The sequence below is a fragment of the Scardinius erythrophthalmus genome, assembly GCF_964197995.2.
Source record: "Scardinius erythrophthalmus genome assembly, chromosome: 10".
NCBI lineage: Eukaryota > Metazoa > Chordata > Actinopteri > Cypriniformes > Leuciscidae > Scardinius > Scardinius erythrophthalmus.
Genome location: NC_138230.1, coordinates 15,892,369 through 15,952,231, shown reverse-complemented (window position 1 = coordinate 15,952,231; position 59,863 = coordinate 15,892,369). Strand labels below are relative to the sequence as shown.

The window sequence follows — 59,863 nt, the reverse complement described above, 5'->3', positions numbered from 1 at the left end:
CCCCCTTCCATTGGTTGGAGGGACACTGCCAACATTTTGGTGATATCTGAATGTGTCCAACCCAATCCACAGTCATTGTGCGACATTGTAGAGGCAGTACCGCTGTATTCAGGAACACAATAGTGACATTTTGGTATATGCATGTTCTGTTACAGACTGTCCTGGCCTTCGATGCGGCAGCGCAGCAACATGAGTACATCTACATAGATGAAGCTGGGTTCAATCTGGCAAAAACCAGACGTCGGGGCCGGAACATCATCGGCCAAAGGGCCATCGTGAACATCCCCGGGCAGCGCGGGGGCAACATCACCATGTGTGCCGCCATTAGTGGTCAAGGGGTCCTCCATCACCATGCCACCCTAGGACCCTACAACACTGCACACCTACTGGCATTTCTCGATGCACTACATGCTGTGGTCACACAGGACAGACCAGGGCAGCCCATGTTTGTTGTCATCTGGGATAATGTCAGTTTCCACCGGGCTGCTCTGGTCCGGGACTGGTTTGCCAACCACGACCATTTCATAGTGTTGCACCTGCCCCCTTATTCCCCGTTCCTAAATCCGATCGAGGAATTCTTTTCGGCATGGCGGTGGAAGGTCTATGACCGCCTACCACATGTACGCATGCCGCTCCTGCGAGCGATGGAGGAGGCATGTGGGGACATCGAGGTGGGGTCGATCCATGGGTGGATACGCCACACACGGAGATATTTTCCCCGTTGCCTGGCAAGGGAAGACATTGCCTGTGATGTGGACGAGGTGCTGTGGCCCGACCGCAATCGACGACAAGATCCCTGACATGGACCTGCAATAGAAACACCTACACCAGATGTTCAATACTTATAGTAGTTCTGCACCTGTACACTGAGTTTTGGTTGTGGAAATAAACACGCTTTACAGACTACAAATGTAGGCAGTGTCTTGAGTACAGTTGACCTGTGTGTTGTATTTGCTTTGACTGTTTATATTGCATGTGCATGTGTGTTTCCTATCGATCCGAAGAGGGCCTTTTCAAGTTAGAGTGTTACGTTTTGATTGCAGAATGTTATTTTGCATTGGCAGTTAGATGTTGATCTCCAAGTGCTGTGTCAAGAAATCTTGTGTGTTGAGTTTTGACACAATGAGCCAAATTTTTAATTTTGTGTGTAAGCAATTGAAAAAAACTGTAATCATTTATTGTTCATTAACAATTGTGTTGTATTTCAGACAGGACCACTTGAGTCAAAAATAACAGACATTTGTCAAATATTCAAATTTTTATTTGCATTATTGTGACCCGATCTGGCGAAATGAGTCGGAAGTCGCAACGTTCCATTTTAAGATATGGGCCGATTATGTGGAAAAACAATGAAAATAATAGATTTTTTAAAAAAATTTTTTTTTTGCTAAATCTCAAAGAACAGACATTCAAAAATAATCTCCTAAAGTTTCGTAGTCCAGATAATTGAGTAAAGGTATTTAAATGACTATTAAATTTACAAAGTTTTACTAAATTCGCTCGAAATGCTTTTCTCAAATCCTCTCGTCACCTCTGAGCATTTCCCGGGAATCCCTTCAAACTGTCTCTGCTGTCCAAATATGGTGTTTCACGTTGTATAGGACCAATCAAAAAGCTTAGAAATGTACACAAACGCTGATCATTTGTCAATGGGAAGCCCCGTTTCGACTGACCGGCACGCGATTGGTCCAGCCATTCTCCTGTCAGACTCGCAGCGCTCTGTGTAAACAAGCTAGCAGATCTCCTCAGAAAGATTAAATATTATTAATTTGAGAAATATCGCTGTCAAAAGAGAGCAAAGTCGCCAAAAAGTCGCCAAAAGCGTTGAACTCACTGGAGGCTTCTAACCTAAGCTGCTGGTTATCAAGAGTGGCTAAGGCGTGATTGTTTTGGATCTGGAGACGTGTCATCCTCTGATGACAGCCACAGCGAAAGTGACAGCCCTGTGGTATTTATCGTGTATGGATGTGAGTGAGTGCAATTATTCTGTGAGTGTATTTATCTGCAAGGAGAATCCATTACAATGTGTTTGATTTATTTTAACCCAATATTTAACTGTTGGTATCTCCGTTATGAATATGTTACACTGTTATTGTCAACTAGCCTACACAAAGATATGATTGCATAGGCTAACATTATTTTTTCTCTGTTTCCTTGTCTCTCTGCCTCTCTCACTTTGTCTCTCTCTCTCTCTCTCTCTCTCTCTCTCTCTCTCTCTCTCTCTCACACACACACACACACACACACACACACACACACACACACACACACACACACACACACACACACACACACCTCTCTCAAGGAAAACTGTAGCACCTCTGTTCAATCTTTCTGATTTTAGTAAATGTTTGTAAAAGTGCCTTTGAAATTATGTATTCAAATAAAAACTTTAAAATAATTTGAGCTTCAGCATGGCATAATAGCATATATTAATGTCTTTGGTCAAATTAAGCTGTACAATAAATAGTTCATCCCTTTAAATGCAATGGATTTTGAAAGATATCAACAAAAAACGGGCAAAAAACTTTAAAAGCGATTTTCTCAGGTTTTCAGTTGGAAAAAGAGGGCAGACGACCATATTTCAAATGTATATATCTTTACAACCATTCAAGGTATGACTTTGACTAGGATATCATTTGAAAGCTTATGGTCTCCTCTTTCCATTAATACCAAAATCTCAATTTTGAAATTTGGGTCACTGTGACTCATTTTGCTGGATCAGGTCACAATTGTTAAAGTTACATTTGGCGGTATGGCTCTGTTCTGAGTTACCCATCATTTTCATGAGCTCCATGAAAGCTAGTCAGGGAACAGCAGCAGCTTCTGGGGACATCTCCCATTAACTGGGAAAGCAGCAAAACAAATCCCCCATTGAGAACAGAGCATGCATCAATGACAACAGAATGACACTGATTAAGTTAAACAGAAGTTACAGGAGGAGCTAGGGGAGGAGGTGGGTTGCAAGCATGCAGTGGAAGCAGCCAAGCAGGCACACTGAAAAATGACTTTAAATACGGCGCCCTGTTTGATAGGGACCAATTGAGTGCTTAGAAATCAGATCAGCTGTTAGTCTGGATAGGTATCAGCTGATAGCTGAGCTTGACTACGCGGCCTGCCTGAACTGACGCTGAACGCTATATTTATAATCGATAAGATTAATTATATAATGCCATCATATTTATTTAATGGAACTGACAGATACTTGATTTGAAATGATCACATTTCGCTGTTCTGTGTGACTTTTTGTGCCATATATTCAACTCTTATATTGTAAAAGTAGCCTGTGTGTGTGTGTGTGTGTGTGTGTGTGTGTGTGTGTGTGTGTGTGTGTGTGTGTGTGTGTGTGTGTGTGTGTGTGTCTGTGGCTAGTTTCTGTTCCTGGTCTTTCATTTGTAGACATTGAGCCATTGTAAAACAACAGATATACTGTAAATCTACATGAATTATCATGCCACTGCAATCAGAAACCAAAATCCTTTCACTATTAGCAGTTAAATTGGTCTATCAACACCCCTGGATGGATCCATGTAAATATTTATGTCCCTCTGACTCTAGTTCCTATGGTGATGTGGCAGTGAAAGTGAAAGTATTTTTTGGGCGGATCTCACTCTGCTTTTGTTTTATAACCAGTATAAAAGTCAGTAGGTCTGCGCAACAACAGGCTTCATTTCAGATCTGCTGTCAGTGTCTTCTTGCTGTGTGGATTGTTTAGAAGATTTTGGTAAGAAAGTTGTTTATAGAACTTTTAAAAACTTTTGACTGCAATGTATTTCTTGTTCTTTCAGAATGTCCTATCCTTCAATGCTTATAATATAAAATCCCGTTTAGAAGCTTTTTTAGCAATCAAATGTTACAATGAAAATGCCTGTTGAATTAATTCGGCTTTACATTATAAGAGTAATTCATGTATTCATTTGCAGTCCTTGATTAAATATTAAAAACTTTTCTTTACAACAGTGAATTTCATGTTGGTGAAGGAAACAACAGCTCCTCTATTCTAGTCTAAGTTCTTCCTGTGTCTCGTGCTCTGAAACATAAAGGTGAGATTTAAAAGATAAAAGGGGGTCTGTATAACGCTTTACAGTTCAGTTTTCAAACCGTACAGTTTTTAAAAAATGCTTAAACACTGAAACTATGGCTCCATTTCTCAAAACTCTACACACAAAACCACAAAACATGCACACAAGATGCAAAACATCACACATCTCTTGCAAAAGCAATCCAAAACTATTTTAATTCTTCTAAAAATGGTATTTTGTGAAGTAACTCTACACACAAACATCAAATGATTAGCCACATAACGTTACACGCCAAACTACATACGGATGTGAAAAATATAAAATATTTTGCTTGTTCAGTGTGCAGTGGAGTGTATAGGCTACAGGAGTTTGTCACGTACATGTATGTGCACAAATACACTGTATATACAGATGTATGCACAATTGATGAACTTTACAGTAACAGTTACTTATTACATGGCTTGGTTGAATTCCAATGTAGAATGCGGTCTGTTATTTCTTGATAACAGACCGCTGCGAAGTATAACAGACCGTTGCCATGAAAAACAGAGCGTTGCTATGGACGTGGAACGGACTATTTTCTTTAGCGGAAGCAATACAATCGTTTTTAAATCAATAAACTCCTTTTTAAATCAATATTTTGTGTCAAATTATTTATTTATTTTGTAGGTAGCCATGTAATAAGCGGGATAATGTATAGCGAGGCGGTTGTTATAGCGAATAACAACCCCTTCAGGCTGATTCAAGACCCCTCCGCTTCGCGGGGTCCCGTTCAGCCTGTCAGGGTTGTTATTCGCTATAACAACCGCCTCGCTATACATTATCCCTTACTTAACTGAACTGAATCAACACTGAACTGATTTGAGCTGAATAATGACACTGGCTTTAGAGCTGCTTTACAGCAGAGTCAGAATTTTTTACTATTGTGAAGCTGCTTGAAACAATCTGTATTGTGTAAAGTGCTACAGAAATAAAGGTGACTTAAAGGTATAGCCGAGGATTTTTTACTTCTGGGTGGATCACCTATACTATTGGTCATCCTAATTGTCAATCATTATGGTGAATCAATCAAACTTTTCAAAAAGTGGAGAGGGCGGGTCTTATCTAAAATTCGGAAAGATCCTCCTCTATACCTTTAACTTGTATGCATATTCAGTATATATGTATACACTCAACTAAAGGATGTATATATGTATACACTCAACTAAAGGATTATTAGGAACACCATACTAATACTGTGTTTGACCCCCTTTCGCCTTCAGAACTGCCTTAATTCTACGTGGCATTGATTCAACAAGGTGCTGAAAGCATTCTTTAGAAATGTTGGCCCATATTGATAGGATAGCATCTTGCAGTTGATGGAGATTTGTGGGATGCACATCCAGGGCACGAAGCTCCCGTTCCACCACATCCCAAAGACGCTCTATTGGGTTGAGATCTGGTGACTGTGGGGGCCATTTTAGTACAGTGAACTCATTGTCATGTTCAAGAAACCAATTTGAAATGATTCGAGCTTTGTGGCATGGTGCATTATCCTGCTGGAAGTAGCCATCAGAGGATGGGTACATGGTGGTCATAAAGGGATGGACATGGTCAGAAACAATGCTCAGGTAGGCCATGGCATTTAAACGATGCCCAATTGGCACTAAGGGGCCTAAAGTGTGCCAAGAAAACATCCCCCACACCATTACACCACCACCACCAGCCTGCACAGTGGTAACAAGGCATGATGGATCCATGGTCTCATTCTGTTTACGCCAAATTCTGACTCTACCATCTGAATGTCTCAACAGAAATCGAGACTCATCAGACCAGGCAACATTTTTCCAGTCTTCAACTGTCCAATTTTGGTGAGCTCGTGCAAATTGTAGCCTCTTTTTCCTATTTGTAGTGGAGATGAGTGGTACCCGGTAGGGTCTTCTGCTGTTGTAGCCCATCCGCCTCAAGGTTGTGCGTGTTGTGGCTTCACAAATGCTTTGCTGCATACCTCGGTTGTAACGAGTGGTTATTTCAGTCAAAGTTGCTCTTCTATCAGCTTGAATCAGCCAGCCCATTCTCCTCTGACCTCTAGCATCAACAAGGCATTTTCGCCCACAGGACTGCCGCATACTGGATGTTTTTCCCTTTTCACACCATTCTTTGTAAACCCTAGAAATGGTTGTGCGTGAAAATCCCAGTAACTGAGCAGATTGTGAAATACTCAGACCGGCCCGTCTGGCACCAACAACCATGCCACGCTCAAAATTGCTTAAATCACCTTTCTTTCCCATTCTGACATTCAGTTTGGAGTTCAGGAGATTGTCTTGACCAGGACCACACCCCTAAATGCATTGAAGCAACTGCCATGTGATTGGTTGATTAGATAATTGCATTAATGAGAAATTGAACAGGTATTCCTAATAATCCTTTAGGTGAGTGTATATATATATATATATATATATATATATATATATATATATATATATATAAAACACTGAGTTTGATTTCTAAGTGATCAATTTATGTATAAGTGTTTTCACATGATCATTGGGTGTAGGTCATCAGTAAATGAGTGTGACATTTAAATGGCAGTGTTTCCCAAATGAAACAGAGCTGTTAGTTCTCTTACGAGAGGTTCTCTTGTATTGCGTAAGTAGCTTACGCTGCGGGAAAAGTAATCTTTTCTCGAGATATGAAGCCAAAATTATCCTTAATTTTTAATAATCTTGTCAACGCAGTGCGGCAGCCTGCAGACCAAGGGCAAGCTTACTAGCGCGCCTATTGGCTGCCCTGCGGCAACTGCAGCAGCCTATCGCTGAGCCCTTGGCGTGACGTCACGTCCAATGAGCCCGCGAAAGGGGGTGTGGCTTAGCGTATATAAGCAGGGCTCAGAGGCTGCTTTTTCTGTCTCTTCAGCGAAGCTCTCCGCATCGCTGGACTCTGAGGAAGCCGCCGCCGCCGCCGTCGCATCAAGCGACCTGCACGCCGAGGATAAGCCTGAGGAAGCCGGCCGTCTTCGCCGCCTTCAGCCATCACTGCCTGCTTCGCTATCCGGCGATTATATCCTTTACTGCTCTGTATTGATGTGTTTGTGTGCTCACCCCGCGACACACTTTGTCTAAAAGAGCGCGAGGCGTTTGTTGCAAAATGCCTCGCAATTCCTCCGCGCAGCCCTCGCTCTCGGGTGGCTGCGAGCTCTGCGAAGAACTGCCGATGTCGACCCTGCGGGCTCGACTCACCACGTTCGATGCTTCCGCTGTCTCTCCGTCCGCCTCCACCGGGCCGCGTAAGAAGAAATGCCACTCCCAGAGGCCACCGGAGCCGGATGCAGCAGCTGAGCGCTCGCCGGAGCCCCTCCCACGAGCCTCGCTATCTCCTTCTCCCCCCCCCTGGCTTTCACCCACACTGCCGTCGCCTCAGGGGATGAAGCAGACGACGCTGCTATCATAGACAGCTGCTTACCCCCTTCTGTCAAGCCGCGCAAACGGTGCCGCTCACAAGAGATGTCAGAAACGGACGGTCACGGGCTATAGCTTCCTTTACGTTACAAGAAAGCTACACCCCCCCCCCGTCACTGGAGAAAGGAGAGAAGAGTGTTTAGCCCCACCCAGGTCGGACTAACCTCCATTTCTCACATATTTCTCAGTCCCCTCCTAAGCTCAGGCGACTGGAAATACATATATTGCAGTAAACGAGCCTGTTTTTATATACGCACGCCTGCAAACAAACGCTGACGCAAACCATGATGACGTTCGCCCCTTCCCGTGCTCTCCCCCTCTGTTCGAGCCGCGCAAACGGCGCCGCTCACAAGGCATGTCATAAGTGGACAGTCACGGGCTAGCTTCCTTTACGTTATAAGAAAGCTACCCCGCGTCTCGGTCGTGCGCGTCACTCACCGGCGAAAGGAGAAAAGAGTGTCTAGTCCCGCGAGACCGGACCCACCTCCATTTCTCACACATTTCTCAGTCCCCTCCTAAGCTCAGGCGACTGGAAATATCAATAGTGCAGTAAACGAGCCTGTTTTAATACACGCACGCCTGCAAACAAACGATGTCACCAGTGGCAGAACATTAGGCTTTTGCACCAGAGACCCGTGTTCGAATCTGGCTCAGGTGGCAGATAAAAAAAAATGTTTTTCTGTTTGCTTCTCCGAGCTCGCGGCCAGCTTTCTTACATACAGAAAGCGAACCCGCATCTCGCACCCTCCCGCTCACAGGATGGTGCTTGAGTATTTATGAGCGTCTAAACATATGAGCCATCAAGCATTTCGCTCTGTCAGTTTCCTTTGAAGGCATCTGCAGATGGGTATTTTGCAGCCAACGAGCGCATTGTACAACCCGTTCGCCTGCACCCAAACACCGTCTTTACGGCGACCAGAGAAATCTCAGGAGTATAATGTCTGGTTATCCGGCTCACGCCGATGGTGTTATAAGTGTAGAAAATGTGCCCACACCCCTGTGCTCACTGCTACACACAAACACGGTCTCCCCGGTAATGCTCACAGAGCGCACTCTCATAAAGTGGGCACGCGCCGCTCGAGTGCTAAGCGTAGAGAATGTGCCCACAATTCTGTGCCCACACCTACCCACTGCCCGCTTTGCCACACAGTTACCTCGGGTTGCAGACCCACTAAAGCTCCCAAACACTGGCCGTGTGACAAATGTAAGCCCTGCGCCCGCTCACGAGTGCGCGCACTTAATAACAAACACGATACCCCTCATGCCGCTCTCGCGACACAGGTTTTTCACTGCGAAATGTGTCCCATCCATAAGGATCGAGCCGTCATACGCTGTACAGCCAGTCGCCACTGTCTACCAGCCCCCGTGTTCAAGCACCGGCGGCGTGCGCGCCGCCCCATCTTCTCTGATACAGGTTCCCCATCCCGCGCAGTGCGGCGATCTGAACCCAGAGACCATTCAACCCCTAGCTATGTGTGCGAAAGCATGGGAAGCTATTCAGGGCGCGTCAGAATGGGTGCTGAATACCATAAAACACGGCTATTCGCTTCAATTCGCTCACCGTCCCCCGCGTTTTTTAGCGCAGAGGGAGACGAAAGTGAATTCAGAAGCAGCGTACCTGCTTCAAGCAGAAATAGCAAAGCTGCTGTGCAAGGGGGCTATAGAACAGGTTCATCCTTCTCTGAGCGAGTCGGGCCTTTACAGACGTTATTTCCTCGTACCCAAGAAGGACGGAGCGCTAAGACCTATTTTAGATCTGAGACATTTGAACAGAGCCCTCAAGAGACGGCCGTTCAAAATGATCACAACCAGACAAATCCTCGCGCAAATTCGCCCAGGAGACTGGTTTATCTCTCTCGATCTGAAGGACGCGTACTTTCAGATCTAGATAATACCTCGTCACAGGCCATTCTTGAGATTCGCCTTCGACGGTCGGGTATATCAATGCACAGTCCTGCCGTTCGGTCTGTCTTTGGCACCCTGTACATTTCCGAAGTGCATGGACACGGCTCTCGCTCCCCTGAGAAGACGGGGAATGCAGATACTGAACTATCTGGACGATTGGCTGATTCTAGCGCGGTCAGAGACAGAGCTTGTGTCTCACAGAACAGGGCTTCTCAGCCACCTGGAAGGTTTGGGTCTCTCGGTCAACTGGACCAAGAGCCCATTATCGCCCCGCCAGTCAATTTCCTTTCTGGGGATAGAACTGGACTCTGTGGCTATGACGGCCAGATTGTCGGAGCAGCGCGCGCGCCGCATTCGCCATCTCGCCGCATCCTTCCAAGAGGGCAGCCAGGCTCTGCTGAGGGCATTCCAGCGTATCCTGGGGCATATGGCCTCAGCTGCAGCAGTGCTTCAGCTGGGCCTTCTGCGCATGCGCCCGCTTCAACGCTGGCTGAAAGCGCGCGTGCCCCACCGAGCCTGGGCGGCCGGCGGCTTGCGAGTCAGAGTGAATCAGGGCTGCATCTCAGCCCTGCAGCCCTGGCTGGCAGCCGAATGGTATCACAAAGGAGTGATGATGGGAGCGATCTCGCACCGGAAAGTTGTCTCGACAGACGCTTCCAACCAAGGTTGGGGAGCGCTCTTCGAAGGCAGACCGGTCTATGGCCACTGGTCAGACCAGGAGAATCTCCTACACATAAACTGTCTAGAGATGCTCGCGGTCGAGAAAGCGCTCAAGCACTTCCTCCCATTCCTCCTAGGTCACCATGTTCTAGTCCATATGGACAATGCATCGGTAGTGGCCTACGTGAACCGCCAGGGCGGTGTCAGATCCAAGATGCTCTGCACCCTGGCAGAACGCCTCTTCGTGTGGGTTCAGCACTCTCTGCGCTCGCTGAGAGCCGCGCATGTGCCTGGCCACCTGAACGAGGGTCCCGACAGACTGTCCAGGGACAACGTTCCACCTGGGGAGTGGTCTCTACACCCCCAAACAGTCCAGTCACTGTGGCGCCGTTTCGGCAAAGCGAAAGTCGACCTCTTTGCGTCAAAAGACAACGCTCACTGCCCAAAGTTCTTTACGAAGAACGAGGACGCGCTGGCCCAGACCTGGCCCAGCGGCCCGCTATATGCTTTTCCCCCGGTCTCCCTGTTGCCACAAGTCATCAGGAGGATCAGGGAAGCGCGCCATCCAGTGCTCCTCATAGCCCTGTACTGGGAGAACCAGCCTTGGTTCCCAGAGCTAGTACATCTGGCAGACACAGTCCCCTGGCTGATACTGGCGAGAAGAGACCTTCTCTCTCAAGCCTGCGGCTCGATCTGGCATCCCCATCCAGAGCACTGGTCTCTGCATGCATGGAGATTCAACGGATACCCGCTGACCTGCCAAGAGGGGTTATGAACACGATCACGCAGTCTAGAACCCCTCGCGACCCCCCTCGGTTCCTATGTGGGATTTTTCTCTGGTCCTAGAGGCCCTGAAAGCACATCCCTTTGAACCCGTGGAGACTGTGGATATGAAATACCTCACGCTCAGAACCGGTTTTCTGATAGCTCTGTCTTCAGTCAAACGTGTGGGAGACCTTCACGCGTTATCTGTTAACGGCGCGTGCCTTGAGTTACCTAATGACTACAAAGTCATTCTCGAACCGAGGCATGGTAATGTCCCAAAGATATTGGGCACTCCCTTCAGAGCGCAGGTCATTTCTCTCTCAGCCCTGCCTACTACTGGCAGCGAGGTCGATGGCAATCTCCTCTGCCCAGTCAGAGCGCTGAGAAACTATATCACACACTCCGCCGCCTTCAGGCGCTCGGAGCAACTGTTTGTTTCGTTTGGTGGGCGCACCAAGGGTCTCGCCGCCTCGAAACACAGTCTATCCAGATGGATAGTGGACGCTATCGCGGCTGCTTATGCGTCTAAAGACCTGCAGTGCCCTCTGGGCATTAGAGCTCACTCCACCAGAGGCATGGCCTCGTCGTGGGCATGGTCCAGCGGAATTTCCATTCATGACATTTGTACGGCGCTGGGCTGGGCCTCCCCCTCGACATTTGTTAGGTTTTACAACCTGGAAGTTCCCGCCTTGCAGGCGAAAGTTTTGTCAGTCTAAGTCATGCGTAGACCGGCCCACTATCTGTGCGCGGGCTACTGTGGTTGATTTAGCTCTGCTGGTTGAGCTGCACTATACAGGGATTGTCAGTTCAGACCGGCGGTGCCGCTCTGAGCTCCCTAATGTGTGCTTGTGTACTGCGCTAGCCTTCTTTTGGCCGCCCGGCTCCCACTCAGCGCATTCCCCGGGCTTTCCCTGGGACTCATTTAGTGGATGCTGGGCGCGCACGGCGTTGACAAGGGTGTTCCCTGCAGCGTAAGCTACTTACGCAATACGAGAGAACCTCTCGTAAGAGAACGTAATCGGTTACCTAACGTAACCTCTGTTCTCTCTAGAAGAGGGAACGAGTATTGCGTAACCTGCCGTGCTCGCGCCACGAGCTCACTCGCTTCAGCGACAGAAACCAGCTAAAGCAGCCTCTGAGCCCTGCTTATATACGCTAAGCCACACCCCCTTTCGCGGGCTGTGACGCATGAAGCGCACTCATTGGACGTGACGTCACGCCAAGGGCTCAGCGATAGGCTGCTGCAGTTGCCGCAGGGCAGCCAATGGGCGCGCTAGTAAGCTTGCCCTAGGTCTGCAGGCTGCCGCACTGCGTTGACAAGATTATTAAAAATTAAGGATAATTTTGGCTTCATATCTCGAGAAAAGATGACTTTTCCCGCAGCGTAAGCTACTTACGCAATACTCGTTCCCTCTTCTAGAGAGAACAGAGGTTACATTAGGTAACCAATTACGTTTTCTGGCAAACTGAAGTCTGTAGCCCTTCATTATGGTGCGAATCACCCATTCTGGAGCCGACACAGGCTGCCAGGCTGTCACATGTGCCGTGAGAGAAGCCACCCTCCCCGGAGAGTTGCCTAGGGCTGGCAATACAACCGGATCGTTCATTTGTGATACAATGGCGCCATCTAGTGGACAACTTAGGGGAAGATTTCTGACAAACAACAGCACTCGGCAGAGCTTTCGCTCTCAGTGTTTGATATTTTTGTTGTTTTTATTTATTTTTTTTTAAAACACACACAGGGGTTTGAACCTTTATTGAATGTGTGAGAGGTGGTTTGTGCAAACTGTGAAATGATCGTGGTTGGGCACTTTTCAACAGTGGTAGGGCACTTCTTGACAGTGAATTTCCCCCCAGTTCTAAAACTGGAAGCTGGGAGGGGAAATTTTTTATGGACCACACCTGAACTTGTGACAGGTCCATGTTGAACTGAGGTTGGGCACCCGAACGAGGGAAAAGGGGCCCTCGAGTTGAGAACTTCCTCTACTTGGGTGAAGAGGGGGAAAAACTCAAACTTGTGTCCAATGGGCTGGTCGCCCGAAAACCTGGACAGAGAAGCCCCTGGAGCTGACCATCAGGTAGGCCGCTTCCTCTTCCCGTCCAACGGGGTAGAGTTAGTGGGCTTTTTGGCTGCGGCCGCAGTGAAAGACATCTTACCCCAGGGCTTAGGAGGATGGTTGGGCTGCTGGCTAGGCTGCTGGCTGGGTGGCCTGCTGCGAGCCTTGGGTCTGGCTGTGTTATGGTACGGCTGTCCCTAGGATGCTAGGAGTTTGCCGTCATACACATCCCTCTCTTGGTCGGTGGCATTCTGGAGGGCCGGCCATTCAATGCCGAGACGAGCGGCCGCTCGCTCACACACCTCGAGAAGAACCGCGTGCGGCAGTGTAGCCGAGCCGCTGACCGGGGGAGCTTGGGCGGACGGGATGGTTTCCTCGTCGTCCGAGCCATCAAGTATAGTGGGGTCCTCATCCTCACCTGAGCCGGGCGGCTCATAGTCGAGCGAGGAAATACCGGGAAGGATTTCCTCGAGTAAGCCCTTGTTAGACTGGTCAGCCCAACTGAGAGCAGGCATGCTCTGGGAGGTCCCCGGAGCTGCAACGCTTTCACCTACTCCCAACATCCGAGTCGTATTGTTCATCCGTGTTTTGAGTGGAAGCAAACCTTAAGTCTACGTCGAAGAAGCTTCCTAGGCAGAGCGAGGCAATGGCTGCAGTTCTCAGGAAGTTAAAGCGCTTCTTCCGCATGCTCAGTGGTGTAGTGCAGGGTATACGCAGGTATACGGCGTATACCCACTTCTTGTTCAGTCGGCATTGCGTATACCCACATCTAAATCCCCTCTGATGTGCGTGTGAAAACACCCAGTCAGGGTCGTACCCACCATTGAGGTCCCCGAGGTCCGGACCTCAGTAATTGTTTTTAGTTTAGCCTATATAATGAAAGTTGTGCAATAATTGCCAAATATTAACTCTAATCTGGTGCTGCAATGATTTGCCCATCGCGACGACAACCGACCTTCTCATCTGAGCTGCTTCAGCACTCAAACACCCGCTCGACAATGTCAAAATGTTTGAGACCAATCAAAGCAAGCAGGATTTATGTTCACTCACAGAAGCGCGAGCCGAGCACGGATCCCAACGCGACGCTTCACGCTTGAGTTAACGATAATACAAGTAGCTAAACTGAACAGCTGTTTTTCGATCGAAGTTTTAAATGACCGACAGAAATAAACAGTTTGATCAAAGACAGTGGAAACTATAAGCTCAATTTAACAACACAAGCACCATATTAAATATATTGCCATTTTTATTATAAATACAATGTATACATGTATTTGTATAACGTTACCTCGAATGTATTTGAATATTTCCCCAGTATGCACTGGGACTTTTCACTGTTTGTATCACTCCGCTTGTCTGTGTTTGCGCAACTTGCATCATTAAGCTAGAAGGTGGCACAAGTGACTGTCTTTATGAATGAGCAATTGAAAGTGGTTCCCAATCCTGGTCCTGGGGACCCACAGCTCTGCACAGTTTGTATGTCTCCCTCATTTAACACACCTGATTCAGATCATCATCTCGTTAGGAAAGAGCTCTATGAACTGAACTGGGTGTGTCAGATAAAGGAGACATATAAAATGTGCAGAGCTGTGGGTCCCCAGGACCAGGATTGAGAACCTCTGGATTAAATGAACATATTAGTCCAAAAACATTGATTCATTTAGGAAAGAAAAAGTAGCTGAAACTGATCTTTGATACTCATATAAATTGCTCATATGCCTCTGGTCTGGACTGCATTGGCATTTGTTTGAAATGTAACATCTAAAATAAAAGCAAAATAATCCTTGAACCATTTCTTATTTAAGGCCATTCCCGTTTCGAATATGTGATTGTGTATTGTCAACAATAAGCATAAACATTCTGCATTTCCATTTTGTAGTGTGGATCATTCATTGCGACATTTAAACTGATTCTCATGTTTAAAAATATCTGATAAAATACTTCATGCTACTGCCCACTGACATGCTTTTAAAGCTACTGTTGTCCATTTATTTTGGCCTTCAAAACACCTTAAAATGCACATGTTGAGATCAGGAAAATCTATATTTTCTCAAGGGGGCATGCCCCCGAACCCCCCTAGCAAAATTATTTTTGGGACCTCGGTTTTTATAAAACCCTGCGTATGGCCCTGCGCCCAGTAAAGACATTGTTGCAGTGATCCCTTGAATAGTCGTCCAATTTTCATATGTGGATGGACTAAGGAATAGTCACTCAAAATTCTTAATTATTTAGTATTAATAAATAATTAAAAGCCAGTATTAATTACAAAAACTGCACCTCTTCTGTGGCTAATATTAATTTTATAATGATCCTTTTTCTGTGAAGTCAAGCAGCAAAAGTTAAGTGATAATGTGTAAATAGTATACTGGCCCATTTTGGGGTGAACTTATATGCAAGACTATCTTACATCACTGTTTATAACACAGAGCGTTCATCCTTTGCTGGGGCGCTTAAAAAAAATTGAGGCATAAATTAAGAGTATACCCACTTCTCCAGGTACCACTACATCACTGCGCATGCTTGAATCCCATGCATACCACGCAAAAGGGATGGGTATCCCTCGCGGCAATGAGTGAACCACAGGCGGCAGGGCATGCACGCGACTGCGAGTCCGACATGTTAGCGGGACCGGAGAGCTTGTGATCCATGTGAGAGGTGAAAGCTAAGAAAACAGGCGGGCAGCCTGAGCAAATCCAGGTAGCGAGCGTGGGTGGCTTGCAACCAGAAATAAATTGCAACTAAACGTAGCCGTCTGACAATCACGCCTGGCGGAGGCAAATCGAAACAGATATTTCCTCCTGTTGACTGAAGTGAAGTCAGCGAAAACCGTAGAGCTGCAAAGCAAAGAGGTCGCGAGAAGCGAATAACAACTGAGGTAGGATAGCGCGTGCTAGTGTTTTATACACTTGGTAAGGGGCGGGTCCCTTACCGGGCATTGGACACGCGCTTCTGTCTGTCAGGCCAGACTTGGTGCAATTGGATGCTTCTGCAGAGGTCAGGTGCGGATGCCCTTCCTATAGGTGGATCTCGAACACGAGATGATGAAAGAGAACTTGCTCCATGCTTAATCTTTCCTCTAAGTAGTGAGGACGACAGACAATCTGCATTAATAGGCATTAATACTGTCAGTGAGACAGTAATATTGTGAGTTAACCAGTTAGCAGGAGACAGTCAATAAGGGAACACAGAAAAAGTTTAGGATTATACTGCTGTGATATCATGGTAAAGATTCATTTTAACCACTGATTCTTCACATGCTTGTCCTTGGGCAGTGAAAAAAAAACTGGCTTTACCTTCACATTGTAGAGCACAGCATCTTCTCGACATGATGCTATCCAGCATCCACAGGAATCAGCTGCCAGTTGATTCAAGTTTTCCCTGGTGTCTGCCTGCACAATAAGTGGGCGCACAATATGCTAATGTTTCATCTTGACGTCACAATGAAACGGCTTATGACTCGTTTGAAAAACGATTAATTTAATTGACTCAGAGTCGACTCTTACTTTTGAAAGGCAATAAATTTTTTTACGGTGAACTTTCAGATTTAAAACTTTGCAGGATGTTTTCATTCACTTTCAGGATGAGCTATACACTACATGAAAGGTCATTTTCAAAAATCCATAATAGGGGCACTGGAGCCATTTCAGAAATTGTGTGTAAGCAATTTTTAAAAACTGTAAAAGACTGTTTAGTTGATGGCCAATTTGACCTCCCATCAGTATGGTACTTTCCCCCATTTTCACAGACACATCTTAAGCCTAGTCCCAGACTAAAATGTATGTTTTAACTGAAATAAACCTGTACTGACATATCGCAAAATATGTCAATGCCATTGTTTTGTCTCAATATGCACACCAGTAATGTTTTTAAGGCATTTTTATAAAAGCTACTTAAATGTTATAATTAAAGGATTCGGCATTTTTGCTGATAATTTACTCACCCCGATGTCATCTAAGATATCCTTGTCTTTCTTTCTTCAGTCGAAAAGAAATTAAGGTTTTTGAGGAAAACATTCCAGGATTTTTCTACACAAAATGGACTTCAATGGCAACCAACTATACCGATGTTCAAAGAAGGTTCAAATGTCCGTCTCAATGCAGCTTCAAAGGCTTGACATGATCCCAGTCGAGAAGCTGCAGTCAGTGGCGGACTGGCACCAAAAAGAGGCCCTGGCAATTTTAGCAGAGAGGCCACATTTGTCTTCTCAAGTCATCTGCAACCAAAGAAACATAACATTACATTCTCATCAGGTCAATGATCGCGAGAAATTCCACTGACTAAAAACATTCAAAATACCTTATAAATAGAGAGATTACATACATTTAGGCTATTTGTCCTTCACAGGAAAAATAGAAATAAAAAGTCATTATTATTATTTAGTTCATAGGGCTATTATTTTTCAGAGATAGGCCGTGGTGTTTGTTTGTTTGCTTTTTTCCTTGTTTTTTTGTGGCCGCCTGCACCTCCGCTTAATTTATTATTATTTTATTCCTATTTACATTTGCATTTACATTTATGCATTTGGCAGACGCTTTTATCCAAAGCGACTTACATTGCATTCAAGGTACACATTTTTACATTTTGTCAGTTCATATACTTAGTCTGTTGATTTGCGACGGCCTATTGTTGCAGACACTCCGCTTTATTTATTTATTTAGCCTTTTTATATGGTTGTGATGAGCAGTGGCGTAAACAGACCTCCTCAGGGGCAGGGGCGGAAGGACCAAAAAGGGCACTTTAAAAAAAAAACATTTATTTTTAAAATAAATCACCTGTATTTAAAGCAGCACCCGTCTGTCTGTTGTGTTTTATATATTTTAATGACTTCCTCACAATTATTTGGAATATCTCACTCGATGGAGAGCAGCAATCGGTCAGAGAGCCTCTCTCGGAAATGATGATAATATAACTAAATATTATTTACTTTACCAAACAAAACAGAGAATCAAGTCGGTAATTATGAGGAATTCATGTTTAGTTATGTTGATGTTATAAATTGTAGGCCTATGTATTCAATAAAGTGTTAGCTATCATGAAATCAGTAACACTTTAAGGCCCTTTCACACCGGATGCGTAACGAAAAAGCGAAACGAAAAAGCGAATAGTTCGTGTGCGAATAGTTCGCATCAAAACCATTCACATCAGCCGCGACGCGAATTTGCGACGTCTGTGACGTTCAGAGAGCTTCAACATTCCAAAACTTTCACGCGAATCGCGCCGACAGCTGAGAAAACATGGACACTTCATCATCATCATCATCATCATCCAGTCATAGTCATAGCATCCAGTGAAGACGAGCTTTTCATTTTATTTAAAAGACAGAAAAGAAGGTTTTGGGTGCACCCAATCTTACAGAACAGAAAGTCTGAAGGGGAGTATGCTTATGTGCAGTTTTTTTTGCGTCTTCAACAGTGCGTTTTGTAATGTAACTACACATTACATGTAACACACGAAGTAAGTTAAAAATCATTCGACTAGAAATATCACACAAAGAATGTATAGTATAGCCTACTAAAAGCAGCCCTAAATAGTCTCACTGCATTTTGTTACGTGTTCAAGGTAAACACGGTCTCTGTCTCTATCTTTGACGATAATAGTGTTAGCTTTCTATCCCAAATGTAGTTTGGCCTGCTAGCCTACACAGCACAGGACTATCACACAACACACTCACAGTCGCGATTACCGGTTGGTTGGCAATGCTACGCCACACATTGTCTTTCAAAACGTTGTCCTTGTAGTATGTGAATTGGCTGAAGCCTATTCTGTCGCCGCAAAAGTAAAAAAAAAAAATCGACATCGAAGCGAAAAAAATAAAAGTCGTTTTTTCGCCTCAGCACATTCGCGTTCGGTGTGGAAGCGCTCATTACACAAACAGCTGATCAAAAAATAAACCCATCGCGCGAATTATTCGTGCGTCAAAATCGCGTCCAGTGTGAAGGTCCTTTCACACTGGACGCGATTTTGACGCACGAATAATTCGCGCGATGGTTTTATTTTTTGATCAGCTGTTTGTGTAACGAGTGCTTTCACACCGAACGCGAATGTGCTGAAGCGAAAAAACGACTTTTATTTTTTTCGCTTCAATGTCGATTTTTTTTTACTTTCGAGGCGACAAAAAAGGCTTCAGCCAATCACATACAAGGAAACAAAGGTGACGTCACAGCAAAAATGACGGATCTTCTGATTACTTGTGTGTCGGCGAATCCCGTTTTGTATGACAAATCTAATAAAAACTACAAGGACAACGATTTGAAGGACAATGTGTGGCGTAGCATTGCCAACCAACTCGGTTATCAAGACTGTGAGTATGTTGTGTGATAGTTTAGTCGGTGTATAGTCATGTGTTGTGTAGGCTAGCAGGCTAAACAACAGGGGATAGAAAGCTAACACTATCGTCAAAGATAAGAGACAGAGACCGTGTTTACTTTATATATCTAACAAAAATGTAGTGACTATTTAGAGCTGCTTTTGTACTATACATTCTTTGTGTGATATCCAGTTTCTAGTCGAATGATTTAACTTGTTACTTCGTGTGTTACATGCAATAATGTGTATTGACATTACAAAACGCACCTTGTTTAGTTGAAGACGCAAAAAAACTGTGGAAAAACCTAAGGGACACCTATGTGAGAAAAAGGAGAGAGGAAAAGGAAACTAAAAGTGGACAGGCTGGGAAACAGAGGAAGAGGTGGAAGTATATGGAGTGCATGAGCTTCCTTGAGGCTTCTACTTCTTTCAGAAGGTAGCTGTAGCCTGTTAGTTATTCAAGTTTTTTTTTTCTCTGAAAGTTCTCTTAAGTACAGCGATGAAGTTGAAAAATAATGCAGTGTTTGTATAATGAGGTGGCACAGGAAAGTTTATAGAATGCTTTTGAACAGGGTCTGCAGCAATCTTGAGGAGGAGCAGCAGGTGGTAGATGATGCAGGTCAGGGCACATCTGAGAGCGAGGGAGAGCCTTTCTGTCCACCTCCTCAGAAAAGGAAGTCCAAGGACTTTTTTGAGGATTATTTAGCAAGGAAAGAGGCCAGGGAGGACCAGAAAGTCAGGCAGCGAGAGGAGAAAGATGAGACGTATCATTTTTTAATGAGCCTGGCCCCAGCCATGAGAAGGCTGCCTTCAGAGCGGCAGTCCTGGCTAAAAATTAAAATTCAGGAGATGGTTTATGGGGCGGAGTTTAGCCTTCCATCTACATCAACGTACACTGTCCTATAAGTTTATTTTTTAATATTGTGTTGTCAATTATTATTATTATTATTTTGTGTCCTTTAAGTTCTATCTGTTCTTGTTTCATTACTGTGTACATCTCATCAAATAAATAATAATCAAATAAGCAAGACAATATTGGTGTTTTTTCACTGGCTTTAAATGTCTTAAATTATCAAGTACAAACTATTAACAAATATACAAATACCAGATTTACTTTTCATGAAATACATTTTAATTCAACAGGCAAACTGAAATTATTTACTTTTTGAACAATACAAATGAATCATGTTATGTTGCTTTTCAGTTCCACCTGCACCACCAGGAAGAAATTCAAACTGATGGATTTTGGAACATCTCAAGTGGACTAATTAATAATGTAACCCCTAAAACATCTCCCTTTTATTGCTTTTTATTATATAATTATAGTTGATTAATATTACCCAAGACCAAGAATTAAAGGGACAGTTCATTTTAAAATGAAAAGTATTTCATCATATACTCACCCTCATGTTGTCTCAAACCTGTATGAATTTCTTTCTTCTGCTGAACAGAAAAGAAGATATTTAGAAGAATGTCAGTAACCAGACAGTTTCTGGTCTCATTGACTTTCATAGTTGGAAAAAATATATACTATGGACGTCAATGGTACCAGAAACTGTCTGGTTACTGACATTCTTCTAAATATCTTCTTTTCTGTTCAGCAGAAGAAAGAAATTCATACAGGTTTGAGACAACATGAGGGTGAGTATATGATGACAGAAATTTCATTTTAAAGTGAACTGTCCCTTTGAAGTAAAATGAGCATTTAAAGAGTAGAAATGAATAGGCCTATATGAACTATGGAAAATATATAACATAAAATAACTTTGTTTGAGACTATAATCTAATGATGAAAAACAAAACAAAAGGAGTAAATCAAGAACTGGGGTTGTCAATAGAAAAAAACATTCTGATTCACATTTCTTTAAACTGTTGCATTAAATGGATTCACAATGATAAGCGCACTGTAGCGTGCTTTGTTAAATGCAGCTTTGGAGGCAAAGGGCCTTTAATCTGCATTTAACAAAGGACGCTACAGTGCGCTTATCATTTTGAATCCATTTAATGCAACAATTTTCCTATGTTCAGAAGGAGGGAGTCTTCATTGAGGGAGACCTCGGTTCACATGAGGAAGCTGCCATGGAACTTGGCCCGCAGGTGAATTAAAATAATGTTTAAATGTGTCCCGCACCCTCAGTGCCTCAGCTGATGCCCTGTTCCCTCGAAGACCTCTAATGTCACCCAGCTCACTGCCCTCTGCACTATCAGAACTGTCTGGCTCTGCACCGTGGTTCCCATTGGCCCTTCGTAGGAAGTTGTGCAGGATGCAAGTTGCCTTCACAATGCTGTCGGCTGTCTCTGGAGCTACATGTAGACGACGCTGGTAGACTCTCCAGCACTGGCTAAGAATGCCGAAAGCATTCTCAACTATACGTCGAGCCCTGGAGAGCCGGTAGTTGAACACGCGCTGGTCATCTGGCAGGCGTCTTCCAGGGTAGGGACGGAGAAGGAAAGGTTTTAAAGGAAATGCCTCATCTGCAACAATCACAAATGGTAACGCCCCTAGCTCTGGTGCAGATGGCAGATGAGAAGGCTCCGGAACGTTTAAACTCCCAGTATTTAGGGCCTGTCCCAATAAAGAATTGGCAAATATTCCACCATCGCTGTTGCTGCCTGATGCCCCTACATCCACCACTAGGAAGCGGTAGTCGGCATCAACCAAGGCAAGCAACACCACAGAAAAGGTGCCCTTATAATTAAAAAACTGGGAGCCAGAATTAGCTGGTGCCTGAATCACAATGTGCTTCCCATCCAAAGCACCGATACAATTGGGGAAGTTCCATTTTTCAGAGAATCTCAGAGCAGTTGTCTTCCAGAGCTCCTCATTGGGGACTGGCATGTAGGTGTCTTTTAAGGTCTCCCAGAGGACATCGCAGGTTTGTTTCACACTAGTGGACACAGTGGAAATTCCAAGGCGGAAACTGGTGGCTATGGTGGTGAAAGAATCCCCAGTGCTAAGGAATCTGAGGAATATAAATGAAGATAATTAATTTATTTGAATAATGTAGCCTACATTTGAGAGTATAAACCATACTTTATCAATAGTAAAAAAAAAAATTGTTAAGACATGATTATTAACAATAAAAAGTAAAACTGTTCCTGGGTCTTCTGCATAGTTCATGTTTCATCTATAATGAATTCATAGTCTAGCTAGCTAAACTTCTGCCTAGCCCCCTTAAAAAAATGGATTAACTTCGCGATCGCTTCAGTCCCCTTTAAAACATGAAACGGGTAGCATGTCAGAAACAGAGGGCAGTGTGTGTGTGTGTGTGTGTGTGTTCATCTGAATCTCATTGGCCTGTCATTGCCCGTCAATGTCAGAATATTTGAGATGACTAATCAAATCAAAGTAGGCGGGCTTTGTGTTTATAGACGCTGCAGAGCGCGAATTTTAGCAGTAGTTTTATTTATAGCTAGGCTGATGTTTTTAAGAGCTCACCTTAAGCAGACTGCCAGACGCTGCTCCGGATCAATTGGTTCCCTGAAGTTTGTGGTTTGTCTCGTCAGATGCGGTGCCACTATCTGAAGGAGCTCCTCAAATTGTCCCACAGACATCCGAAAGTAAGTGCGGAACCGGCCATGATAAAGTTTTAGCTCCTGTACAAGATTGGCATACTCCCCTTCAGACTCTCTGTTCTTTAAGACTGGGTGCACCCAAAACCTTCTTTTCTGTCTTTTAAAGAAAATGAAAAGCTCGTCTTCACTGGATGATGATGTTGAAGTGTCCATTTTCTCAACTGTCGGCGCGAAAGTTTTGGAATGTTGAAGCTCTCTGAACGTCACAGACATCGCAAATTCGCGTCGCGGCTGATGTGAATGGTTTTGACGCGAACTATTCGCACGCGAACTATTCGCTTTTTCGTTTCGTTTTTTCGTTTCGCGTCCAGTGTGAAAGGGCCTTGAAAGGGCCTTTACAATAAGGTTTCATTAGTTAAATTTGTTAACATGAACTAATAATGAACTACACTTCTACACAATTTATTAATCTTAATTAATATTAATTTCAGCCTTTACTAAAACATTATTAAAATCAAAAGTTGTATTTGTTAACATTAGTTAATGCACTGACTGTGACATAACATGAACAAACAATTAAAAGTTGTATTATTATTAACTAAGATTAACAAATAGGCCTATACAGTAGCCTAACAAATGTTTAGTTTAGTTTCAGACACAGTTGAGCTAACAAACAACAGCACAGTCTGAAACAGGTGTAGGCTGAAGCTCTTGCTTATAATGCCTACCTTTTTAAAACATCTCATATTTTAATAAAAAATAAAAATAATTATTGTCTTACATCATTATAATGTTGACAAACAAATATAAACAGAATACAAAAACATTAGTATTTCCTATGCAATACCATTGCACAATCCAAATACAACAAAAGCAGCTTGTTCATTTAACATTCTTTAAATGGTTTCATATAGTTTCAGTGCATTAATTTTTTTAAATAGTTTCTTTAACTTATTAAGTGCCCCACATATTTTTTTTTAGTTCCTCATGACAGCTATTCCATAGATTTACACCTTTAACTGAAATACAATGGTATTTTGCATTGGTCCTATGTTCTTTTTGAACTGTACAAGTTCCCCTTAAGTCATGTTGGCATTCTCTTTCTGTGAACAACCCTTGGATACTTTCTGGCAATTGATGATTTTTTACTTTGTACATGATCTGTAATGTTTTTAGTTGTTTTGCATGATTAGTTAATGTTAGTTAATATGAATAATAAACAAATAAACCTCATTGTAAAGTGTAGGCCTACTATGAAATCAAAGATATAAATTCCTTACAATTTAGAGCTGGACATGGACTTTTCCTTGGACATGAAATTTCCTTTCACTAGATGTATTTCCCCAAGCTAAGAACACTTGCTATGGCCTGGACAAAAACGAATGACATTGTCAGACTCAGAATGCGGCTGAAATTGAGTAATACTTTTATGATTGTTAAGCATAACTCACATGCTGCCGCAACTTTTACAGTAGCATGGTAGGATAAATGTAACTTTTCCGTATTAGCTTAATATTACCTGCTGCCCGTGCAGTTTGAAGACTCGCGGCGAACTGCTGCGCACATAGCGCTGAAAAAAAGAACTCCGCCTACTGCCACTTCACCTCCGCCAAATGCTTCCGCCAAAAAAATAATATTTAATATTTGTTTGTATTATTATTGTTCGTGGCAATGGTGTAGGCCTATAAGTGTATTGTTATTTATTATAATATTTATTTTAATAATTATTATTATTTACATTTATCAGAGAGGGGCACAATACATTTTGAGACAAAAGGGGCAGGGGCTTGAGCCGCTCCGCCCCCCCCCCCCCCCCCCCCCCTGTGCACGCCACTGGTGATGAGCGCCGAGCGAGCCGCTGGCTGTGCTGCCGGTTGCGGGCGGCCAATCCGCCAAAAGGCGGCCACATCTCCGCTTTATTTATTTATTTATTTAGCCTTTTTATATGGTTGTGATGAGCGCCGAGCGAGCCGCTGGTGGTGCTGCCGCTTGCAGCCATTGCGCCAATAGGCGGCCGCTTCCTCGCTTTATTTAGCCTATTTATTTGTTTGTGATGCGGCCACAAGAAGTGATGAGACCAGGCGGCCGCAGTGGCATTTGCCCACATTGCCCAATGGCCAGTCCGTCACTGGCTGCAGTCAATGAAGCTGCATTGAGACGGACATTTGAATCTTCTTTGAACATCGGTATAGTTGGTTGCCATTGAAGTCCATTTTGTGTAGAAAAATGTTTTCCTCAAAAACCTTCATTTCTTTTCGACTGAAGAAAGAAAGACATGGATATCTTGGATGACATCGGGGTGAGTAAATTATCAGCAAAAAATCTTTTGAAAGTGAAGTGGCTTATTCTAAGCCCTGTCTGGAAAACTGGGCCTTTAAGTTTCAGGATTTTAAGTTTCAGCTAAAATGGGCCAACACATAGAAAGGGACTTCTGACGTTTTAAACTGTTGTTTTAAGCAACATCTTTTCAAGTTTATTTTTATAACACTTTTTTAGATGGCTACATTTGAAGATTATTGTATAATAACTCAGGAGGACCTGGAGGATATTAAAGATTGCATATCTACTCAGGATCTCCCATCAGCGATAAACACAATCAAAGAATACCTCAAACAGCAAGATCTTGTAGAACTTAACATTGGTGTGACGGGAGAGTCAGGTTCTGGAAAGTCCACGTTTGTCAATGCATTCAGGGGTCTAGGGGATGAAGATGAAGGCTCTGCTGAAACTGGCCCAGTAGAAACCACCATGGAACCTGAAGTTTACCTTCACCCTAAATACAAAAATGTGAAAGTGTGGGATCTTCCTGGCATTGGAACACCAAACTTCAAAGCCGGCGAGTATCTTAAACTGGTTCAGTTTGAACGCTATGATTTTTTCATCATCATTGCTTCAGATCGGTTCAGAGAATGCCACACTCAGCTGGCCAAAGAGATCAAGAACATGGGGAAAAAGTTTTATTTTGTTCGTTCCAAGATTGACTTTTGCATTACTGCTGAGAAGAGGAAGAAGAACTTTGACCAGAAAAAGACGCTGGATAACATCCGAAAGGATTGTGAAAATGGTTAGTTTATTCAGTTCACATGTTTTGAGCAACAAAGAGATTTAGATGCTATCTTTACGATTAATGTATTAAACCAATATGTTTTTCTCATGTAAAAACAATGATATTTTTAATTACACTGCTAATAATTTATTAGCCTATATTATTTATTAATTTATGATTATAAAATATGTAATAATCCTTTATTTTTTATTTCCTGTTTCTGTCTAGGTCTGAGAAAGATCGGTATAGAGGATCCTGTCGTGTTCCTGATCTCTGGTTGGGAGCTCGGCAAGTATGATTTAAATCAGCTGCAGGAGAGGATGGAGGAAGAGCTTCCACAGCATAAGAGACGTGTGCTGATGTTGGCTTTGCCGAATATTACACTGGAGATTAATGAGAAAAAGAAGAAAGCTCTAGAGGAAAACATTGGAAAAGTTGCTTTCCTGTCTGCTTGTATAGCTGTTATTCCTCTTCCTGGTCTTTCGATCACTGCAGATATAGCCATCATAGCAGATGAGCTGAGAAAGTACTACAGTGCGTTTGGTCTGGATGATCCATCCCTTCAGAAGCTTTGTGAAAGATCTGGGAAAACCGTAGAGGAATTGAAGAGTCTGATGAAGTCTCCTCTGCATCAAGGGATAAACACAAATTCAATATTAACCTTGCTGGGTGCTGCATCTGTTCTTATATCAGAAGATACTGTTGAGTTACTTGTGAGCTTTATTCCTATTATTGGCAGTTTGGTGGCAGGAGGACTGTCTTATCTGACTGTCTCTAGAATGCTGAAGAGAGCTCTGAATGACATCGCTGATGATGCCAGGAACGTGCTGATGGCTTCACTGGAGACTGAAGTGTAAAAGACAAGAATGTTCAACAGCGTTTAGAACTAATTGCTATTGGGGTATTTATAGTCAAAAACATTTATGACATTTAATGCAAAATATCTAATAGACATTTATGATATAGATTTCACGTTTACATGTAGCCTATTTAATTATTTGTTACTTTTATCCAAAGCAACTTACATTTGATTTAAAATACAGACATGTGATTAAATGTATAAGATTTTTACCTTTGGAGAAATAACTTTTGTTTGCAAATATATATTTGCTTAAAATTTGCATTTCTTTACGTCATTTTGTGTCTTTTCTACTTGATTGATTGCTTTTGGCCCTCTCTTCTTTCCAATTTACTTTCCATAATAACAGCATCAAAGCCTCAGCTGCCACTGCTACTCATGACTACATTACATTAAAATGTACATTACATTATGTACATTATGTAAAATTTACATTACATTAAAGGGGTCATATAATGGTACATGCACTTTTACAAGTTGATTGCACTGAAATGTGTGTTGGCAGTGCCTGTACACAACCATCATAAAATTATAAAAATCCATCCAGTGTTTTTATTTTATCTTCTTATATGTTTCCCCTCTCTCAAATCAAGCTGTTCGACCGTGTGACGTCACACGGTCGGACGCCCCTCCCACGATTGTTGATTGACAGCAGCGTTTCAACACAGACCCGCCCTCGCTCGTGAGCGAGCTGTCAATCATAGTCCGTGCGTCATTGTTTATACGCTGGGGCACTGTCTATTAGCAGAATGGCTTCTAAGCAATTGTGGTGTTCTGTTCTTGGGTGCAATAAGGAACACAGCAGTCATTTTAATGTTCCTAAATCCTAACCGCTGAAGACGCAGTGGCTGAGTTTTGTTTTCGAAGGGAATATTCCCCACGATCAACGTCAATGCTTTCATGTTTGCCCGAATCATTTCACACACCAGACTGCTTTACAAATGAGGTCAGTATAAAGCTGGTTTTGCTAAGAAGCTGCTCCTGAAAAAAGGATCGGTACCAACTCTTCGTGTTCCTGCTGCACCTCCAGAAGAAGAAGTGAGTGTAACGTTTTATTAACCTTTATATTAAAGGTATAGCGGAGGATCTTTCCGAATTTTAGATAAGACCCGCCCTCTCCACTTTTTGAAAAGTTTGATTGATTCACCAGAATGATTGACAATTAGGAGGACCAATAGTATAGGTGATCCACCCGGAAGTAAAAAATCCTCCGCTATACCTTTAATCTTTATATTAATCTTTGCAAATCGCTAGCACGCTTCACGATGAATGCGGCTAAGGTTTACACTCAGGGTACATTACGGCATGTTTTCTATGTACGACGTTCTCAATCTAATTCATAATTCCACGTTTATAATGAACAACGCGTTATGGTTATTGTGATATTATTACAAACGGTGTACGCACAGAACAGAGGGGCGGGGTGAGCAAAGCTCATTATCACTTAAACGGCATGCTGAAAACAGCTGTTTTTGACCAGGTAAAATTAGTGTTTTCTTACAATACTAATGAGAATTTTTATTTAAAGTATATTACAAACTTTTAATTTAGACCCTAAAGAATCATATTAGCTTGTACAAAAATGGCATTATATGACCCCTTTAAAAACATTTAGCCTATCACTTTGTGATAAGTTGCCGTTTGTGTGTTGGCTCATCAACGGACTCCTCCAAACCTGGTGAAAGATACAAAGATCAATCATCCAGATTCAGTCATCCAGTTTCTCTGTTGTTCTCTGTGGGTTGTTACCCGAACATAATGTGTTGAATAAATAGCATCTGGGTTCAAACTTAAATGTAATAACTTACGAAGCGCAATTACATCCCAATATTTTGAAACAGGGTAAAAGTACAATGGGCCAGATAAAGCTGAAGTGTCAAAGGTTGTTAAGATTTAATATCAGCTATTTAAACTATTGCCACAGTAACAACTGCCATAAATCAACTGATATTGCTGTTTGTTAAAGTGGACAGGGCAAATCATTTTACAAAACTTAAAATGAACGCAAAAAGTAAGGTTTCATATACAGTATCTTGATGATCACAAAATAAAAGATCCATATGATCTTCCTCGCAGTTCAAATGGGAGTTTCAGCTGAAACGTCTGGGTTTCCCTTACATTGCTCAGTAATCACAATATTTTATTTAGCCTTTTTCATTATTTTGTTTGCTGCTGATGAGCCCCCCCCCCCCCCCAAAAAAAAAGGTATGCATGCGTGTATTTGGATGTAAATGTCAAGCATTCTTAAAGTCTCTTAGACTCATAACTACGGTGAAAATATTTTGCCTTTTGAGATTATCTTCAAACCTTTGTGTGTACAATCGCTCTCGGGTTCTTTTGAGGCGGTGCCTGCCTTTGACAAAAGTCCTGATGCTCTTTATTCTCATTGTACTGCTTTTCATAAATGCTACAGAACAGGTTTGAATACTCTGTCATACTCCAATCAGCCAAATAATAACTTTAAATAAAGTTATTTTATTTTAAACTAAATGTTTATTTATTTGTAATTATTTATCAAGGATTAAAGAGATTTTTTTCTGATTGTTCTTGTGTGTTATATGCCACATGAACTTTTCATGAATCACAATTCACAATCACAATCACAATTCATTCATTGTTTCTTTTCAGGAAACAAAAGAAGATCAATGCAGCTCTGAATAAACATACCATGCTATTTTAAGCCTCAGTGAATGCAGATATCCACCCAGTGTCCAAAACAGGGAAGTTAAAAAATAAGGTTAAAGGGGTGGTATAATGCCCTTTTAAAAAGATGTAATATAATTCTCTGATGTCCCTAGAAGGTGTATGTGAAGTACAGAGTGTATTTTTTTAGCACAAAATACCCCATTATACCCCATTATTAAATTTTCACTTTTTGAGGGTGAGCAAGAACGCACTGTTTTTGTGTCTGTCCCTTTAAATGCAAATGAGCTGCTGCTTCCCGCACAGGGGGCGGAGCTTCAACAGCTTGCACACACACATGCACTGACAATTTCAAAAACTTTTAGTCTTTTATGTTCAAACCGGAATCAGAAAGATGAAGAGACTCAAGAAGAAGTGACAACATGTAGAAGCAACAGGACATTGAATGGTTAGTTGATGAATTTATGTAGCTTATGTGGAGTCATCTTCTAGTCATTGATTAGCATATTCTGTCTTGATAATCATGTTCCGGGGGCGGGGTTTATGTAAATTCTAGGGTTGGTGATGTCACTAACCCGGAAGGAAGCTCGTGTAGTTCCTACCAGCCATTTGTTGTAGTCCTTAAAAAGTTTTAAAATAAAATATCTCCCTTTCTTTGAACTTTGAGCATTGTAACTTTGCAGATGTTGTTTATGCTCAAACAGCAACATTACACACTAACTAAAGTTAGAAAAGTGAAATCATAATCAACCACACCTTTAAATTAAATCAAAATGATTACAAAACTAACTTTTAGCATTTCATCCACTTTCCTATCCACTTTCTTTGTCCTTGAAGTGGTGCTTTAATTCTGATTAAAAAATGTAAGATGTCTTACTGTTAAATAGTAACTTTAAACGTACAGTATGGGATTTTTTCTCCACTAGGGGTCGCTAACCTCTTTACAATAACAAAGGCGTAGTTTGATGACGCAACACATGCTAAGAATTATGGATGTTGTCGTCAACGTCAAGCCGGCCGATCTAATAATGTTTATGGTTGACTGAATACATCGATGCTTTTATCATGACTGTGATATGAAGCAGTTCGGGATTGCTAAGAGACAGCTATCAGCTCCAAACGCGACGCGAGCTCCCGCGGATATAAAAGGAATACGGACATTTCATTCTACCGAACTACACGCAAGTGCAGAATTACAACTCACAGGTCAGTTTATTAGACAAATTAAACTTGTGAGGTAACGCAGCGCTGTTTCACCTGGTCTAACGTTACACTAGCACACTAAACTGCATTTGAATGTGTTGAAAAGTATGTGTTAGTTTGTCTGTATGAGACTAACTTAGCAGTAAGCTAGATCAACATTAGAATAACATACAGATCATATTCTAACATTTTATCATTGTTGAACTAACGTTATATAACATTGATTAGTTTTATGTAAATGTGCTCACCTGTTTAATAAAGTACATGTAGAAGCGGTCGAAGTCTCGGACGTGGAGCTCTCGTTTATATACTGTCTATAGGAGCTCTCGGCATCTCGAAAACACCGCGCTGATATTGATTCTCGTTTTAGTTCTCCTTTTTTATCCAAAGTCTGCTTGCCATGGTCCATAATGTTTGAACAAAACAACAACAGCTTGCAAATAGACATTGCGAACTCCACAGATGTCTGCGTCTGTCGCTTTGGTTAATCAGAGGGCTCTGCTCATAGCTCTGGTTACCATGGCACCATAGGCGGAAACCAGGGACAACGCGGATATGACGCCATTGACTGCGACATAACGGAAATAAAGACACGGTCCGTGTCTTCGAATTAAAATATTAATTTCTCTGGATTTAGAAGTTAATTGGAACTGTCGGGATAATGTAAATACACAACTTTAAAAAATATATAACATAGATATTGTGATTTTTTATATTTTTAAAGCAAAAAAAATACATATTGTGCCTTTAATACGTTTTTTTTTTTTGTTTTTTTTTTTTTATAATTTTATATTAAATGTTTAATCATTTGGGCTAATGAGTTTTGGTGATTGTTCTTATGCCATGTGATTTCATGAGTACTTGCTTGTATTTTACACCAAGTGGGGTTCAACCAAACATTTCCTATCCCAAAATGCACAATATTAACAGAGGTACTGACAGCATCTAAAATGACTATAATTTAAAGATTTAGAGATCTACAAACGTTTATGAATCTTTATTGAATCTATAAATACTCAATTGGGTGGTTATGTTGTATTAATAATCCATAAAATTAATTATATTATTTTCAATGCCATCATATTTATTTAATGGACCTGACAGATACTTGATTTGAAATGATCACATTTCGCTGTTCTGTGTGACTTTTTGTGCCGTATATATTGTAAGAGTAGCCTTTCTGTCGGTCTGTCCCGGTCTTCAATTTTTCTGTTGATTTGTAGAAATTGAGCCATTGTAAAACAACAGATATACTGTAAATCTACATGAATTATCATGCCACTGCAATCAGAACCAAAATCCTCTCACTATTTAGACTGCAGTTAAACTGGTCTATCAACGCCCCTCTGTGTTAATGTGCATATTTCAACACATGAACTCCATGTAAATATTTATGTCCCTCTGATTCAAGTTCCTATGGTGATGTGGCAGTGAAAGTGAAAGTATTTTTTGGGCGGATCTCGCTCTGCTTTTGTTTTATAACCAGTATAAAACAGGCTTCATTTCAGATCTGCGGTCAGTGTCTTCTTGCTGTGTGGATTGTTTAGAAGATTTTGGTAAGAAAGATGTTTATAGAACTTTTAAAAACTTTTGACAGCAATGTATTTCTGATTGTAAAAGGAAATGTTCAGAATTTGTGCTATCCTCATGCACATTTAGTGTGATCAAGCGAAAAAAAAAAAAAAATCTAGTACAAATTTATTTAAAGTCTCCTTTAAATGGATAATCCATAATCCAAAATAATCCATGATTATGTAAAATCCATTTTAGAAGCTTTTTTAGCAATCAAATGTTACATTGAAAATCCCTGCTGAATCAATAAGGCTTTATATTATCAGAGTAATTTATGTATTCATTTGTTGTTCAGTCCTTGATTAAATATTTCAAACTTTTCTTTACAACAGTGAATTTCATGTTGGTGAAGGAAACAACAGCTCCTCTATTCTAGTCTAAGTTCTTCCTGTGTCTCGTGCTCTGAAACATAAAGGTGAGATTTAAAAGATAAAAGGGGGTCTGTATAACACTTTACAGTTCAGTTTTCAAACCGTACAGTTTTTAAAAAATGCTTAAACACAATTTTTGAAACTATGGCTCCATTTCTCAAAACTCTACACATAAAACCACAACATGCACACAAGATGCAAAACATCACACATCTCTTGCAAAAGCAAATACTTAAGTCAAATAACTAAGTCTTCTAAAAATGCTATTATGTGAAGTAGCTCTACGCACAAACATCAAATGATTAGCCACACACGCCTAACCACACATGGATGTGAAAAATGTAAAATGTTTTGCTTGTTCAGTGTGCAGTGGAGTGTACAGGAGTTTGTCACACGTACATGTATGTGCACAAATACACTATATATGAATGCACAGTTGATGAACTTTACAGTTATTGAAATTAAATTAATCAACACTGAACTGATTTGAGATGAATAATGACACTGCTTGTTGGACCTGCTTTACAGCAGAATTAGCCTAGATTTTTTTTTCTATTGTAAAGCTGCTTTGAAACAATCTGTATTGTGTTACAGTGCTACAGAAATAAAGGTGACTTGACTTGTATGCATATTCAGTATATATTTACAAAATAAACAGAAATGCAAGGGTCAAAAATATATTTGTTTCTCAAAACATTGAATTGGATTTCTGAGTGATGAATTTATGTATAAGTATTTTCACATGATCATTGGGAGTGCCTCTTCAGGAAATGAGTGTGACATAAATGGCAGTGTTTCCCAAATGAAACAGAGCTGTTAGTTTTGAGTCATGAGTCTAATGTAGAGAACTGTGAAACAGTTTTGCAAAAAGTTTGTTTTACAATATCAAACTGAGTTTAAAGCATGTGATGTGCTTGTATTTTTGCTGACTTGGGGAAGAACGGCTCGGTAACGTGATAGGTGCGCGCGCATATATACAGTTATGACAGTACCTCAACCTTATAACTGCATAAGCCCACAGGACGCTGCAGCATACCAACAGTCTAATCCAGCTGAGTTGGGTGGACAGTGTTAATATGATACATCAGACTGAGAACAGGTTAACCCCAGCCTCACTGTCGGATGCAGGGAGTGCCGAAAGGGAAATAACTTGCGCTCTGAACGGAGTCGCAAGCACCTTCGGGACGTAACCATGCCTTGGTTTGAGGATAACTTTAGAGTTGTTAGGCCCAAATTCCAGGCACGTAACGCTCACTGAGGCTAGCGCCAGTAGAAAAGCGGTTTTGAAGGATAGGTACTTTAGTTCCACCGCATGTAATGGTTCGAATGGTTTTCCTTTCATGGCCTCAAGGACCGTGGAAAGGTCCCATGCTGGAACCGAGGGTGGTCGAGGAGGGTTCAGCCTCCTAGCACCCCTGAGGAAACGGATTATGAGGTCGTTCTTTCCCAGTGACTGGCCGTTCGCGGGCTTCGCGAAAGCCGCTTTAGCCGCCACATACACTTTGAGCGTGGATGGGGTTCTACCGCTGTCCAGCAGCTCTTGCAGGAAAGAAAGCACCACCGCTACCTCACCAGCGGGTTTAGTGGGTTAAAGTCATGAGCTGAACACCATTCAGCGAACACTGACCATTTGGATGCATAGAGCCGTCTAGTAGACGGTAGTGATGCGCGGGTCGGCTTTTTTTCCAACCCGCGGGTCCCGCTTTTATGAAATTATTTGGCCCGCCCCAGCCCGCCCCGCACCACTGTATCTATTTTTACAACCCGCCCCGCCCCGCACCCGCGACCATTACATAGACATATTAGGCATTGTAATGTAAATGAAAACAGCCTTTATTTCAGCCTGAAAGTGCTTGGAAACATCGCCAACTGGCAATAACAGACGATTCTGAATATGAACCATAAATCAGGTCATATTAATAAGATAATGATTTAAACATTTTCAATATTTACAAAGCAGCGTTTGTATTCATCTAATTCATCATTCACCTTTTTTTCTTTTAATTATGTAAAATCCCGACCTCAATTTCTCCCGCACCTCATCTTCCATCTTCACTTTTATTTCTCCGTCTTTGTTGTTGTGGCTGGCGGCGGGAGCTGCTTGGCGCGAGCTGCTTTGCGCGAGCTGTGTCACGTGAAGCCAATTGGGGAAATCACGCAAGTTGCATTGCTACGGCGTTATCAAAGAACCTACTAAAATATGATTAGATTGATATTCCCAAATATTTAATATGGGCTGGACATTGCATGCAACATATATGGATTTTTATTTTATTTTGTTTTTAATGACCCGCCCCAACCCGCCCCGCAAATAAAGTGACAATTTCTTTACCCGCCCCAACCCGACCCGCGGGCTACCCGCGGGGCCCGCGGGTTATGAGACGACCCGCGCATCACTAGTAGACGGGGCTCTAGCCTGTGTGATCGTGTTCAGTACTCCCTCTGGGAGGTGAAATGGTGATGGTTGATTGCCCACAAATGTAGGGCCCACAGCTCGGGGTACGGGTGCCAAACTGCATCCTGGGCCTGGGACAGCAGGTCCTTCCTCAGCGGAATTGGCCATGGAGCTGTGTTCCCCAGTTCCATCAGTTCTGGGAACCATACTTGATTCTCCCATGGCGGGGCTATCAGGAGTATCGAGCATCTGGTTTCTCTGATTCGCTTGATTACCTGTGGTAACAAGGCGACCGGGGGAAACGCATAGAGAGGGCGCTTGGGCCAATTTCAGGCCAGCGCGTCCTTTTCTTTTGAAAAGAACATTGGGCAGTGAGCGTTGGTCTGTGACGCAAACAGGTTTACCTCTGCTTTGCCGAAAATGTCCCAGATATTTTGCACTGTCATGGGATGCAGAGCCCATTCTCCTGGGGAGAGCTTGGCCCTGGATAACATATCTGGGCCCACGTTCAGGACACCCGGCGCATGCGCCACTATCAGCGAGCGCAGGTTGTGCTGGCCCCATATGAGGAGGCGTCTTGCTAGTGCAAGAAGGCCCTGGGACTTGAGGCTGCCCTGCCGATTTATATACGACACCACTGAGGTGTTGTCTGTTCTGACCAGAACGTGGTGGTTCTTTACCACAGGGAGAAAGAACTGAAGGGCGTTTTCGACCGCTTTCATCTCTAGACAGTTTATGTGTAGACGCTTTTCTGCATCTGACCACAGGCCCATGGAAGGTCTCCCTTCGTACAGGGCGCCCCAACCCGTGTTGGAGGCGTCTGTCGAGATGACTTTGATTTGAGAGGCCCAAGTTCACACCGGTCAGGTACCAGCTGGTTCTCATCCACGGTTTCAGAGCTGCAACGCATGTCTGATTTGTCGTGAGACGGAGTGAACCTGTTTTCCATGCTTTCGCTGGTACGCGCCGTATCAGCCACAGCTGAAAAGGGCGCATGTGTAGCAGACCCAGCCGCTGCAAAGCGCTGAATTGCCACCGCACGCTCCATCGCGTTAGGCACGCTATCATAGACCTGGAGTCCAAATCTATCCCCAGAAAGGAAATTTCCTGACTGGGGGATAGAATGCTTTTGGCCCAGTTGACTCTGAGGCCCAGCTGATCCAGATGGGCCAACAGTAACGTCTTGTGTGTCACCAGTTCCTCCTTCAACTGGGCTAATATTAGCCAGTCGTCCAGATAATTCAGGACTCTCACGCCCTGTCGTCTGAGGGACACGAGCACCGTGTCCATGCACTACGTAAATGTACGAGGTGCTAAAGACAGGCCGAAGGGAAGGACGGTGTACTGATAAGCCTGGCCCTCGAAGGCGAATCTCAAGAATGGCCTGTGACGGGCTACTATTTGGATCTGAAAATAAGCGTCTTTCAGATCCACTGATATAAACCAGTCCCCCGGTCAGATTCGAGCGAGGATTTGTCTGGTCGTGATCATTTTGAACAAGCGTATCATCAGCGCTTTGTTCAAGCATCTGAGATCTAATATAGGGCGGAGTCCGCCGTCTTTCTTTGGTACTAAGAAATAACGTCTGTAAAACCCTGACTCACTCTGGGCTAAAGGAACGCGCCCCTTTTCTCAGCAAATTCGCTATCTCGGCGGAAAGTAGGTGTGCTACTTCTTGATTCACTGACGTTTCGTGACGTCACTGTGAAGCGCGGTGGTCTGCGAGCGAATTGCAGCGAGTAGCCCTGTTTCACCATCTTTAGCACCCATTCTGAAACCCCTGGTATCAATTCCCATGCTTTCGCGTGAATTGACAGGGGTAGAATGAAGTCTGGGTGCCGGTCGCTCACGTTCGAGGACCCGGGGACCAAACCATGAAGAAACGATTCGTTCATCATGATCATTTTGAATTGGACAGACAGAGTTTTGTGTGGTGGCTCTGTAGCTAGCACTCCGGTCGTATGAACGGGGAGATGCTGCAATACAGACAGAGCAATGTGAGCTCGCGGCGCGAGGCGCAGAGAGTTTTTTACAAAGTGTGTGCGCTGAAAGGCAGACACATGATCTGCACTTGAAACACTGCCAGCTCGTGCTGGGTTCATACGCTGAGGCGGTATGTGTGTGCATAGTGCAGACACAGTCGTTTTCACGGGCAGGGGTGAGCACTGTACAGCGGGCACATTTCCTACACTTAAAACATGAATGGCGTGAGCCGGTTTGACTGATATAAACCCCGTGGTGGTGTGAGACACTGCATGGGTAGTGCTTGTGTGTAGGGGTGAACACTGGGCAGTGGGCACTTTTCCTACACTTAGTGGTCAAGCGGCCTGAGCCAGCTTTATTGTATTCGACCCTGGATGAGTGTGACACACAGAGAGGGTAGTGTTTATGTGCGTGGGTGGGCACTGGGCAGTGGGCACCCACTGCTACATTCAAAACACTTACGGCCTGAGCCGGAATATGACCAGACATAATGCTCTTTTTGAGATTTATGTGGGTCGCCGTAAAAACGGCGTTTGTGTGCAGGCGAGCGAGTTTGGGAACTGGCTCGTTGACTGCTAAGTACACTCTTCGAGTCGCCTCTGCTGAGGGAAATGCGAGAGTGGTTCGTGCTGATTTCGACGACGGTCTGGCCACAGAGGGACTTAACCGTTGCCGCTTTACTAGGAGGGCTAGGAAGACTTGGGAGGCTCAAAGCTGGGCCTGGGTCTGGGTCCCCGGGCAGGCGGCGGTCAGCGCTGGCATGCATCCCGGGCCTGGTGCTGTTGCTGAGCGGGACTGACATGGTCCGGCAGGCTTTGGTGGGCAGAGTTGACATGTGCACTCCCACAAGTGCGCTCCCACTGCTTCCTCAACCGGAGGAACAGAGAGATATCCCTTGTCCTTCGCGCCGTCGACCGCAAAGAGCGTCGAAGAGACAGCGGATCTCAGCCTGGCCGAGTACGGGGCTCCCCACGATTTGGAGAGCTCGTCATGAAGCTCGGGGAGGAAGGGAGTGGGCCTAGAAACAGGTGCAGAGCGGTGTCCTGAGAGAAAGCAGCCATCCAACCTGTTGGGTGCAGGCTCCTGGGGCATGGTCCAGTCAAGGCCGAGATCCTCAACAGCCTTCGTGAGAAGGTGGAGAAGCTCGGCGTCGACCGAGGCCCTCACGCTGGACTCCTGTGTCGACGGGGTGGGGTCAGGGATAGAGCCCGACCAATCCTCGCTCCCGGACGCCCGGAGAGAGCAGCTGTCCTCCTCCATAGCATCCCGCTCTGTCGTCTCGACCGCAGCGGGGCGCTGGCAGTCGAGGAAAGAGACGGGGGACTCCGAGAAGGAGGCTCGCGGGGACGCCGCCGGCGAGTTCTCCTTCCCCGAAGGTTCTGGTGGCCTTTGAGAGCGGCGCTTTTTACGGCGGGGCCTAACAGAAGGCATGTGAGAAGCGGACTTGACACGAAACAAAGCCTGTCAAGCCCGCAGGGTCGAGAGAGGCAGAGACTCGCATTCCTGTCAGCCGCCATCAGCGAGCGCGTGGTCCGTGTGGTCCCTTCCCAGGCAGGAAGCGCAAAGCAAATGGCGGTTCCCGTCGCTGAGAATGGCTCTGCAAGAGCCGCAGGACATGGTTAGCATTTAAAAATGCCTTTGCTCTTTTAGGAAACGCATGTGTCGCAGCGGCGAACATACACGGAGCAGTGGAAAAGGATATGGGCACCGGATAGCGCAGCAGGTACGGCGAGCGAAGGCGGCAATCCGGCCGGCGTCCTTGAAACTCGAGCTCATCCCGCTGAAGCTGTTCAACGGCGCGGCTTCTTTCCGGAGGTCCAGCGATGTGAAGTCACTTGCTGAAGGAGACGAAATCATCATGCAACATCAGCGGTGTGTAGCCACACCCATTTTGGCGGGTCATGACGTAGCGCGGGAAGGCTTCCCATTGGCGCTGGAGTTAGGCCAAGATGCGCTGATAGGTTGCAACAGTTGCTGCAGAGCAGCCAATAGGCACGCGAGCCGTCTCGCCTAGGCCTCCCTGCTGCAGCAAATGCGTTTTACATTTTGGAAAATTAAGGATAATTTTCTTGCTTCAGTATTCTCGAGAAAAGGAGTTTTCCCATAGCATAAGCTAAACTTACGCAACACGAGAGTAAGCATGCCCACATCCACAGCTGAAGTGGTCTATCTAAAAAATAAATTGAAAATGTGTTGTTTGTTTGTGAAAATGTTAACTTTTTAAATTTCAAAATATATTTCAAATGAAACAATTTGCACAAGTTAAAACATATATGAACATATATGTTGTTAGTAAATATATTGACATATAAATATATTCACATATTTAACTAAAATATATTTTCAAAAAAATATATATATATTTACATATGTTTAACTAAAATATATTTATTGGGCCAATTTCAAATTTTTGCATATATTCCAAAATATATTCTGAAAATATATTTCAAATATATTTCTTTTGTGTATGGGTTCATCACCTGCCACATTAAGGCACATTTTGACAGGATGTAAGGTTGTAAGCTCTTAGCCAAGGACGGTTTACTTGGTACCATGACCAGGAACTGCAATGTTTGGCTTTAGCATTGGAAGACAAGTGTAACATGACCAATAAGTTGCCACCTGTTGTAGCAAAACATTAGCCTGGCAAGCCAGACCTACATCAAGATGTTAGGTCTGGAAACTCACCATAGTCACGGCTCAATCCGAGGGGCGGGATAAACGGCTGTCTTTCAAATTCCCTCTGCACGCAATAGGACAGCGCTTCAACCAACCAGAGCGTTTTCCCAACAGCGGAGCTTAGTTGAAAGATTCAACTTTTGCCATATCTGGCCGGCAAAACGACGAACACATCTTCCTTTTTTTAAGAATGACTTAAGTGCTGTTCTTTGCTCTTTTCTCAAAGAAAAACTTAACTCCAAGTCCTCCAGAGTCGCGGCCAAAGCCGATTCGAAAGACCGTTGTTCTCCATCAGCAGCCGCCATTCTTTGTTTTCAAGTAGCAGCAGCCAGGTAACCGTTGCAACTCTGTCGTGTATGTTAAGCCCGCCCCCGCCTACTCTATACACAACGTGATTGGCCTGACCCAATCAGGGTTTTTGCAGCGAGAAGGTTTATTGAGAGTTGCTAGACGTACCTGGCTGCGAAATACATTTTGCTGCCGCTAGGGTGCGTCTAGATTTCTAGGCTAGCAAAACATTACACACAGAAGAAAATATTCCTCCACCCAGGAGAGCAATCACCAAGAAAAGGCGTTAAAATCGGATTCAGTGGCCAAGAGTTGCGTTGCACAGTGAAGAACTTATCTGAAGCAGCAGAGAGGAGCAGCAACTGGCTGTGGTTGAGACGAAAAAATTCTGGCTAGCTGTGTACAGGCTGCCACACAATACGGTTTCGAAGAATTCTTGAAAAACTTGAAGACTCTGTTGGATTATTTGTATTGTTTGCATAGTTATCATAGTTATTACAATCCTGTGTACTGTATTTTGCGTGAATGAGGATTTGTGTAGGACAGATATTGTTGTGTGTTGCAGTAGGCAGTATGCCATCCGGAATCGTTGAAAAAAGTTATCATGACAGTTATCAGTTAACATGTGAAAATACTTATACATCAATTGCTCACTTAGAAATCAAACTCGATGTTTTGAGAAACAAATATATTTTTGATTCGTGCATGTCTGTATATTTTGTAAATATATACATGCATACAAGTCAAGTCACCTTTATTTCGCAGCAGCTTCACAATAGTCAAATTCTGCTGTAAAGCAGGTCTAAGTTACACACATACACACTTTTAGTTTGTTAAAAGATACAATATAGAGTTGTTTTACATTTTTCACATCTGTTATGTGGCTAATCATTTACAGTTTTTCTGAATTGCTAAAATACTAAACCCCATTCTCTGCAACTGCAAAATCACAGTCAGTGAGAGAGATTTTATTCTGCTTCAGCATCATGTCTTCATGTTGGGTATGGCCTGAGGACTTTGTCCACATCACAGACAATGTCATCTCTGCAGGCAAAGGGAAAAACCCTAAAGCCAGATCCAGCCTTGACAACATTCTCCACCTGCTCTTCCTCGTCCTCATCCTCTTCCTCCTTGTTCACCAACTCTTTTACACAAACTCTTCCCTCTTACTGTATATTGTTTCCATCAATTATTGGTATCAACATTCAGTGCAACATTTTGAGTCCATTTTAGGACTCTGAACTGACTTTGTATTATTGGTTTGGTCACATCATCAGAAATAAGTGTGAACAATTCTGAGTCATTGTGTGTAAACGATGATAACTGTGTTGTAGTTGTGTTTAACTTTTGCCTGCCTGTGTTTAGCGTTTTGAACTCCATACTTCACAGTGCGAAATGTGTATTAGTGAGTGAAAAACGTGTTTAGAGTTTTGAAAAAAGAGTGCATGAGATTTGCAAAGTGTTTTAACTACCTGAACTTGTTTAATGTTTTACAGAAAGGGTTATTTATTTGACAAATTGGTTTAGGCTATTGAGAATTTGGTTCAGAGAATGGGGTTTAGTGTTTTAGCAATTCAGAAAAACCATGTAATCGTTTGTGTGTACTATGCAAAAACACCATTAGACGAGTTAAAATAGTTTTGAATGAAGTGTTTGCTTTTGTGAGAGATGTGTGAAGTGTTCCATTTGTGTGCATGTTTTGAGGTTGTGTGTGTAGAGCTTTGAGAAATGGAGCCATTTCAGAAATTGTGTGTAAGCAATTTTTAAAAACTTTAAAAGACTATTTAGTTGATGGCCCATTTGACCTCCCATCAGTAAAAATTTGAATTTTTGAATTTTTCCTCAGTTTCACAGACAAGGCTTAAGCTAAGTCTTAGACTAAATGCATGTTTGCGCTGTTTTAACTGAAATCAACCTGCACTGAGATATCTTGAAATATGTCAATGCCATTCTTTTGTCTCAAGATGCACACTAGTAATGTTTTTAAGGCACTTTTATAAAAGCTACTTACATTTTTTAATTAAACTAAGGCCTTATCCTGGCTTATTCTAAACCCTGTCTGGAAAACTGGGCCTTTAAGTGTCAGGATTTTAAGTTTCAGCTAAAATGGGCCAACACAGAGAAAGGGACTTCTGACATTTGAAACTGTTCTTTTAAGCAACATTTTTTATAACAATGTTTCTTTTTATAACAATGCTGAAATTGACGTTACTTTTTTAGATGGCTACATTTGAAGATTATTGTATAATAACTCAGGAGGACCTGGAGGATATTAAAGATTCCATATCTACTCAGGATCTCCCATCAGCGATAAACACAATCAAAGAATACCTCAAAAAGCAAGATCTTGTAGAACTTAACATTGGTGTGACAGGAGAGTCAGGTTCTGGAAAGTCCACGTTTGTCAATGCATTCAGGGGTCTAGGGGATGAAGATGAAGGCTCTGCTGAAACTGGCTCAGTAGAAACCACTATGGAGCCTGAAGTTTACCTTCACCCTAAATACAAAAATGTGAAAGTGTGGGATCTTCCTGGCATTGGAACACCAAACTTCAAAGCCGACGAGTATCTTAAACTGGTTCAGTTTGAACGCTATGATTTTTTCATCATCATTGCTTCAGATCGGTTCAGAGAATGCCACACTCAGCTGGCCAAAGAGATCATGAAAATGGGGAAAACATTTTATTTTGTTCGTTCTAAGATTGACTTTTGCATTACTGCTGAGAAGAGGAAGAAGAACTTTGACCAGAAAAAGACACTGGATACCATTCGAGGGGATTGTGAAAATGGTCAGTTATTAAGTTTATAACAATGATTTGAACAACAAATGGTTTAAGATGTTGTGTTTAAAACTGTAACATTGAACAAATCTAGTTTACTAATGTAAAAAAAAATATATCTATATATATATAATATTAAAGATACATAGCCTATTTATTAGATATAATAATTATTATTATAAAATATTTAATAAATCTCTTTTTGTACTTTTTTGTATTTTATGATGCCCTTCCTTGTTTCTGTCTATAGGTCTGCGAAAGATCGGTATAGAGGATCCTGTCGTGTTCCTGATCTCTGGTTGGGAGCTCGGCAAGTATGATTTAAATCAGCTGCAGGAGAGGATGGAGAAAGAGCTTCCACAGCATAAGAGACGTGTGTTGCTGTTGGCTTTACCGAATATTACACTGGAGATTAATGAGAAAAAGAAGAAAACTCTGGAGGAAAACATTGGAAAAGTAGCCCTAGTGTCTGCTTTTATGGCTACAGTTCCTGTTCCTGGTCTTTCAGTTGCTGTGGATTTACTCATTGTCAAAAGAGAGATTGAAACGTACTACAATACATTTGGTCTAGATGATCCATCCCTACAGAAGCTCTGTGAGACATCTGGGAAGACCATTGAGGAACTAAAGAGTCAGATGAAGTCACCTCTGCGTTTTGGGATAAACCTAGCTTCAATATTATCTTTACTGGGTTCTGCATTCCTGGTTGGAGCTGAAAATGCAGTCGAGTATGTTGTGAGCCTTGTACCCATTCTTGGCTCTGTGGTGGCAGGAGGGATGTCCTATATGACAGTCTCAACAATGCTGAAGAGAGCTCTGAATGACATAGCAGAAGATGCCAGAAATGTGCTAATGGCTTCAGTGGGAACTGCTGTGTAAACTTGCCAGGATAGAAATTTACATGTAGCTGCTGTTTTTTTTTTTTTGTTTTTTTTTTTTACATTTTAGGGGAAAAAAGTACAGCTCGTTTTTTTGTTTTTGTTTTAGAAGTAGCAAATATAAGTGTTAGTTTAATAAACACAATATTGCATTTCTCTTCATTTAATTTTTTTTTTTCCAGCTGGAATAAATGTACATGATATATTATAAATTTAAATGATGGTATGTTTGGTTTTGGCCCTCTCTTCCTTTTAATTTTACTTTCCCCTTTGATAAATAATGCTGCAACATCACCTCTTACTTGTCTGTTTAATCTTTGTATTATCATCATTAAACTTCGTGTTGGAATTATACTCATTATCTTCGTCTGCTTTCCTGCAACCACCCATGGCAGATTTACTAAAAACGGAAACGTTTTTCCTACAGACGACTCCATTGTCAAAACAATCCCTGTTCACACGTATCTGCGAAAAAAAAAAATATTAAAAACTCTTTTCTATGCTGCCAGGCCAGTAGTTGGCGATGTCACTTTCTAAACACTACATGTCTATAGACTGAACAAGTAATATGCATGCGCATGACATCACCGTTTTCACAAATTTCCGTAGATAACGGTCTCGTTTTCAAAAACTTACACTTTGAAAAAAGTTTGCATTTTCAGGCTCCCAGAACGCTGTTTTTCATGCAAATGAATGAGTAAAACATTAAAAATTTACGTTTTTAGATGAAAATGATGTCGTGTAAACGGCCCCAAAGAGAATTGCCAATTTGGATTTATGTTTAATGATAGCAAAGGTCTTACATAAATTATGTTTAGAATCAAATAAATGTAGGGCAAATAGGCTATGCACGAACGCTGCTGACGTATTTCCGGTAGGATCTCAGCCGGCGTCTTTACTTCCGCATAGCGCGTTCTATAGCGAAGTGTATAGCGGCAAAACTTTAATAAAATTCCTTTTCTCAGAAACGGAGACAACGATTTTAGAAACTGATTCGCTAGTCGGATTTCGCGCGATATGAGAGAATACTCACCCTCAAAGTTGTTGATGTAGCTCGAAATTTATAATTTAAAGAACTTCTCTTTCTTACTCATATGTGTGACAGTTAACTGCCTCACAATATTTTTAACATCATTCACGTTAACCGCTGGAAGTTCTTGTAAACAGCAAGTGTAATTTGCCATTATCTCCACCTAATGCAAAAACGGCTTCTGACCGGATGTAACTGGGCGGGCTGAGACAAAACGCGGAAGCGATCGTGCATAAACCCTATAGAGAGCCTAAGTCCCTCCCCTTCCGGTCGACCACCATGGGACCTTATTTCGGAAAAATATTGTATGGTAGTCAATGGCGACAGAGACAACAAATATTTTGATCTCGTTTGAATTGTGCCCTGATTTACACATATGATGTTTGTCAATTTAAAAGATACATTTTAAAGTCAAGAAAGTCGCAGCTTGATGTAAAACTGCTGAGGTATAAGACTGTGAAAATACGTAATTACAAAGACTACAAACCCAGAAGGCGCCGCGCGCACATGTGACGTCATACCTTTTCTCTCAATGAATGAAGCTAACTTTACTGAAGCTAACGTCTGTCATTTTTTCTATAGTCTTACATTATAATCGTAACGTTACGCCGTCATGCCTGAGTGTTTTGAGCCAGAATACACACATACGAGCAACGGATCTTGTGACGTACATAGTGCGAGACGAGAGATGTAGTTCATTGAGCGATTTTCACATAAAACTAAATGTTACTCTTCTGTTTTATGACAAACTGCGACTTTCTTGACTTTCATAATTACCTTTTAAATTGACAAACATCATATGTGTAGTTCAGGGCACAGTTCAGACGGAATAAAAAGATAAGTTGTCTCTCGCCATTGACTTCCATACATATTTTTTCCGAAATAAGGTCCCATGAGCTGGAAGCGGAGGGGCGGGACTTAGGCTCTCTATTCCATTCGAAAGGGAGCATCACTACTTTAAAGGGTGCAGGGGAGATATCGAACACCCACATGAAACCATATGTCACTTTCACTTTACTTTTAAAGGTAACATCAAAATTCATACTTTTTAGAAAATTCAGCAATTAATATTGTTGTAGAAATAAAAGTTTTGGGTCAAATAAAGTGTATTTGCGTCTGATGTTATTTTATCTGTTTAATGTCTATTGTCACACTTGCAAATATGAAGGTTGCACTGGTTGCAGAAAGGAAGAGTATTGATGCAGCAGTCACTTTATTAACAATAAACCAAAAAAAAACAAAAACAAAAAAAAACATGCAGGGGCACAGGAGAATACTGGAATGCAGGAGAATAAAAATCAATTAAAAATAAACGAGAACAGACCAAGAACAACTCAAATTGAGGGCTATACATAAACAGAGTAACTAAACAAGGAGTGCCGCGTTATTAAACAAAAGAGATTAGGCCCATTGAACGTGTTAACTCACTTACCATTCTTTTATTGCACAACTCTCTCACCCATAACAACTTCTCCGGTTCCTCCAGCCCCTCCCAGCCTCTGTCTCTTAAAGAGGCCCATAACAAACACATAATAATCACACCACAAGGAGCAGGTGGAACAAATCAATCAAACAATGAGTTGCCATGAAACCATTGAAACAAAAGGGAAACACAGGAAACAAAGATCTACAAACTAAAAGTCCATGAAAACAAAACAGAAACCAAAATGAATGTTATATCTATTAATTTGGCATTTGATCAATACAAACAAAAAGCTTAAATATGTAGGTGATATTTCACATCAAGGTTGAATCACTTTTGCATGAACACCAGTTGTGGCACTAACATAAATTATGTTCAGAATCAAATAAAGGGGTAAAGGGTGCATTAGTGGTGGGAACTAAACTCTGTAGGACTTTGTTCCTCCATTAAATGAGTTTGACACCCCATGACTTACATTAAGCCATATGTCACTGCCACTTTACTTTGAGTCTAATAATGTAACATCTGAATACATTTTGAGAAAATGTAGCTGTTAAGATTGCAATAAAAGGCCTGGGTCAAATATATTTTAATTGCTTATTTAATTCAAATGTATTTTAACTGTGTACTGTCTCTTTATTTGGCATTTGGTAAAAGCAACAAGGTAATAGGCGATATAAGTTGGGTTTAAATTGATTCAATTCAAAGTTAACTTGCACCTCAGTGAGCAAATAAATTGCAAGGATGAGCAGTACACTTTGTACACCGTCGCATGTATCATTCCTATTTTGCACCCGATGCACAGCTGACACACAGACACACGTTGGTAAATTAGGGAATGAACTTGCGATCCCGAGGGCAGCTCAGCGAAAAGAGGAGGCGTGTTACGGCGCAAACGTTCCCTGGTGCTATATTACACTATTTCAGAAAAATGTTCCGCCACAGACAAGGAAAAACCTTTTAAGGGCGCATGCTTGGCCATAATGTAGCGTGTGCAAAATGCGCATACACTTTGCTGCTCTCATCTACACAGATGCAGCAGTTCCCATTTTTGCAAACCATACATATGAAAAATATTACCAAACGAGGGAAATCATTGTGGTGTCCATGAAGATGTGACAAAATAGGCAAAAATCTAGCTACCAAATTATTATACGCCTGTTTAACCAAAGCTAATTTGGGTGGGTTTCTCCCATCCTCATACAATGTCACTTCTCTGTCTTTTACGGCCCTGACATTCTGATTGGTTTATTGCACGTTACGCCCAAACCTCACCTATGAGTAATGTAGCTACTTCAGACCTGTAAGAATTGAGAAATTAGGAGATGCCGGACAGTCTGGTTAAAGAGCGACCAGACCCTGAGAGGACAAAAGGACCTCTCTGGAAATTAACATTTGAACTAGCCCTCGTTCACTATCGTGACGAAAAGTCTCGCCTCCGAGTCATAATCTACATCTCTTTCCCCCTTCTCTCACCCCCTCTCTCTCATGCTCAGATAATCTGAATTCACCCAAGAAAATGTATAGTTTAATGTGAATGATTAACATCGAGTATTATACATATTTAGTATCATTTTAAATGTCTCATTGCGACTGGTACAAATGTCTCATTTCCAAATAAGTAAAACAAAAGGTAAACAGGTTTTTAAGAGTTTAGGGATAACTGACACACAAAGGAAGGTGGTCTCCTGGCAAATGGTCTCCTACCCCCCAAAAGGTGTAACCTCTGAATGCAAATTTCTTTTGTTAGTACATGTTTCCATGTGAAAGAGGTCTGTCTATATAATGGAATGTAGCAAAGGGTTCGGGGCCTTTCTGTACTTCAGATTAGCCTGATACTCGAGGGGGACGAATGGAAGACGACATTCATCAATCCGACAGGCCACTACGAGTACCAGGTGATGCTGTATGGCCTGTCCAACTCCCCCTCCGTATTCCAGGGGTATATGAATAAGGTGTTCCGAGAGTACCTCTAACGCTTCGTCATTGTCTACCTCAACATCCTGATCTACTCCTGGATCCTGGCCGAACATCACCAACACGTGACGCAGGTCCTCCAAAAGCTGAGAGAACACCATCTCTATCTCAAGATGAAGTGCGAGTTCCACATGCCATCCGTCCAGTTCCTTGGATATATCATCGACCAACGAGGTATCCAGATGGACCAGAGGAAGGTGGCCACAACCTGTTAATATAAAAGAACTCCAACGCTTTCTAGGCTTTGCCAAATTCTACCAAAGATTCATCCAGAATTACAGTCTTCTCAGCTCACCTCTCACCTCACTCCAGCCCAAGTCTCTGTCCTGGAACCCCTTGGCCACAGAAGCCTCCCAACGCCTGGAGAATGCCTTCATCCCCTTTCCAATCCTGGTACACCCCAATCCAGAACTCCCATTTGTGGTCGAAGTTGACGCCTCTACCAGCGGGGTTGGAGCGGTTCTATCCCAGCAGCAGGGTGAGCCTCCTCGACTCCATCCGTGCGCCTTTTACTCCAAAGCTGTCTCCAGCGGAGCAGAATTATGATATTGGAAATCGTGAGCTGCTGGTGATCAAGCTCGCCTTGGAGGAATGGAGACACTGGCAGGAGGGAGCTCACCACCATTTCGAAGTCATCACAGATCACCGGAACCTGGAATATCTCAGAGAAGCCAAACAACTCAACCCAAGACTAGCCCGTTGGGCTCTGTTTTACACATGGTTCGAATTCACCGTGGCCTACCGACCTGGTACCGAGAATTGCGGGTGCCTTGTCCTGTCACCACATGTCTTTTTTGGGCTAGGGCATGTGAACTGTGCAGAGAGTGTTCGTTAAATTGTCTGTTAAGCTTTGCTACTTGCAGAGTGCTGGTTTGTGTCATTAGATTGTGATTGTCTGCGTTTTATGAAATAGGGAGGAGGTCTGCCTCTGCCCAGTGACCAGCACTTTTCCTCTTGTATGGCCTTTTTTGTGACAGGAATTACAGAATCTGTTCAGTTTGCCACAGTGTGGCTTTCTGAATTCTCCTGCAGATGGAGGATTTTCATGACATTCTAACACAGCTACCTCACAATGCATTTGTTTTCCTGACTCAATTTTTGTTGCCCAGCTAACAATACCTTCAAATGTATTTTGTGCTGGAGAAGCAACACATGAGCAATTGCTGTACACACGGCCCTGCATTTGTAAGCAGTAATTCAAGTAGAATTACATTGTTGTGGTTAACACCTTCAATTCCAGAATACTCCTCAAAAAGTTCAAACATATTTTCTGCATATGTCTCAAACGATTCTTCCGTACTCTGTTTCCGATTGAAAATCAATTCCCATCCAATAGGACTACAACCACGCAGATCACGAAGGCATTGTTTTAGTCTATTAAAGATTTCACTCTCAGGCTCATGCTGATACATTGACTGCACAATGGTGCCTGTCATCAAAACCTGTGGTATCTTATAGATCAGAACATCTGGAATTGAGCTGATAACAATTTGCCAAATATCTTTTGGTTCGAGCTGAAATGCATGTTTTTGACTAACAATGCATCTCCACCATGGTTAAAATGGCCCTTTCAAAGGGAATGGTCCGATCTCTGCTTTAAACAAGTTACATTCACTTACCGTTAAAAGGACGCCGAATGGTTTACTCCGTGCCATTTGGGTGCCGTATCACCTTAAAGGTCCCGTTGCATGCGATTCCATGTTTCAAACTTTAGTTAGTGTGTAATGTTGCTGTTAGAGCATAAATAATATCTGTAAAATTATAAAGCTCAAAGTTCAATGCCAAGCGAGATATTTTATTTAACAGAAGTTGACTACAAAAAACGGCTCGATTGGACTACACCCCTTTACATCCTGCATTAGTGACATCACCAGAACCGTTTCTTGACTAACCTCCGCCCACAGGAATGCTCCCTCAACTCTACTGGTTACTTGCGCACTTCTTATAACTTAGCCTACTGTGTTTACTCAGCTCTTACGGTGATTTTCTGAAGTAAAACTGACGCTTCATCTTTTGTGTGATGTACAATAAACTTTATTAAACTCATCAGTACATGTTTGATCATCATTCAGACAGCAGACTTGTAGGTTATTAATAAATAATGGATACATAGCCTACAAGCAGATGACAAATACGTTATAATAACCGTAATTAAACTACTAAACCATACCTGTTTCATCTCTATACAGCAATCTGACTCTGTAGGCATTATTGTCCGACTCGAAATGAACGCCGTTACTGAGAGTTTCTGATATTATCATCATTCCGTGAGATGAATTTTTCCTGACAGACTGAGCACGAGCTCATGAAGCTCCGCCCCCTGTGCCGTCCAGCAGCAGCTCATTTGCATTTAAAGGGGACACACTGAAACAGGTCGTTTTTCTGAGCCCCAAAAAATGTCAATTTAAACATGCTGTAAAAAATGATCTGTTGGGTATTTTGAGCTCAAACTTCACATACACACTCTGGGGACATCAGAGACTTATTTTACATCTTGTGAAAAGGGGCATAGAACGGGACCTTTAAGGGCTGAAACAGGCAATCTTTTCAAAAGTTTATCACATGCTTCATATGTCTGAAAAGATACAGGATTATTAGAGCAGGCTGCCTCATCTAAGAAGTACACATTTTTAGTCCCATTGCTGTTACGCGTTTTGGGAGACTTGGACTTTTTAGCATTTAGCTTAGCCTTAAGATCTGCAATGGTGTTTTTGTGATTTTTACACTTTTCAGTCAAGGCTAACAGCTCCGCTAGTAATCTATCTAGCTGTGTTTGAAGATCTTGAATCTTTGCCTCAGACTTTTGTGCATCTGCATTTTTAGATAGTTTCCCCATTTCGATGACCAATTGCTGTGAAGCCATTACTCCAAGGATAAAATAATCCAATGTCAAATGAGAAAAACCAAAGTAGTTGCAGTGGTGGACGAAGTACACATACCATGTACTTGAGTAAAAGTAAAGATACTCAAGGTAAAATATTACTCAAGTAAAAGTAGAAGTGCTGCCTTTAAACATTCACTTGAGTAAAAGTACAAAAGTATTTGCCTTCAAATGTACTTAAGTATCCAAGTACTATGATTTTTTTATGGCTATAATTGTCCTATTATTATTTTTGTCACAAGACTCTTGCTTAACTCAGTCTACGTGAAGACTCCAATGTCACTCTTGGCACATCAATCTATTAATAAAATGACATTAATTAGTCTATATATATATTTATATTATATATATATTTGAATTGAATACATTTTTTTGTGTTTAATTTTGGACGGAAGGGGACTGTTCCCATAAGGTATAATACATTTACAGTATTTACTGTATATATTTTTCACGAGCGTCTAGTTATAATAGGCCTATTATAAACATCCTAATGTTATGATACATTCACATAAACCTGCACAATGCCATTAAACACACAAACACACACACACACACACACACACATTTATACATATATAATATATATATATTATTTATTTATTTATTTATTTATTTTTCTACGTTATGGGAGCAGCCTATTTCCCTCCAAAATTAAACACCAAAACGTATTAATGCTGCTACTCCCCAGAAAAAAAATGCTATTATATGCAAGTAATTTTAGTGTCAACATAATAAGCAATGCTCATTATGCGTCAATATTTACCGATAATTGCTGCAATAATAGCTGCTGCTCTCTGCCCCGCTTAAAATCATTGGCAACGCGATTTGTTTGGAACTATTGAGAGCTACACGAATCACGTGACCGCGCGGCGGCGAGATTGCAGCGGCTGCACACTGCACAGGCCATTCGAATGATATTAAAATACTGCGACTCGAGATAGATCGATTAGTGTAGTGTAGACGGCTCTGTATGCTTTTAAATCACTCTCGCGATGTCATAAACGGATCGGTCTGTGCAGCTCTGGTTCAAGTCGAACAAGCCTATAGTGTGTCGCAACCTTATACTGTCGCATATGGTCGCAACTCTCATAACGGCTCTGGTTCACGCAGATAGCGCCAAGGCAAGTTCAAAACAAAGCACGCAAGTTGTAGACTAGTGATTGGTGGCTCGTTTGACCAGTTAAGTTTTTATCCACTCATAAATAAAAAGGAACGACTGATTTTGAAAATGTAGTAGAGTAAAAAGTAAGATATTTGACTTTGAAATGTAGTGGAGTTAAAGTAAAAGTCTTCCCAAATTTAAATACTCAAGTAAAGTACAGATACACAAAAAAACTACTTAAGTACAGTAACGAATTACATTTACTTCGTTACTGTCCACCACTGAGTAGTTGCGGATACAAAAAAGTACCGCACGATTAAAACTCCTGAAAAATGTATCACATCGGGCTCACCAAAAACTGTAAGGCTGGAAGTTTACGCTGCTATTTTGAACCAATAATCGGAACAAAAGGCAGTTCAAGGATAACATGTATAATTCAAATATTTATCTGACTCCATATAATTAATCTGACTCCATTAAAGTTGTTGTTATTCTTTAACCTCTTATTCTTTAAAGGTGAAGGTCTTTCTTAAAACTGATAGGAAAACGTAGGATTTAACCTGAACGTTTAGATAACGAAAGTTATAATCACTTTATCTTTCAACATAATCAGTGATAAAAGGAAAGATTCTCAAAGCCTTTAAAGCAGGTGTGGTAGATTTTTAATAGGCTAGATAAAATAGTAAACTGTATATTGAAGTAACCATGTTTCTAACGTTACTTCTCTTTTTAGGCCTAACATGATAACACTTTGAAACACAATGTACTAAAACGTTCTGTTCTGTGTTTTTGGATGTTGTATTTTTGCCATACCCCTTTGACTTTGGTTGTGAGAGTATAAAAATAACAAATTTGGGAAATGAAACTAGACATGTGACTAAATTTGAACCTTGTGATTAACAATGAAGTAATCATTAAAACAAAGTTTGCTTTACCTGTAACAGAAGGGTTTGTCTATGAAAACCAATCAAATTGTGTGGAAATTATGTAATGCAGTATGACATTTTTGCTATACCTCCTTATTCTATAAAAACTGTTGTATTCTTTTAGTTGGTAGGATTCTCAATGGAATTTGTCTGAGATCCTCCGGCCTTGCTTCTTCTTGGTGGAGATTCTCTGAGAACTGCTCGGGAAGATCTCTTGGCCGTGATTCAAGTATTTAAAGGACATTTGCTAAGGTCTGTTTGTCAATTATTCCTGCGCAGGAAGTAAGCTAGTTACGGGAACAGGTATTAGACCCAGCCGACGTCGATGTGTAGACGCGCTAGGGTATAGGATTAGACTCAGCCACCGTCAATGTGTAGACACGCTAGAGTATAGGATTTGCACCCAGCCGACGTCGATGTGTAGACGCGCTAGAGTATAAATATTATAGGCCCAGGTAGGCTTAGGTCAGATGAGATAGGACTTAGTTAGGTTTAGGGAAAAATCTACGACAATCTGGCGGGCCATCCACGAGGAAACACGTTGTCTTCATTCTGCCAGACTGCAGAACCCTGTTCGACAGAGGGACCATTCCAGACGGGCTAAAAGGACTTAAATTATTAAGGTAGGTAGGATGACTGACCTCAGCACTTTTCCTTTAAAATGCTTCTAAATTAATTAAATGGTTTAACTGAATTTTGGCTATTCTGTTAAGTAAATTTAAGAAAACTGGTGATCAGATTTAAAAGATTTAAGGATTTAAAAAAAAAAAATTTTTTTTACCTTTGCTAATAAGGGCAGTGATTATGGTTAAATTCAACCAAATTGGTAGGCTATATGTTGAATATTTTTATTTGTTGCGAGAGTGCGCCCAGAAAGCTGTTAATGAAACTATTTGTTCTGGCAAAGAGCAACTAGTCATGCTGGAAACCTATCACGGGCGTGCAACAAGATGAACCCAAGCGCAGACAGTACACAATACAAACGGGATTTATTGATATAAAACAGAAAACAAAACCCACGAGGGGGCAAAACACAGGTAACGGGTGACTAGACTGACAAGGCTTAACTATATAAAGACAATAAACTTCACAAACAAAAACTCTAGACAAGGTATTCACAGCAACAACAAGCATAGATACACATTTCACAATGAACCGACAAAGGACAGCAAACACAAGGGGATTAAATAGGGACAAACTAATGAGGGAAACGGGTGATAATTAGGAGGAGATAATTACTAAATGAGGGTAACAAGGAGGGCGGGGCTGGGAAACGAGACAACACAAGCACATGGCCAAACTAATGACCAAGCGCTTGTACACAAAACATGGGTCTGTCATGATCCTGCCACAAGACTAGAGAACTACTAAAACACAAGGCAGAATCATGACAGAGTTAGTTGTGACAGGGGTGGCTGAGGAAACACACAGGGTCTTGGGAACAGGGGAAGTCACAACAGGGGCGGCAACAGGGGGAACAGGAGGAACAGGGGGTCTCTCCGCTGCCGACTTGGACACGGCGCTCTCCGCTGCAGTCTGGGGCACGGCGCTCTCCGCTGCAGCCTTGACAGGGGCCTCCAAGATCCGGACTAGGCTCTCGAGGTACTTAGATAAGGTATTGGCAGAAACAGACCGCAAAACCTCTTTGGCAGCTGAATCGGCCACGGACCTCTCTGCTGCACTCACCACAGTCTGTTTCCCCACTGCTGCAGCGGGTTCTGGGACAGCGCTCACGGCTGCAGCGGGCTCAGGACCAGGCAAGGACGACGGTTGGGAGGTTCCTCTCCTCCTCTTCTTCCTTCTGGGCCGTGGTACCGAGGCTGTAGCTGGACTGGTGACTCTATGGAGTTCCGCGGGAATTGGAACAGGCGCTGGGAAGACAGTCCCGGGAGGTGTAGACTCCGTCGACGAGGCCTCTGATGTGGACTCCCAGGACAGCCGTCTTCCCCGCTTGCCACGAAGAGTAGCCACTTCGGGAGTAGTGGAGAAAACAGTCTGGTCCCCCAGCGTAGCCACGGCAAGAACAAGACCCTCCGGGATCACGGGCAGCTTGCCAGGTGGAAGTGGGCTAGTGGCACTGGGCGAGTCTCTCCGTGACAGGTGGGCCACCATCTCCTGGAAAGGACGACAGACCAGCCTCTCCCGTTTAGCCAGAGGGGGGATATCATTAAGGCCCGCAATGAGGTAGCGATTAAGGAGGCTCTCAGGTAAAAAACACCTCCTCTCCTCCACGACCCGTGCATACTCATTTAGAGATCGTTTTTCCTGGGGAGGAATTGGCAGTTTTTCCATCTTGGAGTCGGAGATGGCCTTGAGCCACCAATCCTCCAGAGGGTCCGCTGGAGACTGAAGGGACGAGGACAAACTGTCTGCTGGGTTCAGTTGTGGTCGGTTCATTCTATCACGGGCGTGCAACAAGATGAACCCAAGCGCAGACAGTACACAATACAAACAAGATTTATTGATATAAAACAAAACCCACGAGGGGGCAAAACAACACAGGTAACAGGTGACTAGACTGACAAGGCTTAACTATATAAAGACAATAAACTTCACTAACAAAAACTCTAGACAAGTGTAGCATTTAGAGTTACTTGACACAGGGACAGGTCACTCTAGGCACCTGATATTGGACCAGTGACTAGGTTCGTTACAGGAGGGTAAGTGATCAAGGCACACAAGGACACAGATAATAGCGGGAAATTAATCGAATGTATTTTGTTGGTGCAAAAGTAATAATAATAAAAAAACAAATGTAATACAACCACAACAATTGAAGAAAAATAAATAAAAACAAATAAAATAATTGTTCTTTTCAATCCCTTGTTGTTCTTTTTGGTATCTTTGAGCTCTGCTCGCTATTTAAATAGGTTTATAAAAAGCTTCCTTTTCTATTTGTTTCTAGGTATTCAACTTATATTTCAGTTGTTTAGTTTCTATTTTGGTTTATAGATATTTAGTTTTACTAACTGTTAGTTTAATAAAAGCTTTTCTTATCTTTAGGTTTTTTATATCTTTATATAAAAAATCATAGAAAATATTAACCCAAATTAAAACAATTGAAATAAGAAAAGAAAAGTACAATATCACAATAGTTCAATTTGAAACAATTTGAAAACAATATAACAATCAATAACTTCTCAGTCTGTGTATAAATTAATGTTTCTTTGTCATCCAAAGTGGAAAAATATGTTAGTGTGTGCAAACGTCTCTTAGTGTGTAGATGAAAGCTTTGTTTCAACAGTCAATGGTGCAAAATGATTGCTTAAGGAAAAGTCCGATCCTACCGATCAGAATATATGCAATGAACTGGATTCCACCTGATCAGTAGAAGCACTAATCCATTGGAACGCACGGGATTACTCCGTCCGCACTTCTCAAATTCACAGAGGTTCAGTTGGGAGGCTCGCCATCTCATGGTATGAAGGGTTTGATCCAATCACACCAAAAAACCTGACCAAATCCGGGGTTCATATGCTTTTAACCCACATTGGATTTCACAGGGGTTCTCAATCAACAATCATCAGCGGCAATATCAACAATCACGTTCTAAAAATAACCCAATATAGTTAAATAATAGGTCTGCAACATATTATACATCATATTATTCGAATATTAGAAAGGATTATTTAGATATTTGCCTCAGATTCATCTTAGCTTTTTTTTCTCTCGCGATCAGCAATGTGTGCGTCTCTCGTTGCTTTCGCGTCTCGTCTCAATGACGTCACGCGCAATCTCCGTCCAGACTGAATATATTAATTAGGCATTTAGTCATTTTATCAATTTATTATTTTAAACTGCAATGACGTTATTCAGCTTTTTGTTTAATACTTTCAGTATTTTATTAGAAATATAATTATTTGAAAATTATATTATTTTCTTTCTGTTTCTTAAATAGCTGAATTCTAACCTGTGTTACACAAGGTATTCACAGCAACAACAAGCATAGATACACATTTCACAATGAACCAACAAAGGACAGCAAACACAAGGGGATTAAATAAGGACAAACTAATGAGGGAAACAGGTGATAATTAGGAGGAGATAATTACTAAATGAGGGTAACAAGGAGGGCGGGGCTGGGAAACGAGACAACACAAGCACATGGCCAAACTAATGACCAAGCGCTTGTACACATAACATGGGTCTGTCATGATCCTGCCACAAGACTAGAGAACTACTAAAACACAAGGCAGAATCATGACAAAACCAGATTTGGGAGGAAAATACCCCGAGATGCTGTAGTAATGAAACTTGCTTTTTGTTTAAATAAGACTTTAATTTTGATTGAATATAAAGAAAGATAAAGAGAGAAATGAGAAATATTGAAATGTTGAAATAAGATTGAGATAAATAAAAAAAATGAAATTGTTAAAATTATAAATCATAATAATAGGAATAAGCACAATTTTGAGTCATGAAGAAACTTTTATGAGTTAGACTTTGATTTATTAATGTATATGAGATATATAAAACCGATCAATAGGTGCTCTTAAAGTGATGAATAAATAGTAAGTGATGAATAAATAGTAAGTGATGAATAAATATTTAAAGATATATAAATAATATATAATATATAAATAAAATAATGATATTAACTGCACGTGTTTAAATATTATACTTTCTATCTGAAGGTGTCTAGAATTTGTATCCCGTTATCCCTGGGAGAGAGTGTGAAAAAGTTTATCCATTGCAGAGATTCTAAGAGTCAATGTTTTATGTTCACTAAGATAATTTTTGAGCATTGTACATAGTATGAGAATGAGATTGGGTGACAGAGTTTAAAATAGAAATTGTGATTTGAACAAGTACATAACAGACATCTTATTAGTAGTCATTTTATTTAGGTTTCTTGTAAAAAAAAAAATAAAAAAAAAGACAAAGAATTATTTTCATTTACATTATACACTGTATTATAATTGGAGTTTTTCCTGCTTTTTCCTGCATCTTTGCAATGAAGAAAGCTTGCTTTTTTCTGCAATGAAGGACAAAGCTTTTTAATAAATTGAAGAATTGCTGTGTTGTAAACCAGAAGAGACTATTGGAAATTGAGCTGTTTAATTTGATTTTTGCGGTTCTCTGAGTGTTCAAGATTTCAGACAGCTACCTTGACAATTTGGAATGACTGCAGAAAAACAAAAGAGGAAGTGGGGCCTGCAGCCGCCCTCCTGAAAGAGGAAGTTGACACTTCTGAGAGGGGTCAGCATGGGGAGACTGAGACAGTGCAAAGGTGACAAATTGACTTGGGACTTTTCCTAAAGACAATTTTGCCATGCATTATGACATTTTGTGGCAGGATGGATCAAAAGCCAGACCGAGGAGAGTGCCATCACAGCCTGACGATCTAATGCATCAGCCTGAAGTTCAACTGAATGTCAATCCACACAGAAAGACAATCAAATGTATCAGCCTTGTGAGCTAGGTGCTGCGTTTTCAATGATCACTACAGAGACAGTTTCAAATTTAGTTATTTATCATATTAACTTGCTTACTGTTTTTGATTATCCACTGGTTTCAGCAATTCTTCATATTTCTTCAACTAACACTTTGAACCTGCTTTCAATAGGTACCAGTAAAAGCCCTACTGCATGAAGTGCAATAGCGGAAGTGAGAGCATGACTCACGAATCGGTTAAAACTGAGGCTGGATTTGGCATAGTGAGGGTTATTACATTAACTAGTGGTAAAAGCATGAATAGGTTATTGAATATGCAGAATTCTATGGAAAAGAAAAATACAATATAGGGCATATATAGGGTAATATATATACAATATAAAGACATTATGGCTATAAAAGCAACAATATTGGTCCCTCCATTTCATTAAAAGGTAATTTTCTAGACTCAGTAGAAACAATGTTTCTAATTTTAATCTTTTGAAATCACATGCTGTCATCACCAGGTGTACGAAATGGAAATGTTATTTTCTTTTTGTCCATGGATCCAAGATTTTGTGAAGATTTCCAAATCTTCTTTTAAATAGCTTATGAGCAACAGCAAAAAATTGAAATTGTGCAATGAATGACAAATTGCATTTGAGAAATTAAAACGGATTCTCTCAACTGCAATTGTAGGTCTATACGATTAATTATTTAAAAGTGTTTAATCTGTTTAATTTTGAAAAGTTAGGTTTACATTCACTGTGTAAACTCAATCACGTGGCGACTGCATCGGACAATTGAAAATAAATATCCTAACGTTTAGACACTGTCGCAAGGGGAATGCCACAGTGTGTCTACGTTCAGTAGTTTCTGTCGTCGTAAAAGTTGTTACCGTTCAGATTTGGTGGTATTCCACACCTAATATATACATATATATATATATATTCCCCATTCAGTTCATAAACTGCTAAGGCAGATAAGAATGTATGAATCTCTGGCCAGAGAGGGGTGTGTGAAAGTGTGTGTGCAATATGGTGTTCTAAGACAAATAAATTATGTCAATCAAAACAGCTGTATCTAAATTTAAGTGGGCCCACAGGTTAAAGGGGTGGTTTACTGCCTTTTTTCTTAGCTTGATTATGTTTATGGGCTGCAATATAACATGTCTTCGTGTTTCGTTTGTTAAAAAACGCCTTATTTTTCATAAATTTCACCTTTATTGTAAGCCGCTTCCTCCTCTGTCATTCGAACGACCGGTTGACTTCCTGATTCTATGAAACCACTCCCTCAGAAAGAGGCAATGAGCTCAGATTGGTTAGTTCGGCCGGTGTGTTGTAATTGGCTAAACTGCGTCCGGAATCTTCACGCCCATTACCTTTACGGGCGACAGTTGCATGTGCTCCGGACCCGGTCAAATGTAATGGTGTCAATATTGCCTCATCAGTTTGAGCCAGAATCAGACCCAGAGAGCGGTGATGAAGAGAGTCAAGCAGAACCTCCGCAAACACGGCTCTTACTAAACGTTTCTGAATGGTAATTTTTTTTAATTATTATTATTTTCTCAAAGAATTTCCACACGCTGTTACTTGAAAATGCTACTGCTGTTTGTTAGCTTTTGAGATACGCTTTCCCCCTGATTAAACATTTAATATAACTGAATACATGACTGAGTAATACCGTTTTTTAAAGATATTGTTTTATTGATAGAATGAACAACCGTTTAACTATTCACAAAACTTACCGGTAGTTTACTCAGTTTGTCGTTTTCTTTAGGTGTACAT

At 41.9% G+C, this 59,863-nt stretch overlaps 2 protein-coding genes across 2 annotated transcripts; both read left to right on the top strand.

Moving 5' to 3' along the window:
- Positions 1-3,609: 3,609 nt before the first annotated feature.
- LOC308697008 (interferon-inducible GTPase 5-like) lies at positions 3,610-27,114 on the top strand. Its single transcript, XM_081376030.1, has 4 exons — positions 3,610-3,724; positions 3,961-4,043; positions 25,165-25,732; positions 25,943-27,114. The coding sequence occupies exons 3-4, from the start codon at positions 25,165-25,167 to the stop codon at positions 26,569-26,571; spliced, it is 1,197 nt and encodes a 398-aa protein (XP_081232156.1). The 5' UTR covers positions 3,610-3,724; positions 3,961-4,043; the 3' UTR covers positions 26,572-27,114.
- Positions 27,115-31,848: 4,734 nt separating this feature from the next.
- LOC308697823 (interferon-inducible GTPase 5-like) lies at positions 31,849-43,834 on the top strand. The gene is made up of 4 exons (XM_081377415.1): positions 31,849-31,975; positions 32,324-32,406; positions 41,928-42,495; positions 42,737-43,834. The coding sequence occupies exons 3-4, from the start codon at positions 41,928-41,930 to the stop codon at positions 43,363-43,365; spliced, it is 1,197 nt and encodes a 398-aa protein (XP_081233541.1). The 5' UTR covers positions 31,849-31,975; positions 32,324-32,406; the 3' UTR covers positions 43,366-43,834.
- Positions 43,835-59,863: the final 16,029 nt, after the last annotated feature.

What these genes read in the sequence shown, in the direction of transcription:
- LOC308697008 (XM_081376030.1), top strand. Translation starts at nt 25,165, where the DNA reads ATGGCTACATTTGAAGATTATTGTATAATAACTCAGGAGGACCTGGAG. An exon ending in CCGAAAGGATTGTGAAAATG is followed by an intron (nt 25,733 to 25,942) that starts GTTAGTTTATTC and finishes GTTTCTGTCTAG; the next exon opens with GTCTGAGAAAGATCGGTATA.
- LOC308697823 (XM_081377415.1), top strand. Translation starts at nt 41,928, where the DNA reads ATGGCTACATTTGAAGATTATTGTATAATAACTCAGGAGGACCTGGAG. An exon ending in TCGAGGGGATTGTGAAAATG is followed by an intron (nt 42,496 to 42,736) that starts GTCAGTTATTAA and finishes TTCTGTCTATAG; the next exon opens with GTCTGCGAAAGATCGGTATA.